We start from the raw sequence: 53,469 nt of genomic DNA on the forward strand, positions 1-53,469 counted from the left end.
AACACCACCAGGTCATGGGAATGGGGACTACTCCTTGCCACGAGATACATGACACTTTCAGAGGATCATGTCCTCTGGGGCTCTGATCTTTGCAGAGAGAGATCTTCTCCATCCAGATGTTCTGTGTAGGCAGCAGAAGTCTGAGCTCCTACAATTCGTATATCTTGCAAGCCTGTGAATCAGAAATTTTAATGCTTTTGCAGGGCACCTCTTTCAGCAGCATTGGCAAAGCTCTTGAAAATATTTCTCATTTTTTGGCTAGCCTTCCTCAGCAGGCCTGTGGGTCAATTAGCTGAAATCCCCAGCTAGATTCAAGTAGTACGCTTAGCAAATCCCTCTGAAATATGGGAAGGTTAATTAACTGTTAAACCAAGCAAATAGCACTCTGCACCATATCCTCTGGATCAACGCAAATGAAACAGACCATTTTGGAGATATCCAGCTGAACTTAAATTCTGCTTCTGTCAAACCAAGTAAGTCACCAGTGTGTCTACAGATGACACAGCATGTTATCACTACTTAAACCTCTACGAAACATGGGACAGCTGGCATAATGCTTAAAAAAATAAATGTTATGACATGAAATGCTAATGTTGCTTCTTATCTTAGAACATTAATAATGCTTTGCATATATTCATCCAAGTCTGGGAGACAGGAGATATATATGTATATCTCTTAAAGGATGTAAGGATTAGCTGAGTAACAGAAACTTAGCAGATATGATGGGACAGAGTGACAAAACAAGGAATGAACTTCCAGGCTTCTTCACTCATCACTAAACAGTGCATAGGAAAATTAAACTGAATTTTCTGAAAAGCGTTTTGAGGTATACAAAAGAAGGTACCATGTATATGGTGTAGTGCTAATGTTATATCTGAATGTTGTTTTAGTAATTCTTTACATTTATTATCATATCTGCTTTCATGAAGTGTAATCCCATTCCTTCGTCATCGATGAACAGCAGCACAGAGGAGCACCGATGTTTTATTCGTACAGACTCTTTTTTTTCATGTCTGGTATCTATGTAGTATTTAGAAGCAATACTGAAACCATCATATGCAGATGAAGCATTACATTTGCATATAGACAGGCACAGAGAGATGGATAACCCAGGTTCCAAAACCATCCTCTGATTAAGGGTGCTTCCCTCCCACAGGAAGCTGTAAAGGAAGTGATATTAGTCGAAACACGAGGTTTGCATATAATAACAATCATGGCATCATGTTCTTTAATTTGTCTAATACAGCTTTCTAATGATTTTATTGGCAGGAGCCGAACTTGCTATATTAAAAAAACACTATCCAAGTTAGTCAATTGCTCTCATATAGGTGGCAATAAAGAATAGAGGAACAAAGCATACTTCTACATGACATAAATGATAGTCATAAGAAAATAGCATTGTTAATTACTCCCATTTGTTAACAGACCTCGCCCTTTATGATTATCAATTTCACTAAGCTTAACATCATTCTGCTAACTTTTTCCAGAAAAGGCAGCAATAAAAACAGTTAACACATAACAACACCAGTTTTCTCCTTAAAATGCATTTTAAATGTAGAAGTTATTTCCATGCATTTCTAGTGTGTGCAGAGATAACCTTTATGAGTAGAACAGAAACTAATGTAGGTAAATTATTTAGCTGAAGATATTGTGTTCAATTAATTAATTTCATATATGCAGGAGTAAAAATATTCTTTTCAATAAATTGGATAAGTACATTTACTGTAGAAAACAGTATATTATTTTTGAGAGATAAAAGTACACTAATAAGATCCACTTTTCCTATTAAAGTGTTTTCAACTAAGATACAAATGATCAAAGATGCATAAAAAAGCTTTGTATGTTCTGAAATGGAAGGTGAGTTTGATTTGTGCAAAATGTAGCTATGTATAAAACAAAAAAACACTCAAATGGGTGTAATGATAGCATCACAGCAAAAATGAAATAGATGATTAAAAAAAGGTTTCACTATTGATTTGTTCTGCAATGAAACATTTTGTTTCTGACCCCATTAGTTCTTTTTGTTCAGTAAATTAAAAATTAATTCCATGAAATTTCCATTTACTTATAGGGCTAGCATTTTACCTGGAAAACTGGAGACTATTATGCAGTTAGAAAAGTCCTAAGAAAGATAAAGAATACCTTTATGATGATTGTCCATAATCCCAAGATTAAGGAATAATCAAGCTTTGGCACAAATTATTCTCAATACAGTTATACATCTCAAAGCAAAATTAAAAGTATGGAATTATACTGCTATTTGTGAGAATGCCACAAATTTAAGCCACATCTTATTCTTTTCAGATCACTTCAGATCATGCTCTAAATCACCATGGCCAAAGCTCTGGTTCTCCATGTCCAAGTCAACAGCAATTAAGCAGACAGCTGCAGCCTTTCACCTAAACTTTCACTCACTCACCAAAAGGAGAAGAGCAGCAAACTGTAACCAGACTGAGAACTCTAGCACTTGTCTCAGCAGTTTCATTATAGTCCAGTTCTCTATGAATAAACGCCACCAAGGCAAATTTTACCAAACTATTGTTCATTTTAATGTCATGAGAAAAACATGTTAGAATAAATAATAAGCCAATTATAGTTAAGTCCATTAGGCTATCTTGTGAAGATCTGTTCCTGTCTGTGTCCCTGCATACTACGTACTTTCTAAACTTGTACAACTTCAATCTAATGCAGTCACACATACCCAGAATATGTTCAGTTTGGCTTTTTTCAGTTGCATGAATTTTTTTAAAAAATCACTCTCTTAATATATTTGCTAAGGATGTATGTTTTATGAATATTTGCTTATTAATGTTTGAAAAGTACTTTCAGACTCTTGACTAATAAGGGAAAATACCAGCTCAGAAGATGCAAAGCTTCAGAAATTCTGAATGTGCCTTTAGAGTCATGAAAATGTGAAGAGATCCCACACTTAAGCCTTTCCAAAAATCTCAAAATCAAACAAATTCACTGTACAATATTTAATAATCTTTTTTGTTATTATTTTTAGTACAAATTCACAAACAGTTGCACAAATTATATTGCATTTCTGCTTCCTACCTCACAATTTATAATTAGGAACTTTTCAGACAAATAACCTGCTGCCCCTCTTAATTTGCTGAGCACATGATCACAGTTGCTTGCTCTAGTGCCTCCCTGGCTACAGCAGGCATGGAGCCTGTGCGTCATTTAAAACTGGCGATATTAGAAGGATCATTGTTAGACCTTCAGCAACAACAAAGCACAAATTAATGGGCCATCAGAAGTTTCCAACCAGAGGAGTGAGGATTTCTGTTAAACATCATCCCACTGTGGCAGTTTCAGGGCTGTGTTGTTGGCGCAGATGAGTTAGCTGGTAAAGAAGAGATTTGGTTCAGTAGTACAACTTGTTATTTAAGGCCAATAACAGTTTCAAGGACTATCCACTACACTGGTTATTATAATATGATTATAAAAGTGAGTTGCTATGGCCAAAGAAATCATTTTGTCTTGAAATTGATTTGGAGAACCAATGGACAAATATGGTGAACACGCCTATGAACTTGTCTCTGAGCAAAAGTCTTTATTTTAAACATTGCTTTCTGTGCAAAGATCTCAGGAGAGCTGGGCACAGAACTAACATTCTGATCCACTCTCTTAAATTTAATTAAAAAACAGTGTGCAGAAATGCTTTCAAGATCATCAGTCTCCCATCTCTTTGGCCTACCTGTGCAAACAAAAATTATTCTGACCGATGGCTTTCTCCTCCTGCCCTGTGGAGGCAGGAACAGTCTGGAGCAAGGGAATCCCTGAAAACCCGCTCTCACTTCGGTTGCTGTGTCATGACCAAGAACAGAGACTTTGGCAGGGGCTTCTCCTTAAAAAACAACAGACTGCTGCTATCAGGGCACTTTGGGCAACCTTAGGGCAAACCTATCTGAGCAACAGCAGTGACTGCCATTCTGCGTCTTGCTATGGTCACAGCTCTGCAACCTCCACCATCTCTGGAAGTGCCCACCAGCCCCTTTCCAGTACAGCCCTTTCCATATTCCTGGGGATATGTAGCTGTTCATCAAACTCTACAATCTCTTCAGTCTTAAAAAAAAAAAAAAAACCCTAGCTTTCCCCATATTTCAGGTACAGCTAAACACTGAGCTAAGCATTATTAAGTTGCTGCTCGAGCATTCATCTTAATCTTTCTGCACGTAAGCTGGCAAGTGCATCTACTAGCCAGCTACAACTACACAGACGAAAGCTTTCGAGGAACGGTGCCAGATAGGAATAGGCAGGTAAAAAGGAGAAAAACTGACAGAAGGGAAATCTCCAGTCTCCTGACAACTATGGCAAAGAAGTAAAATATGAGAGTAATAAGGTGAGGAGTGGGATGTTCCATTTTGAAACTGGCAGAAGAGGAATTTGAATGCTGGTGTACCCATAATTTAGGTGAATAACCCTGTCACAGGGCTATCTTGTGGTGGGCCTTTATCTCTCAGATATGGATCAGAATTTCAACCTGGCACTTAACAATAAGTAAAAGTTTAGCAAAATCTGCATGCTCCCATGGAAAGTCTGGATTACAAAAAACTGAAAAGAAATTGTAAAAAGATTTCAAAGAATTTCTGATGAAAATCTGTTTCACTGGAAAATTCTGTTCAGCATCTCTAAAATGTTTGCTAATCAGAGACAGTTTTAAGTTTCAGACATAGAGAAACCTTTTATGGTACAGCACAGTGAAAAAAATAGCTATCATGCACTACTTGGGAGTTACCTTTATTTCTTTGCATTCATCACACTGCTGCTGTGAGCGAGACTTGCAGTTGGAGACGCATCATATATTCAGCAGCACTGAGATCACAGTGACGTGAAAAGCAAGGCAAGAGAATCACCCCTCCATCCATTCCAAAAATACTCCTGTTACAGCCAGCAAGAGCACGCGCTGCAGCCGATCCGTCCACCACCAAAAGACCCAAGCTGTATTTCCAACCGACCCATTTTTCCAAGACTCAAGGACATCACAGAACCAGGTACATCATTAAAGTTCTCAGTTACTCATTTATTTTTAAATGTGGATGTTATTTCTCTCTGTAATAGCCTCAAAGTCACACCACAGAAGAACAGCCATTCACCCTGTTAGTATGCGTAAAAGGCTACACAGGCTCTGTGGAAGATTCACTCTAGCAGAAGCAAAGACAGGAAATGTGACTGTAAGTATAAACAGAAGAAAATCACACTTATACTAAAGCGGGTCTGAGTATATGTATATGTAAGTGGGAAGGGGAGGAAAGCTTGTGTGTTTCATACAGTTATATTTTCCTCCCAGCTAATAATATCTTTCTGATATATCACTTTCCAGCCAAATACCTGAAGATGTTTTACTTAAAAGAAGGGCATCAGCATTTCCATGTGAAAGGTAGAGAAACTGAGGCACTGGGAGAGAGCATGACTTGTCTAAATTCACTCAGCAATCCATTAGAAGAGCTCAGACTAGAGCTACCGTCTCTTCATGCTCAAGCCAGTGTCCTACCTGGTAGGCAACACTGCTTTGCCACATCAGCCCCACAGATGGGGTGTACTGGCATATTAACCTGCTAAGAACACACCACAGCCCAAAGGCTGTTCTTTAATGCACATTATACAGGTATTAACTTGATAGTGCCTTGCTGTTGCATATACACACATGCAAATCATTCACATAAAATCATGTGAGTCTTCGTCTTCATTAAACAGTATGATATTCCTGTATGTGTGACAGGAACTTTTCTCTCGTGCATCAGCTTTGGAGAAGTTCAGGATCTATTTTCTGGTTGCAGCTACTTATGATCACAATCAAGATGATATTGACAGATGTATTAACATTGAGGCAGTCTGATTTGATGCTTGTAATTGTAAATACGTTTTGTCCCTGAACATATTTCAATAGATTTAAGGTAAATAATACTCTCTGAGGAGGTAAGACTGGAGAAAGACAGATATGGAGGTGAGATGCAGAACATAATATTCTGAATATTCTCCAGATTTGTATCTCTTTCTGTTCTAGATATCCATTGCACTGCTTAGATGGAGATAAAGGCAATGAGTGAAATATAAGCTTTTCTCCAAGGTATATTCCAAAACCTCTTACAGGGCTTCACAGAGCTAAAATTGTCTTAGCTCTTCTGCAGTTTCACTGCCATAATGTGCTCATTTAATTTGTGATGGAAATAGCATATTTGAGTTATCATTATTCATTACTTTAGCTTCTCCTACAGTTTCATTTGTCCTCCTGAAACTCCCCATTGAGTTCGCTCTGGCTATAAATAAATTCTCTTGGGATCCTGAATCTCGCTTTCTGAACAAAAATTTCAGTGACTCATTCGCATACATATTTTCTTCCATTATCTTCATCAAGGGTGAATGTTCATGCTCATTCCAAAAGGTCAGAAGGAAAGAAGCCGTGACTAGCTTCCTGTCTGAAGTAGGTCAGAATGCTCTTTCCCTAGATGTCCTTAAATTAAGGTGAGTTATTTTTTAACCAGAAACTGTTGGAGTAGCATCTGGTTACAACTAAGTCTCCTTAAGCCACAGAATTGCAGGGTGATTCCTATCCAAAAAAGGAAAGCTGCTAATCAGAAGAGTGGTGCCATACTGACTGACAAGTCTAATGACTTCATTTGGCATTTCTAAGTAGTAAGCTAGTCGACGCCTTGTTGAATTTTTTTCTAACAGATATGTATGGTGCTGGAGTCAAGAACTGTCATTCTTAATTAGTACAAATACTAACCTAACAGACTTGGAATGGAAAAGGTCTCTAGATGCACTGCCTAATGAGGACACAAATTATCCAACAGACACCCTGCATTATCAGCTCATCAGCTGATTATTTCTAAAGGATAACTTCTAAAGGATTTTGTATAACCAAGCAACTCAGGGATCAGAAATCATTGGCAATATCTCAAAACACAGCTTTCTGAAGATGCTATCAAGTGCCTAGTTCTTTTCATACATTTCGGTGTACACATTGGCGCACTCACCTTTTCCAAAAGATTCCTATTGCATGTCTATGTGCTTCCGATAGATTAATGCAGTTTCACTTGCAGAGCTCAGATATTTCTCTGATCTTTCCCTTGACCCAAAGTTAGTCATAGTCTTCCTTCACATTTTAGCTCTTTTCACCAAACACTGGCAACATAATGTGATGTTTTCCAGGACAAGTGCTTATGACTGGCTGTAGATCATGCATCGCCTGATGCTAGGAGAGGACAGTACTTTGAGAACGATCTTGCAAAAACTCTCTAAAAGTGAAACTATTCCTGATGGGTCAAAACTGTTGCCCTCAGCTCACTTTTTCTGACTCATTGTGACTTCTGACACTTTCAGGAATGTCACTTGCAATGAACTTGCAAAAAATGTGAATTTCACCAAAATCCTATTTATCTCAGTTGAGCTCAGTCTCAGGCAGCTATATTCTGCAGCATCACGCTGCTTTGCTTTTGGTAAATAAACCCAAAAAAGAGCAGATATGCATGTGATTACTGGTCTTTTCAGGAAAAGGCCCTTATCTTGTATGCCTGGTGTTCCAGCTCTTATTGTTTATGTAAGAAAATGACAAATCAATAACTGTGTTTACCTTTAATAAATTATTGATAGCTCTGTGAGGAATCTAAAGTAGAGTGCTATTGAACTACACAATCTGTTCTCTACAATAAGCTCTGCAGTCCTGCCAGTAAACTTTCCAGTTATAGTCCAGGCGCTGGTTACAGACTAAGAAGTTCTTAGTGGCTTGAATCCTATTACCTCTTCTTCTCTGTCCTGCTGTACAATTTGCACCTAGCACTGGAATAATTCAGCCAACTGTCCCAAAGGTGAGACTCCAACTGGTCAGGGACACAGCATGAGACTATCCACAGGAGCCAGCCTTCACATCCGGTAGTATTTGCCAGAGCTGCAAATCACCCAATTCAGAACCAGAACATAACAGTTACAAAGCATTGTTCAGGCTTCTTGAGAATGGTCAGATCATTTTTTTCCCATTGGAGGGTATTTCTTGCTGCTGCCTTTTTTTAGATGCTGATGCTAAAAAGGATTGCAGGGCATAAATTCCATGTAACGGTGAATGTTTTTAACTCCAAAGTATATATTACAAATCTGAGCATTGCACTAGTAGCTGCAACATACCTGTGCAATCCATAATAAACATTTAGACAACTCAGGCACTTCTGAAAATAGTTAAGTAATCGCAGCGAGACCTGCAAAGGACGTTTGGGGGTTTGTTTGTTTGTTTGTTCTTTTTCTCCTCTGCAATACGGAGGGATCGGGTGACTTCCGTGGCTTGAACGTGAAGTTATGCAGTGACTCTAAAACCACCTCACTGTCCTGATTTGCATTGCCACAGGACTTGTGTGGATAAGCAGCAAACAGGTTTGGCATGTCCCTCTGTTAAACCACAAGAATACAAAAGCTGCAGAGATCATTCCAGTCCTGCCAAGCAAGAAACAAAGCTGTTCTCATTGTTCTCTTACACTACTGCCAACCATGACACAATATACATTGCATTTCACTTTTAGATCTAATTAGAATTAGATAGAAGATAAGATATCTAGAGAGAAGATTAGATATCTAATTCTTAATTAGAATTAGATAGAATTGCCAATGGCTTTAATAGTAGATATAGTTATTCCAAATCTTGGCAGGAAAAAAGGAAAGAAAAAGATGTTTCCTTTCACCTATATTTTGCTCTGGAGAAATAAAGAGTGGTTATAGATTTTTATGGCCTCTCACAAAAAAAAAGGAAAAGTAGCAAATTCATGAATATTTATGCAAAGAAGAGTTCGCTGTTCATTTCAACAAAAAATACAAGCTAATCTCTGGTGTCTAATTCTTTTCCTTGAAGTTCTCACAAGAATATGTTCCAGGTACTGAGTAGTAATATGTGCTCAATTCTGTCACTGATGCACTGGCTGATACTGAAAAATTCATCTATTCTCTTCTTAGGCACTGTCTCTTAGACACTCATAACTAAAAAATGAAGTAGTGTGTACTTCTTTTATTGACTCTGAGTGGTATGTAATTAAGCCAGTGAATATTTAAAAGTACTATGACATGTTTACATGTACACAAAATATTATTGTGAAGGAGAAGAATCTATAACACTTAAATAGCTGGCTCACATGCTGATCTTAATAAAGTATTACGGAAGAGGGAAAATCATAATTTTCCGTTCAGTGCTTAAACAGATGTCTCTAACTGTCCTTAGAAGAAGAGAGACGTATGATCATTTTTCAGTTTCTCCTAGCTAGTTCCAGAGTTCAGAATAGTGCAAAGATATCTCCCTCTGGCCTGGACTAACAGACTCTTACGAGTAGCAAATTTGCAGATACAACAGAAGTCACTGTACCAATTCTTTTTGCTACGTTTGCCAAAAACTTCTCTTTCTTTCATGCCTCCCAGGTACATTAATAAGGTCTATTAGAGCCTGGTCTCCATTCTGCTTACTCTTCACCTCCCTAGTACTTCTTCTATATGCTTAGCGTATTGACTGATGGTACAGATGGCACTGCCGCTGCGCTCTCACCTGCCCTTACTCAGTGCTAATGTGATTTACTTCATCTTCACTGACACATTTATTTATGCATCACAGAATCTCTTTGCATTTTGTCCTCTGCTAAATACTGCACTAAATGGTTTAGAGTTTCATCACCCCATGCACTTCTGCACAACCTGACCTTGAAAAAAGCACTCCCTCACCTGTTTGCCCTTCTTTATTATCCTAATATTTCAGCACTAAAGGACCACATAAGCTTTCTGTCTGTGTGCAAGTCTTCTCCACACAGTTTTGCCATTTCTCATTATCTTTTCTTCTGCAATGAGTTCAGCAAAGAAAAGGCTGTATGATCATTGGGATATGAAGGAGAAATACAAGTTTCCAGCTTCTTGGGGATTTTTATCTGGAGCAGGGAACCAGTAAAACAGAAAGCCTCAAATTATGTCCTTTTCTCAGAGTTGGCCATATTTTAACAAAACTAGACCTCAAAAATGCTATTTCAAGAAAAAATAAATGGCTTCATTCCAATAAAGATATCCCAAAGTATATATAATTACAAATCTATGAAAAGCAACAGATCAAATTAAATGATAAATTGACATAGATCTCTTTGAACAAAGATTGAGGGTCCATATTTTAGGACCTGCATTATTACACACATAAAACTCAGTCACTGCCTCTGCCAGGCACTTTCATCAAGGCAAAACATCAGAGTGGGTTCGTATACTACCATGGTAAGATGACTGTTAGCGTTTATCAGCAGTAAGCCCCCCATTCACCTACTGGCAATAAGATATGTATGCTACAATTGCAAATTCTGAATGCCATAAAGATGTAATGAAGTACTGTGCACACCATGACCAGGACTTAATGGAAAGGAGAGAGGAGAGAAAGAAGTTTATGTTATTTTGTAAAAAGAGGATATATTGACCTTTCACAAAAATATCCCAAGCTGTAAAGTTCACTCTTATGTTTCAAATGCTCTAGTATTTAGGGAGGCAAATTGCTATGACCTGCTAGAAGCAAAACAAACCATTTGGATATTTAGAAAAAAAAAGAAAGGCTACCATCAGGCTCAGAAGTAATCCTGGCTCTCTTGCAGAGATCTGGCAGGAGGTTTCAGAAGTTCCTAAGGGCCATTAAGGTGTTCTGGTGCTTAAAGATGAAGGTCAAAAGTACCAAGCCAGCACAAATTCCCACGCAGTGCAACTTCGTCACTGAGCTAGCCTAAATGTCTTTGAAAATTCTCTTCCCCAGCCTGTTAAAAATGGTACCCCAGGGTCAGCACCTAATTTTTAGAATGAAGAAATGTTTCAGAAGAAGACACAGAAATTAGACTAATTACTTATGACATAATCTGCCGGTACGAGAAGCTTCTACCCAGCCTCAATTTACCTTTAAGTTTATTTCTTGAGGCACAGAGATTTATAACCCTGCTGTCATCTTAGCTAGTTTATCAGTGATTGTTTTGTTAGCCACATGAATGTCTAATCTGCTTCTAATCTTGCACAGCTCTTGGCACAATGTTATTTTATGACAATGAGCAACATGAGTTATGTGTTGTGTTAAAAAATGTTTTCCTTTTTTCAGCATTTAATTCCTGGCCTTTCAATGTTATGGTAAATATTTTCAGTGAAGATCGTTTCCAGCAATGTGCAATTTTAAAAAAAGACTGTGCAGTCTATGTTAATTATCATTTGTATGATATAGAACAGACTGTAATACGCAGACTAACACCTCAACTTCTTTCCACTGTAACTCTGTTCTAAAACATTCAGATTATGAGATAGTTTAAATGCACAGGAAAGGAAAGCAGTCCTTCAGGAGAGCCTGGCATCCTCCCTGCCTCGCTACCACAGCTCAGCTGCTTCACCTAGGCAGCCTCAGCCAGGATCTGACAAACTCTCCTGTTCACCGCTAGGACTCAATGGGAGGTCACAGTGCTCAGACTTGCCAAACTTGGCACCATTTCTTTAACAGAATAAAAACAGAATAAAAAGAATTCTTCAAATAAAGCGTTGTAACTTTCTAAATAACTGATGATGGCATTTAATCCCTCCACCAGGTTGCAGTTTCTATCCATTATTTCCTAGGAAAAAAAAAAGTTTGGTAGACACAGTAGGTTCTGCATTAAAACCAATAGAATTTGGCAATTCTAGTGGTTCAAAATTCCATTAAGCCAATAAAATCCATTGATTTTAATTTCATTAAAGCCAGTTGAATTTCAGTTGCATAAAACTTTCTAATTTATTGCTGTCACAAATTTCACTGAGGATTAGAATGTTCTTATTCATTTTTTTCCTAAACTGATTTTAGGTTGGGGGAAAATTAGAGAGGAAACTTCCCATTTTTAGGAACTTCGAAACCTAGTTCACAGAGAGCACACGTACAGGCTGCCTATTTAGAAACCAAACTTTATACAACGCCAACTGCACCATTAAAACTATTTTAATGCTCCTTGTCAAATATATTACTATTCTACAAATGTCACAAGGGAGTAAAATATTCTCATCAACAAGATATCTTTTGCATCTGAAATGTGGGTATATGCTTCACACCAATTTACTTGTGACAGAGATAAGGTCAAATACATCGTTCGTAACGTACCATCCAACTTGTATAAAGTTCAAATTCTCTGCTTTTTAATGCAGGGCCTGGGAATCTGAGGAAAGGCTTTGGTCATTTTCATGGATTCTGGGTCCCCGGGTCTGTTAGGGCTGTGCCACAGAACAGGCTCTGGTCTGCTTTAAGTTGCACTCAGCTGCCTATGGTCCCTTTTCTTTGCTGCTTCTTCAGAAGCAGGAGACTAGATTACACAGAACAGCTGCATGTCACCTCTGAATCCTTCTTCGGTGGAAGAACGTCCAAATGATCAAAAACCCTGAATACAGGAGATTAACTCCCTGTTCTCCTTATGCAGCGCAATGTGCACGCCTTGTATCTCAAGATTTGCCCCTACCAGAGACAGAGCTTGCTGCATCATTCCCATTAGCATTCCCTATTTCAGTCCCTGGCCATAAATGTCCAAGGTTCTTAATATACATCTTAATATACATTTAATCTATCAGATACTGAGATCCAGCTCCGGGTTATCTTTGAATTGACAAAAAGGTATCAAATGACAAAAAAGTATTTTGTCTACAATGATTTTTATATTATTTTCCTAATCATCGATACAAAAGCAGAATATGCAAGGTAAAGGGCAGGTCGCTTCAAGATTCCTTTTGGAAACACTTCCTTGAATGAAGCTTTATCAATTGCTTTATGAGGTGCATTAAAAATTGAAAAACCACTATGCACAATATTTCCCATGTATCGTGCCAATCTTACTCTGACTGTTGTCTGGGAGCATGTGAAATGCACTGAAGTGACTGGAGATCTCTGACCTTACTTTGGGAGAGCTGTAGAGATTTCTGCTCTCTGTTGTCTGTTCCATCCTTTTCTAAGATATTCTCACACCCACTACAGACACAATTCAGCTGTTCATATAGCAGACCTTGTGCTATATTAGCACCACTTGGTGCTAATTCTCAGGTAATTTACTTTAAAGCACTGGGATGTAAATTGCTGTGATTCAGCACGTATTCAAGAAACTGAGTCTTTGCCACATAGGGGTTAGCAGTCTATCTGTAAGAACGGGGCTGGAGCTACTTTTGTCGTCCCAACACAACCGACAGATGCTCATCCGACAGCACCTGAAGTGTATTGTGTCAATACTATTAACTTTTTTGATGAGACATTTAATTCTGTCAAAAAATGGATAGTGGGTTTCTTTGACAAGGCTATTTTTCTTTAGACTAAGACTGACTGGCATGTCAATCTTTCTTCACTGCAGCTTGGACTCTGGGAATTTGAGGCACCTATTAAAAAGATGTTATAACCTTAATTATAACATTTCCTATCTTTAACTGCATAAGTTTGCAATTTCAGCACATAACTTACATAACATACAATGAAACAACATTGCTTATATCCATAACCCAGTCATTCTTGCCACGATTAGCAGTAAGGTGCACAAAAAGACTGGATACTAAGGGTGACTCTCCTGGGCAGGCATGGACAGACGTGCCTCCCTCCACTCGTAGTTCACTTTGGCCGGGCATAAAGCACGTCCAGTCCAGAGGCCATACGACTGTCTCACGAAGGTCAGTGCTCACGCTAATAAGCCTTTCTGGGAGAAACTGTGACATGCACAGCTGTGCCACTGCTAGACTGAGGAAGCTAACAGTCAGTCCATGCAAAATAGAAGCAGCGAAACTCATCCTGTTCCCATAAATTTCCCCTAATTTAATTAAAATGCTGAAAAACTGTGCATTTCAAATATTTCACAAAGGTTTAGGACTCATCTATAGCTGGGGTCAGGAGGAAATCCTCTTTCCTCAGTGCAGTTTAGCACAGCATTGTAAGGGATTTGTACTTTCTTCTGGACCGTCTCTGTACACATTATCCTTGACAATGGGATACAAGCCAGACGTGACCAACAAGCACACTTTTCCAGAAAGACAGCTCTGTTTTCTTGCATTCATTAAAGATAGAATCATTCATTTTGTAATTTTCTCATATAATACTTACTCTGTGTTCTGTTATGCTTTATTTAAAGCGTGAGTCCTTCTACTGGGCCAAGTTTTTTGGTCATTTGCTATGCCACATGATGTCTGTGATGAGCTAGCAATTGACTTACAGGCAGGGCTTCTTTCTGGCACCTAAGCCCTGCCAAACTCTGTTGTATATAATGTTTGGACTACTGGAGTTTAGATTCCTGCTTAGCTTACAAACTAGTAAATTCATAAAGCCATCTAAATGTACTTTAAAAGGTCACAGCAAGGACTGCAGGAAAATCTGACTATTAACAAAGGATGAAAGATGAGAAGAGAAAGGAATAAAATAGCAGTTTTGATCAGCCAAAGCAATAGATGTGCCCATCAGCTTCCCAAGCGTTTTCAAGCTGGAAGTTACACATACAGATTTGCACTCATTCTTCCCGCTGCTGTGCTTTTTCCTCTCTCTTTAAGGCAGGGACATATTTCTTCCAGACTTCCAAATACTGATTTTTCACCAGACATAGTCCATTACCCTCTGTCCACAACAGTTCAACTGACATCGTCCACATGAAGTCTGTTTCTGGTAATTGTGGGGTCTTCAGCTCAAGTCTAGTGAAATGCACAGCTAAAGCAATGTGAGAAAAAGACATCTTTTAATGTGGGAAATGAGTCTGCAAAGCCTAGAACTGGATCAGGATTTAAGAGCCAGTATTTTAGTTCATTGGCTACATTTTATTTATAATATGCTCTTTAAATTCTTCTCATATAAAAATGACAAGCACTAAATCACAACAGAAGAAAAGATTATTCAAAATTGCAAAATGTTTGCAATCATCTTTTGATAAGTTCAAGCTGATAACCTTAGCTTTTAATACAATTCTGTGATACGTTTTTCTTACTCTGAAAATGCAAAGGACCACAAGTATTTCAATACCACTACTGGACAACTGAAATGTGATCATTTTAAATGCATTTTTTCTCTTCTTAACATGGAAATGGACCCTTTCCTGAGGATCCTTCCTGTATGTGCACACATTAAAATGAGCCTAGCTTCTGTTTAACCACGAAATGCAAGAAAATCATAATCCTGTGCATTTCCAATGTCTGTGGAAGTTTTGCACTACTCTGGTCAAGCCGAAGAGGTTTTATATGAGAAAAACTCATCAGAGGGATGGAAATGAAGGAAATGAATTCTGTGGCTCACACTGTCTGTGAATTTTAAGAGTCGTCCAAGGGTCTTTAGAGAGAGAAAGAAGACTTCAGAAAGAGCACTTACATCAAAACAGTAGTAGCATTTTTGCACTGCTTGTAATTAATAAAGCAAGAAATTAAAGTGCAGCTACATGGCTAACACTGAAGTTTCTAATGAAAATAGAAAAAAAAAGCTTTATCTTTTTATTAATCTATTACATTTTAAATGACTGACAGCATCTGAAAGAAGAAAATTATTAAGTAGAAACTTATCTAGAGCCAAACAATCAGAATCTCACACTCTCTCTCAATTGCAGATACACTTTATGCATCACATGAGTCTATGTTCACCCCGAATTAATTAATAAAGCCTTCCTCCAAGGCCCACCTGCGCACTCCACTTCTTAAGAATGGTTAATATCAGAGGCATTGGTAGGCAAGTGTGATTTTTCTACAGCCCCATCCAACAATCTCCTCATTGTTCCTTGTTCTATATCACCTGTTCTACGAGAGGAAGCCTTTCTGGTTTGTGCTGTTATGACAGCAACACTTGTATCAAATACGATAGTGTGTTCAATATACTGCTCACGTCAGAGTAAATAAGCCAAAATACTTCTGACACTACGGCCTTGTTTTTCTTCAGTCATATCTGTTTATTTATTTCTTTTGGTTTGAGTCATTAGATGAACTAAATCAAGGAATTAAGAGGAATTATATAAAACTTTATATAGGTATACTCATTTAAATTCTGTGTAGGCCCATGTTCCCATGCCCAATCAGGTGCAGTTGTGTTGTTACTCACTAGTGTTACAAAAATGCTCCGGAAATGCGTCTGCTACTTTCCTGAAATCAGATCAAAATATCTGTATATATTTTTAACATCCCTTTGTAAAACAAAAATAAAAGGAACATAGCTCATTACAAAACCGAGCCATGACAATAAGACTCCTTTTACATCATTACTGATCATTACTGCTATGATAAAATACATTTTAAAAGTTCAGCAGATTTCAAGCTCTATGAACCCCTGAAGATGTTCTCCATGTTTCTACAAATAAATATTTTGCGTTCAGCTTTTTGTTGCTTCAGCAAGTTCTCAGCAATAGTATACTGAATAGCCAAAGGGCATCACGTCTTTCTGTACACCACTACTGAATAACATTGAGTAGAAACTCCAGGCTCTAAAACTCATTTTTTCTTTGGAAACTATGAACCATGTGAATTAAAGCAGCTCTGTAACCAATATTAACTTACATTTCTCTGATCAGATGCTTTCAAATGCACTAACTTAAGTGCTACCTTGAACTCAGCAGAAAAAATAGCCATTTTTCATCGTATCTATTCCACTGTCCTCCCAAAGGAAGCTAAATAGTGAATGTTCGTTCCTGGGTTTTGATACACTCTCTGTTGATATTTTATTTTAGCACCTGCCTCAGAAGATCTGAAAGCAATTTGCTGACGTTAATGAGCTAAGTCTCATGACTACGCAGCCAGTATGTTATTACACAGAGTGGTAAACAGAGATGTGAAAGCACATCAGACTTTGTAGCAGGGCTGTAAGAGATGACCAATAGCTCTGCCTTCTGCTTTGTCCCCTAGAAAAAGGAGGATTTGTCTGTATTTTTGTCTGTATTTTTGTCTGTATTTTCGTCAAGAGAGGCACAGAAAGGAGCACTACTAAGGGAAGTAGACTGGTCCCATTACTCCTGCCAGCAAAAGATACTGGCAAATAAATGGGTGCTCTAGTCCAAGCACTACCAGCTGGAATCCCCATTCCCTTCCTCAGACCCTGTCATCCAGGTCCTGTCACTGCTGCTGCCGGTGGAGGGATGGCGTCCCGGCCTCGCCAGTAAGCTGGGGGAACCAGCTGGCTCACGGCAGTGGCCACTGGAAGACCTGGTGCTGTGGGGCTACGAAATATTGGGACCGTGTGGCAAAAGTCAGGGAGGACTTACAGGCCACGCTGTTATTTTTTGCAGACTAGACATGTCCTAAATATTGCCAGCTAAAAACTGAAATGCACCAGTTTACTCCCTCAGTGATCTTTTCTTCTCTGGCCTCTCCTCATTTTGTAGTGATGACCCTTTCTTACATCCCAAATGATAACCGAAGAAATGTTCTTATGCCTGCAGAAATCAAGATTGGTGCCTGTCAAACACATTGCTTATACACCCGGACTGTAACTCATCTGTACTCAGAGGTAACATTACTACCTGCGTAGAGCTGATTAAATCAGCTTTAATCAAGCTAACGCAAGGACTAAAAGCCCGGCGACGCAGCATCATTGAAGGCTACGTGATCCCACCAGAACCCCTGGGCCAGTATCCAAGGAGCTACTCCATGCGGCCTCCCGTGCTACCACATTTCCACCAACGGCAGTAGGAGCTAGCGGCAGCGGTGCAGCCGGGTGCCTGCGGCACGCAGCTGTAAGCACCGCTCCCCCCAGCTATGTCGGCACAGTCACAGCAGGACACGGTCCCTCGCCTGAGAAAGTCACAGTTTAAACAGGCAAGGCAGAGGAATAACATCAGAAAGCACAAACACAGCCAAGACAGGTTGGGGTAGTCAAGTGAGAATGGGTAAGTGTGAGGGGCAGATCAGCAGAATCAAAGGCTACTACTGGGTTTTACAGCAAGGAAAGCTGTGTCTAGGAGACAGCAGAGGCAGAAAAGCTGAGGCAAAACTCATGAACTGCATGTTTGCTCCTGCTCCCTTCAGTGATTCCATGACATGCTATCCCGTCCTTCCTGCAAACATTTCAAAGAAAAGTTTTTGAATGATAGTGCTCTGCTATAGTCACTGCTGCTGGGAAGGGCTATGCAAACATCTGCCATACATTCATCAAATAAAATTCAGCCAGAGCTTTTGTTTACACGGTTTGTCCCTTAAAACCAGCACTTGGCTGCAACATTCGGTCATAGCTGCCATATTAAAAATGAACCTTTTATTTTAAACACAGTACATTTTGTAACAGGAAAATCAATATACTGTAACCCAGAGTATTGCAGACAACAGCTGTAGGATATAATCTGATGATAGAAAGTTGAAAACAGTATTTTTGGCAGTTATATGTTGAGCTAATCTTTTACTTTTTGGTTTTAACAGCAGCAGGGTATAAAGATCTGAGTTTTCTCCCTACCTGATGACCCAAAGCTACACAAAATGAAGAAACTACTGTTTGCAATATTAAAGTGCCACTAACACTGCTAGAGAGTAAATCACTTGTTACTGGATTTTTTCTCTATAGGATACTGTAGGTAGTCCCAGAGCTACAATAAATTAATGGGCCCTGTCTCAGAAATCTCACAGCCTTTGGCAAAGAGAGAGCAAGACACTTAAGCAGAAGGAGTACCTTGCAAGGACTACTACTTTTCACTGCCCTTCTCTTTGGCTCTAGTTAAGGGTGCTCAGCAATGTTCAAGACTGGGATACACAATCCATCTACGCTCGGAGAAGTCACCTCGTTTAAAAAGGTGAGACGAAGCCATAGATGTGCCTAGTACCTGGGAGTATAGAACAAACATAAAGATCTTACTAGAGATTTGGATTTTAATCATGTTACTTTTTCTGTATTAAAAGAAAGTTTACCACTGGAAACAATCTACTACATGCACATGTCTATGTCATCATTAAATACTGAATCTACATATAAACTAGGGGTTTTTGGAACTTACATATTTCTCCTTACAAGGTGGGATATCATTAGTTCTCTAAAATGGCATGTGATTCACTTTGATTACAAAATAAACTCGAAGACATTTACTTGGTGACGAAGGGTGCTAGATCGCTTTGCACCGGAATCGCTTTTTTCGCCACATCCCGCTGAGTGTATTTTTCTCAGATAAGGAAACTGTTTTTTTAAAGCTTTCCCATCCAGATTTCTATGTGGCAAATGCTTTAATTAAGATTGATACATACCATTTGCTTAGCTTTCCGACTTTGATTGGGAAGTTTTAACTTGAACTGCATTGCCCTCTAGCGCCGCGACGCGTGGGGCTGCGCTGATGTCACCCGCGCCGGCGGCAGCAGAGGCAGCCAGCTCGTGCGGCGCTGCCTAAGTGCTGACAAACCCTGCCTGGAGACGCATGTCACCGCAGCTAGGCAGGGGCACCCTTCCAACAGAGCCACCAAAGCACAAGGGAAACCAGTAAACCTGTCTTTTATTTCAGGGACGTCACGATCAAAACAGCTACTTTCAAGCCTCAGCTAAGACTTCTGCTGCTAATTTCTACTTAAAAGAGTTGATATGAGAAATTAAGCAAGTTTGAACAGCCTAGGATTCCTGACAGGCTTCTGAGGACTTCATGCTGTGCACGTTTTATGCGCTCATAGCTGACAGCTTGCTGGGAAGATGAGTTCTCAACCTAAAACCGGATGGGGCTTCGCAGCAACTTCTTGGGTAGAGAGATAACTTTCAACTGAATTCAAACGGTCTCCGTGTTGTGCAAGGGATCCAATCATAACTTGCTATGGAGGATGATTTTTAAGATGAATACCTACCTTGGTGATAAATCCAATTCATCAACACCTGGATATTTGAAAGTGTCTGCACTAAACAGTGGCAATCTTTCTGCAAACAACTCCAATGAGACAGCAAGCTATCTGGATTCACCTGCCTTGGATATCAGCAGGGCTATAATTGTGGGGCTTATCCTAGGTGCCTTTATACTCTTTGCTATTATAGGTAATATCTTGGTAATTCTCTCTGTTGCTTGCAATAGACATTTAAGAATCCCTACAAACTATTTCATAATTAACCTCGCAATAGCAGATTTGTTGCTGAGTTTTACTGTCCTTCCATTCTCTGCTACACTGGAAATCCTTGGCTACTGGGTTTTGGGGAGGATATTTTGTGATATCTGGGCAGCAGTCGACGTGCTGTGCTGTACAGCTTCTATTTTAAGTCTATGTGCAATTTCTATAGACAGATATATAGGGGTACGTTATTCTCTCCAGTATCCAACTTTGGTAACAAGAAGAAGGGCAATTTTAGCTCTCCTGGGTGTCTGGGTCCTTTCCATGGTAATCTCTATCGGGCCTCTTTTGGGCTGGAAAGAACCAGCACCCAAGGACGATAAGGAGTGCCGTATCACTGAAGAACCGTTCTATGCTTTGTTTTCTTCCTTGGGGTCATTTTACATTCCTTTGATTGTCATTCTTGTGATGTACTGTCGGGTCTACATAGTGGCCAAAAGGACTACTAAAAACCTGGAAGCTGGGGTTATGAAAGAAATGTCCAACTCCAAGGAGCTGACTTTACGGATTCATTACAAGAACATTCACGAGGACACATTAAACAACACCAAATCCAAGGGTCACAATCCCAGGAACTCCTTAGCTTTCAAACTATTTAAATTCTCTAGAGAAAAGAAGGCAGCCAAGACACTGGGAATTGTGGTTGGCATGTTTATCTTGTGCTGGCTACCTTTCTTCATAGTTCTGCCACTAGGTAAGTTGGTAATCAAGGGATGGTGTGGGAGGGTGAAAGGGTTAATTTTGTACTACAAAAATACTGCAGAAAAAAATCAGGTGAATAATACGTAGATATCATTTTGAGAACTGCAGTGAATAGACGAGAGGGAGGGAAATGAAAGTAATTTGTTTATGATGTTGATTTTTTCAACGAGTCATGGTGAAACTTTGCAAAGTTTGCAGCCTGCAGAAAGTCTTCTCATTTGTTAGTCATTCTCAGGGAAGGAACAGGTGTCAAATCAAGGGACAGTATTTTCAGAGTTTGTATATTTAATCCCTATTTATAGGCTTTGCTTAAATTGAATTAGCTTTGAGAATCATTTTTATTGGTTGCTATGACAAAAATCCTAGATAGGAACACAAAAAGGGTTTCAGCATTGAAATGTTCTTATTTTATTTTACTGACTATAAAAGAGAAGGTCTTCTGGCATTTTTAGGTGTCTTAAATGGAAATGGGCCTGATCTAAAAATGAGGTGCAAAATTCCCCTGAGCTTTGGAAGGGTGAAAAAAAAAACCTAGTTCTCAGCTCGAACTTCACTGATCAAATCCCCAAAGAAACATGTAAAGCCCATCGAGCCCACCAGAAATGTTCTCATTGATTTTGTTAGGTCTTAGGCATTTCAGGAGATTGCCATGTGAGCTTGTGGCAGCCACTTCATTTACTTTCAATTTAAAATATTATTAAAGCATACAACAGAGCTCTGCATAGGCCTCTGTGTACTCCTTGTGAAATTTGCCTTTGTCTTTAATACTAGCACCAGCTCTAAAGTGGAACGTCTCAAGACCTGTTAGCATTGAATTACTAAGCTCTCAAAAATTTCTGTCCAAAATTCACTTCCCTGAGGCACAGACAATCTAGAAGCCTAAAAATGGAAAGAGGTGGAAAACAAAAGGGAGAAAAAAACCTCTTTGTTAATGTTCTGTATTCGTGTTTACTTAGTTACCCAACCAAAACATTTCTAATAGAGTGGTAAGCTAATATTTTTAGAAGTCGTAGAAAACTAAACTGAGTTCAACAACTTGATACTGGTAAAGTGAATGTGTAATGTCATTTGGCTAGAATCTCTGTTACAAGACAACTACCACAACTAATGCAAGACAACTTTATCATCTCCAGCTTATTGCATCTAAAACAGAAAAATCATTATAATTCAAGACCTACATAAAGCTAATGTTAAGAACGTGACAAATTCCCAGCACAAGGAAAATTATGAGCAGAGTTCTCGTTGGCTACTGAATTTTAAGTCCTTGTGCTAGCTCTTAAAGAAAGTTTACAACATTGAACAAACTGCCTATCCCTGCAGAAATACTTACCTATATGGATAGAAACATATTTTCACCCTGCAGTATCAGTAATAATACTAAATATGTAGTTAGTGGGTCAGGATCCCATGATAAAGCAGGTTAACAGTCCCTCACTGATTTTGAATTATTGAAGGAACTTAGGAGAAAAAAAAGCAAACATGAATGCAATAGAGTAGATCCGTATCTAGCAAGAGCCAGTGTAGCTATGATGCCACTCGGTGAACACCAAATGCAGACCAGTTCATTAAAAACCTTATGGTCCCAAGGTGGAACCCACGTGAGAAACAATCTTCGGATCGGAACAGTCTAGAAAGAGGGTCTGAATTCCCCCTGAGAAGTTACGGCAGAACTCCTAGGGCTCCCCTCGAGGTTTAATGGGTCATTGCTTAAGACACCTGCATGGAGAATTTTTCTCTCCTCACAATATGATTTTATCTCTCACCTCAGTCGTGTCCAAAGCATAAGTGAGGTGACTGGCTGAGCGCCTCCGCCACAGCACACTGTGCGCTGGCAGCGTTGCCCAGAGGGCTTCAGCCTGGAGGGCTGCAGGGTTAAACCCTCTGCCGGGGGCTCTGACCTGCCACAGGCTGAGCACCTGTAACTCCCAACATGCTCATCGAGGAGCTGCAAACACCTTGCACCTCGCAGAGCTGAGCTTCTGCGAGAGTTGCTGTTGTGTCAGTTAATACCCCTCCCTGTTAGCAGAGTAAAAATATTACCAGTGAAAATATCTTAGCACCCCAATACAGACTGCAGGCTCTGCAGCCCTCTCTGTCTAGAAAACCCTTCAAGGGCCCAACTCTTTATTGACAGCCTGTAGGCTAAGAAAGAAAGGGGGGGGGGGGGGAGAAAAATATAGTATCCAAATTCATTTAAATAGTAGGTACTTTTTCTTTGTTTTGCTCACTGGGAATAGGGCTGGTTTTGTTCCTTGTCCCTGATCTCTTTCTTTAATTTGTTCAGCTCACCCCAGAATATTTTGCAGTATTCATCTCTGTATATCAGTGCAAAGTGAATTAATAATGCCAGGGATGAGAGCATTGCTGACTAAAGCAGGTGGGGAAAACAAAACAATTATAAAATAGAAATCTCTTCCTGACATGCACAGTCCAGCAATTCTTAACTGGAGAAGGACGTGGAGAAAGACTTTTTAAGGCAGCATTTGCTGTGTGCTGCATTTTTCAGATCATAAATCTTTTTCTTCTGTGTCCTAAAGTCACAAACTTAAATGAAAGTCTATGAAGAACTCATAGAAAAAGCTCACTGTGGTATGAAATTAATTTCAGTGATAGATAAACGGCAGAATCCAAAGAGCTACCAGTGGCCTGGGCTACCTAAGGACATGCTGTAATCACACAGCCTACTCTCTCGTCAGCGCAGGACTGCAAACTACACCACCTTTCCTACTACTGAGTCCAAACTTAGGAATTCACGCCACTTCCTTTACTATCCTAGAAGGACGGGCTGCTTCTTCAGCCTCGATTATTCTTGCCCACCCCAAAACCTTATCTTAACAAATCTGCTTATATGTAGATGGACTTTCTTCATGCCAAAAGCATTTTCAGCTCTTCTACTAGTTTCCGGGCCAAAATTATAATTCTTTGGTTGTGACACTGCAATAAATTCCACAGCTACCCATTTTGATGTCCCAGACAAAGGAATATTGCATCAGGGGGCAGATATACACTGAAAGCAGAGATATTGCTTGAATAAATATTCCACAACAAAGGAAACAAAGATGTAATACCTAGTGCTTACAGGCTGTTTTTCAAGCAAGAATCTAAAGGCTTTGCATAGAAAGCTCTGTGTACAGATCTCTGTATACAGCTACAGAGAGAGGAATTAGAGCACTGACGCTATGATGTGTTGAGCGTCAGGAAACTATCAGTATGAAGAGCGACCCACAGTCTCTTCCTGTCTAGGGCTGTATGACTGGATTATGCAGCCTTCCATGTTAAGTATCTGATGATGCAGCAAAATATTGTCACGGAGAATAATGTGAGAAATTTGTTTTTATTCCAGTAGCTACCAGTAGTGGATATTCTTTCCAGACAGCAACAGAGCTATAGCATATCCCTATTATGCAAGATTAGAAACACTCCATGGCTTTCTAAGCTGTTGTTTTGCCATTTGAAATCACTTGTGGCACAGTGTAATGAATAAAATGAAGACATACCTGCCTTTGAGACAATTCATTGTGCCATTAATTCAGTGACTCAGTTTTGAAGAGCAAGTATCTTGCTTCTTTTAAAATTAATGTTTCTTCCCCTGCCCTGCCCCACCCCACTACATTCTTAGGCATCAGGACCATCTTAAACATCCATTACTGATAAATGCTTAGTAAAATAATTGATTTTAATGTAAAGACTGGAGCAGTGCCAAAATAAGGTAACACTACTCATGAAAATTCCCTCCTTTAAAGAAAAGATCAAATTTTATGCCAATACCTTTATTATGAAAATAAATCCAGAATGAAGGTTCATGTATGGTCATGTATTTTCCCCTGGCTATTAGGTTACAGTTCAGTCTCATTTCTGTTAAGCAACACAGCTTCTGTTAAGCTTGCAAATCCCAGCCTTGGACCTCCCTACACACACATGCGTGCTCGCGCACACGCATGCACGCACGCACGCACGCACGCACGCACAGAGTAAGGGAAAAACTCACGACCTCCACTACTATGACCAGAGCATATTAACCTTCACTGCCTATTACCTAACCCCAGTGATGATCCGCAGAGCGTCTAAGTGTTGCTGGTTCAGAGGCTAACTTCCTCTATTCCCACAAAACCTCCAAATTTATCCCCTAAAGTCAGGAGCAAAATTGTTGTAACTTCACTAGCAGTGCGAAAAGGTCCCATGAGTCTCATAATGACGAGACAACTGTTTTGACTATCCTAATATATTAAGATTTTGACACTTCTCTATAAAATAATACAAAATAATACAAAATAAAAATATTCTGCATGCTACAGGTCAGCCAATACAAAATGATTCTTAAAATAAAATGTTATTCAAGTACAGTATGTAGATTTATGTTACATCAGGCCAACCTCTGTATCCCTGCACCAAGAATACCAAAATAGGCCATTTAGTTTCCCATGGGAACTGCATTTCAAGGCATTAGGCCCAGTGCTGTCAATGCTATCAAGTTCTACTTTCTGCAAGGCTTTAGCCCTGGTTTGCCTACCATCTCGTTTTGGTCTTGCCTCATATTCTCCTTCCTAACCTGGCTATCTAGATTTGATGCCAAAGTTAATGGTTAAACAGAATTTGGGCAATTTACTGATCTATGCAGCAATCTGATCCTCTGCCCACTTGCAGCCCAATCTCTAGTACAACACTCAATTGCACAGGTGGCAGGAGGAATCTGTTTCTCCTATTTTCTACCCACTGCCTGTAAGACTAAGGACCATAAGGGCACTTCTTGACGAGTACAGCATGTTTTGTCACATGTAGAGGATCAGCATATTTCAAAATGATTCATTTTACTACTGAAATAGCCTCTCTTAAGCCCTGGTTTAAGCCTTCTGCACGAAAGTAACTTGCATCCAAAGGACTCCAGTTATCTTACAGAGTTCTACTTCTTAGAACAAAGCTGTTTTATCAAAACAGATGAGACTGTACAAATCTCTCAGGGATCGGGCACTTCTTATGTTGGCTTTTGATTTTCAGGTCAGAGGAATAAAGAGAAATCTTAAAGTGTACAATCTTCCAAAAGTAAATTTGCAGGACAATGCAGAAAAGCATGAATACAAAGATATCCACTGACAGTGACTATTCAGCCTCAGGGATGGTAGCAGCTCCTATCTGAGGTATGAAGAAAAGGCTATTCAGGGACATAACTGCAATGTGTCACATAAGATGGGAGTGTGGACCATGCCAGCAGTGTTAAAGGAGGAACAAAAACTTGCTAACTCTGGCATAAACCCAAGTCTGCCCCTAAAAACAAATGCTGTGGTTAAATGCTAGTAACTCTTAATGGAGAGAGCAGAAAAAATTGGTCTGCTTTCCAGGCCCACAAACCAGTCTCAGTAAAGAGGCCTTTACTGAACCAGAAAGCTCCAAAAAAAACAAAAAAAAGAAAGAGGACTGAGCCACTGGGCAGCAATAGGAAGTCTCAAAACTATTGAAATCAAAAACAGGAGAGAAGTGATACTTTCCGAGGCAATACTGCTAACAGCATCCAGCAGGGCAGTGGACACAGGGTCCTTATGTCTGAGGTGCCTGCAAGCGCTTGTACGTTTGCTCAGGTTGGTAGTCTTGATGAAAACACTGAGTAAAGTTACACCTGTGCATATGCTTCTAAAACATCCAGGCCTATACCCATACCTCAGGATCTCTGCTGCAGGGTCCTTATAGCGTCCCAATCTGTGAAATACAGAGCATGAACAAAAAGTGAAGGCCTTTTTAGTAAGTTCTGCTCCACAGCCCATTGCAAGATTTTGCACTATTTTGATAGGCTTTCAAATGGTACCTAGAGACCGAAAAGCAAAAATCATTAGTCTCCAAGTAACAAAAGAGAAAACATAATGGAAGTTAAGGCAATATCTTTGTAGCTGTGCTATTCAATTCCCTCTTAAAACCCTATTGTTTACCAAAGGCGACCAAGACAGATCACCTTAGTCGTAAGTCAGAAGCAAGAAGGAGAGAAAAAGAGACTAAAGCATACCCAGTAATTGAAGATTTTTAAGTATGATAAATGAAATGTCAGCAAACTTAGATTTGCTTTTCTTGTCTCCTTAATCAGCTAATCCTTTGCAAAACAAGTACAAGCTTGGCTATATTCTTTCTATTTAGCAAGCTGCAGAAGTCTGTAACTCTTTTCAACAAAATAATAATAATAGTATCATATTTCTGTCCCTATTTAAGTCATTTTTAGAGTACCGCACAAGGTTCTTACTAAAATTGTTATTCATTTTTATCTGATTTATATATACTATGCAAACATAAATTAACTCTCTCTCTAGTGTAATTCATTGTAGCTATTCTGGATTGAGGGACGGTAGACTAGTATGTACTAGGATATATGCAGTTTGTATAAAAATTTTAGGTGCTTGGTTGAACTTTTGCATATCTCACTTTAAAGGATTGTTCTTTAAGTTTGTAAATAAAAGAGATAAAAGACCTTGAAAGAATTTTTGTTATCCAAGAAATGCCCCAACTATTATGACACTATAGATGGGGCATAAGAAAACCCTTAAACTTGCTGCTTTTTTCATGTTTTTTTAAACTACAGCTTTTCTCTTTCTTTCTCTTTTGGGCTGGGGAAAGAAAGCTCCTATCTGTCTTTCTTATTGCTTTCTAAATGCCAACTTGCAAATGTTCTGTTGTACCATAACCTCCTTAAAAATCATTTTCCAATCTTAAAGTTTTGCTCTTCAACAGCATCTTTTGCATGAAGCTGTATAAAGGACAGTCATGTACTGCAGAACAGAGCAGGATCTCTGGAAACGATAGATTATCTTGTACCATCTGCCGACCAGAAACAATCTTGCTATGCCAGGAGTGCCAATATCGACGCATAGATAGACGCTGTCCCCTAAAAAGATAAATGTAGCTGCTTCACTTTGCAGTTGCCTGTAATAGAAGAAGCTGTAACAATTCCAGGGTATGGTAAAAAGATTGGATCCACTTCCACCAGCAAAGCTTCAAAGAAGGCAAAGTCCTGGCTTTATTTTGGCAATTACAGGTCCGTCTCTAGTTTAGGGCCTTTATAAGTACCTCAGGTTTGAGCCACTGTGAATGAAGTTCATGCGAGTCTTGTAGAAGTATTTGTTCACCTGAAATATGAGACACCCTTTATCAGAGATAGATAGTGGTCATGATAAGAAATTGTGGATTTTAATTAGGGTAAGAATATTCTGCATTCATGTACATCTCCTAGCTTCACTTACCTGCACAGAAAGAGCAGGATCAGGCCTTAGATCTGCAGGGGCGGTTGAGTATAGTCAATACCAATAATGTATTTGTTGGCAGACATTTAGTTCCCTGTTTGGATGGGATGAACGAATGAGTATAAACCACTTATAACCTATCAAGATAGATGGTGAGACTTCTTTGTACGACTTCATTGACTGAATTGGAAAACATAAGAAATGAAAGCCTCAAGGGTCTTGAGGACTAGATGAATGATACTTTCATTATCCATCACAAGTGTTTGTTCACCCAGGGCTCAGAAGCCTCCAGCAAAAAAATCCCATAACTGCTATAGGTAGCCATTTCTAGGACACAAACACTGCACAATCAGGGCTTTATTCTTATCTTATCTTATATCTGGCCTAGATCCTCTGACATAATACATAACGTACCTATTAATACGTTGAAGAATGAGATCTGCTGTACTTGCAACAGCATCGTATTTCTATTCCTCTCACATTATTTTCTGCAGTGTCATTGCCTAGTCGGTTATTCCTTATTTGATATTTCTCCTTGCTCAGTGTGTGGCAAGTTGCTCCCCTGACACACACCCAAGTTACCCCGAGAGACGGGATTGCACCTCCGCAGCCCAGTGGTGACTGCAGGGTGGCTGCCGATGCCGGTGCTCTCGCCTAGCCCTGCGGCCTGGGCCCAGCTGGGACACACACACCCAGACTTCCCCGGAAAAGCCAGCGTGCTGGAAAGCTGCATCCAATGCTACCCGCCGTAACTGGTTTGTGTAGTCATAATTTAATTATCTTCCCTTTCGTTTTCTTTATTAAATTTAATTCTGTTGCTTTTGGATGCTCCTCCTATGTCTCAAGATCTTCTTCTCATTTTTATTCTAACCCTCTCCTCCAGTAGGCTTGCAGTCCCTCCCAGCTTGATGAGTTCTTAATTTTATACGTGACCTCTCTATTTCATCCTCTACTGTTTGTAAACTGTGGGTTTTTTTTCCTATATTAAATAAGTCCAGGGGAATGTAAACAAACACTGAATGCTGGATGGAAAAAAATCAGGAGCTTTAGAAATTCAATTAGCTTTAAAACCCTGGCATGCTGACTTGGCTAAGCATGTGGTAAAAAAGACCGCAGAAAGCTTAAATAAAAGACTAACACATCCTTTCTGCAGTCTCTAAATTCATACTCATAACAATTCTGATCAGAGGCAGCCTATTATTTTTACAGGCAGATTTTTACTAGCTATACACATCCGAAGCAGCGGTTAGCACTCGGCCCTTAGCTACCAGCAGCTGCGGCTGCAGCAGGAATCACAGCGTGAACTGCAAAAGAAAAGAGGAGGTTCCCGGTCAGGCCACCAGCAGCTGTCTACTGACCGGCACCGGGCAAGGTCTCTCACTGATCAAATGACAACTTTGATCGAATCACTTTCCACTGGAAGACTGAATTCCATCATCATATAAACTACTCCTTTTGCTAAAGTAGCCTTCTCGAAAACAGATTAAGAGAAAAGGTTTGATATTTTTGAAGCCTCCTGTTTTTCATGCTTCAGAACTCATTTTTTATCATTTTGAATTTTGTATTTTGATATTTTCATTGTAAAAGTGATTTTTAAAACATTGGATTTTTCACTTATGGAGAATGTTGAAATGGCCAGGCTTAACTCTGCTCAGAATGATGCCGTCCTGCACAAAAATGGAATAACTCTCTCCTGTGAATGAAGGAGATGTCTGCCTTCCAAGGTTACATTAACCTTTACAATTTGACCAGTTTCTTTAACAAAACTTCCAAACATTTATTATCCAGTTCTCTGACTACTTCTGTTTTATAGCATTCAAACAAGCAGGGGGTGTTTTCTTAAGAAAATCTCCTATTCAGTGTTTTAAGTTTTGGAACACTTCATTTTCTATTTGCTATGAATAGAGACAAATAGTTTCAAATTATATGGCTACTTTTTTTAATCTTAATGATAAAAGCCTGTCCAGTGAAGCTGTCTCTCTACCCAGTTATTGTTTCATGCCATACTTCACTGTGGCTAGTTTGTTATTGCTGGTATATCAACTGACACACAACAAAGCACTGAAACAACTCCAGACTATTCTATTTCAGTAAAAACAAATGCTGTATTTGTTCCAGTAAACAGGCACATACATTCACCACAGGTTGGCTGTCATCTGAGCAAAACCGGATTTAGATTTTCAAATGTGACTTTTTGTAACCAGTAAAAAATATAACACCTAGCAACCCAAAACTCATCCATAGAGCCTTTTTATTCCCTTAAATCTAGGAAATTCATAGTACTTCTACTAAAATGTGCAACAGTTGTCTAATCTAAGTCTTAAATATTTCTTTCTAAAAAGATCCAGTAATACTATGAGTAATTTATATACTTAAGTGGTATCAAATATGTAAGTTATTAAAAATAGATATTTGAAAAATAGAAAGTCTGTTACCGTAAGAGAAAATGATTGGAAGAGAAAATAGGAGTTGGAGATTAAACTAAGGAAGATATAAGGAGAGTAGAAATTAGTATGTAAAGTGAAGAGGAAGAAAAATGAAATAAAGGTAACCGGAAAGAGAAAATTTTCTTTTTCCCAGATGCAACAAGAAAAACCAGAGCAGTTAAAGAACAGGTGGACAGGAAAGGAGAACGTGGAGAATTTTAGATTACAAAAAAATCATTTATAATTTAAAATTTTCCTCCCACAGGACACAAATAGTAAATATATGGCATTCTTGAAAATGCACATGCAGAGAATACCCCCTCACATGAAAAAGACTCGCACAACCATTAATGTAGGATGTGTATCTATTCAAATACCCTGTCAGTGAAGAAGGCTGACAACAGAGTGGGCTGTATCAACAGGAATGCGGCTTACAGGTCAAGGGAAGTGATTATTCCCTTTTACTCAACACTCATGTCTGGAGTACTGCATCCATGGGGGATGCCCTACTACAAGAAAGGTGTTGAGAAATTGGAGTAAGTCCAGTGGAGGCAACAAAGGTGGTCAGGGGGCTGGAGCCCATGCTGTGTGAGGAAAGGCTGAAGAAATGGGGCTTCTACAGCCTGGAAAAGGGAAGTCTTAGAGGGGACCTAATGCAGAGCTGACCCTGCTTGGAGCAGGAAGCTGGACTAGAGACTTCGAGTGGTCCCTTCCCACTGCAATAATTCTGTAATTCTAACAACTTCTTGGCTTCCAATCCCATGAAATGTGTGTGTGTGTGTGTGTGTGTCTGTGTGTCTGTGTGTCTGTGTGTGTGTGTCTGTGTCTGTGTGTGTGTGTACATACACATATATCCATTAGAACCTAGTGATATTTCACAAATGTCTGACTGTCCGCTGTATGTTGACCTTTAATGCATAGCTGTTTACTTCCTCCGTGTGAATGGAAATAGCATACAGAGCTGGCACAGAGATATCACAGGCAATTCCAAAAGTTTTCTTTAACTTATACATAGCCTTGTATCTTATTTTTCCGATGTAAGCTCTTGCTAATCCTTGCTATATCTGATCATCTTGCATATACACACAATTGGATAGAAAGTTTTCTCCCTTCTCCTGGAAGTAATCTGAGGGTTTTGGTTGGTTGGCGGATGTTTCGGCTGGTCTAATTTTGATGCTAAGTTCTTTCTTGTATAAAGTAGAAGAGGAAAGTGAAACACGTCCTGTATACTACACTTTCATCACGAAGCTTGCCAGCTATTACATTAAGACTCCTTAAATAGAAGGTCTTAACTTTCCCACCCTCCTTCTGTTCAAATATAGCAGCTACTGGAGAGAGGTAGCAAAGAAGCAGATATTTAGATGGAAGAAAAATAACAGAACAGGAAAGAATATGAGCGCGCAATGTGTGTGCATGTCTATGTGTGTGACTCCTCTGGAGGAGGCTACATCAAAACTTCCTTCAGTGAAGAGTTTTCCTTAATTAAGACTATTGGGATTAAGCTAGTCCAGATGATTTTCCTGCTGCTCATCCTGCTATTTTAGGGGTTGTTCCAAAGTCCACTGAGTCATTACGAGCCTTTACAAAGGCTTTCAAGGACTCCCATTGACTCCAGTGGACTCTGAATTTTAATGATTCATTGATGTTCTGGCCAGATATTCTGTAGAATATGTAATGACAAGTAATATAGCAAAATGTTTCCCATAATCTTCCCTAATTTCACTGAGGATGTTTTAAGTACTTTTAGTGAAATAAAGCATTCATTACGAAACACTAATCAGATCCTAAATAAAATTAGCTTTTACTAGACAAAATACGTGTTAATTCCTTTTTATGATATTTGCTATTGCTCGGTGCACTTCCAAACTGAATAGGTCTATCATGTCTGGTAAGCACAGTTGGTTAAACTAATATCCAAAACACAATCCAAACTGGTCAAGTTGATGAGTTTCTGAAATATTTCATGCTCTGCATTTCGTTGGACACGTGCAAAATCTTCATGGGTGTCAAAGCGGCAATCAGCAGTGAGCACGTGGTGCTATTTTTAATAAATCACAGGGTTTAACTTGGAGAAATAGGAGAGAATAGAAAATATTCATTGCCTCAGAGGAAAGCTGCTAAACATGAAGCATCAGGAGAGAGATCTTTTGGAGTTGGAGAGTCATTGTGGCTACCCCCATCACAAATAAATCACCGAGGAGATAATTATAGGCAATGTTTTCCAGCCATTTTGAAACGCAGTATAAATCAGTACAGGGAAATATTTAATCTGTTTATCAGACTGCGGTGGGAAAATAACTGGAGATTAGAGGAGGAAATATTAGTTTGATGTTTGGCGAGTGTGTCTGGTAGGCTTAGCTTTATCATTTTATCAAGGTACCAAAATAGCCCGCAGTTGTTTGCTCCTAACAGGTTAGTTATGAGGTAAAGCATGTGTACAGTTAAATAAAAGGTTAATTCCAAGAACAAGGTAAGGAAAAGGGTAATGTTAAAAATATATGAGCTAATCAAAATATTTTTCATATCTTTATATAGTGAGAGGCAGTGGAGCTTTGTACAACAGTCACTAAATTAAACTATATTTATAAGTGTGTGGCATGCATAGGGACATCCATCTAAACCACCTTCTGGATAATAACGAACATCTTTTCTTCCCTCGCTGTAGAAGACTCAGGCTGGGATTCCACCCAGTAAGGAGGGACTGAACACAAAAAAAATCAGGAACTTCTTAAAGCTCTGAAGAGAATAAGTGCCCAAATAAGTATCTGTCTCGTACATTCCATTTTTCTAACAGTTAATCCTCACCCTAAATAACAGATATATTTACCAAGAGCATCTAAGACTACACTGTCAGTGAGATTCCAGTTCTGCAAACGTAAAACTCTGCCAGGTTGCCAAAACTTAAGCCATAAAGTTTTCCTGATGAACAAAGTTATATTCTGCAGAGTCAATCAGGGAAAGCAGGCCTAGAAGGGATCTGAAGAGGTCATCCAGAGTGCCCTCCAACCCAAAGGCAGGATCAGCTATACATAAATCAGTAGATATGTGTCTACTGTGTTCTTAAAAGCCTTCAGTGTTGTATTTCTACGCCCTTCTTAGGCAACATATTCCAGAACAGAAAGCATTTCCTAATCTGTACGCTTGATTTCTCTTGCTGCAATTCAAATCTGTGTTTCATATGCTAGCCACTGTGGACATGGAAAACAATTTCATTCTTTTCCTCTTTGCTGATAAATTTTATGCCTTTCAAGACTAATTGTCATGTCTCTCTTCAGCCCTCTTCTTCCATGATGAAAGTTTTATTATGAAACTATTATTTTTCAGAGCATCTGTGGCCTTCTCTAATGCTCCTCTTCATTAGCTGTGAATTGCATCAGAGGTGGGATTTTGCTACGGTCACAAAAGCGACCACACATTCCCACAGCCTCTGCAGTGCCAGCAAGGTTATCTGCTCATGTGGATCAGTTTCCGCCAATTCCAGAAAATATTCTTGCATTGTGTTTCTTTTGCACGGGACAGGGGTAGTAGGACCCACCAAACACATTATTGTAAAGCTCTGTACTACCCACAGTGTGTTCTAGCAGTTAAGAGAGTTGTGCTAGGTCTCATGATTCTATTCCTGGTAAAACAAGGACTTTCTCCCTGGTGAAAATGATTTAGCATGTGACCTTCTGCTGACCACTTTTACCTTTCCCTGGGTCACATTGCCCACTGGAGGATGGTGTAAAGCATTGTGAGATGATCAACAGATGGAAAGTACTGTCTAAGAGCAAATGAGTCATGCTCCCACATAGGAACTTATTTTCACTGGGATTGCAGTGACCTCTCTTTTTGCTAGGGCCTTCTTTGAATAATTGTCACACCACCATACTTTTTAAACAACTCGGAAGTAATTGTGCATTATATCATAGACTAAGCGAAATTCATCTCCCTTCAAAAGAGTTGTATATGTATATATATATATATATCAGGAAGAGTCGAGGGGTTAAGACGAATTCTATTCAGTTTTTGTACATCAGCCACAAATAAGAGCTATTAGCACTATTAGCACATCGATCCATAAATCAGTAGCTTATTTATCAAATTAGCATTTCTTGTTCAAAAACAAATAATTCTTCCTGCTCTTCTTGTGAAAAATTAATCTTATACCTTGTGTATAATATTAAAAAGTCTAAGCAACATTCTCATTGTGCTGTTTGCAGAACTGAGAAAAAATGGAGAACAAAGAAGTAGTTAATCATCACTGTTTTAATTAACTATCTTGCATATTATTCCTGTATTTCTTAGACTTTCAAAACCTTTCTACTGTTGCAGCTAAACACTGAGCTCTCCTTTATTTTTAAATCACACCACCTCACAGCTTTCCAAACTGATATATTTCCAGATTTTCTCTGTTAATCACTCAGCTGGGGAAAGCAAAGATCATGGCTTTTAAATGATTGATCAGGGCTCAGTGATATTTCTAGAATCAGGACTGAAAACAAGGTGCCTCCCTCAGTCATGTTGTTACTAATAAATCCTCTGCTCTTTTGTGTAGCTATCCTTTAACACAAAAGAGCTTTGAAAACGCCTGCTGCAACCACTGAAAATGGCCTGCCGTCATTTTTTTCGAACAACATTTGAAAAATAGATTATCCTAAAGGCATAAGATAGACATAAGCTCCTTACCTTCTTTTCTTAAGCAACGCACATTTCTTTAAGGACTTTACAAATATTATCCATTTTTTAACACTTTTTACCTTTTTCTGTGCTTGGTCTCTTAGTCTTTACAGTATGTGTTTATATTCTGTTCATGTGCAACATAGGTTCTACAAGCACAACCCATTTATCTGCATTGGTTCCCAGTTTTCTTTTCTAGCTTATGTTATTTGTCCTTAGGGAATTTCACAAAATCTGTCAGCAAGCTTTCTTAATAAATTATTTTTTAATTTTATTGAAAACTATCCCCTAACATTTACTATGTCCACATTGAACCTGCGTAAAAATATCAAAATCTTGTAGAATAAAGTCCTGTACATTTTCAGTTATTACATAAGGAGAGAGAAGCAAACCAACTGATCTGGAAAAACACACGATTGCCCATTCAGGACTTGCACACAAGAAAAAATGGGAGCTCTTCGGAGCTCTTCAGCTACTCAATGAACTTTACTGGGCTATGAGAGACCATCTGTATTTTAAAGGACTTTCAGAAAACAATTTAAGAAATTTAACAATTTGAGTTCCAAAAAGTTGCTCTTTGTACATCATCACATTTTTACTTGTTTTGTACAGTCACAGAGCTTCTCTTTTCCCTAAATTCAATGGAAAAATGTTGCAATTATTACTTAGAAAATTAATCCTGACAAAGTTTGCAGCTGTGCATGTAGGGGGTTTTGGAGCATCCTCTTCACCTTGTCTGCAGTTATAGACCTAAAAAACTTTCACTAAAGCTTTATAAGACTGACACTCACTTAATGGCTTATTCATTCGAATCACATAAATTGTTGCTGAATCTTTCATCAAAGAGTATGTAACACTAACAAAACAGCTTAAGTACTTGCATTGCTTTGATTTGTCTGTTGCAAATTTATTGGATACAATTCATAGCATCCTCATATGTTGTATTCAGCACTTTCTGCAATACGAAATCAGGACCACGATTTAGGACCTCCATCAGATGGAGAGAAGAGGCATTTGTCAAAACCTGCAAGCTAGTAGCAGTGACAAAGCAATACAGGATGTGGGGTCAACTTATGAGAGCCTTGCACATGGAGAAGAAGTTAGTCAAGTGCAGAAGTCATGAAAGAAGTACTATGAACCTTGTACTTTAACACCTCCACTTCAACCTAAGGGCAGGAGCGTTGCTTAACTCCGAGGTAATTGGCAGAACCAGTGCTAGCCTGCACCACCCCAATACACTGCCAAGGGAAGGAACTCTTCCTCTGGATTCACAGTATCCCTCCTGGCTCCTATTGCCCAAGTGCGGGGGAGGATGAGACTTTCCAGATGGCCGACGCAATAGCATGTTATTTTCTCTTCCGAACCCACTCGGGGACTAGCTGACACACAGAGGAGGGCAGGGAGTTGAGTGAGGAATGGCACGTACTTACCTCCCTTTGGCTTCCTTGGGAACTAAGGAGACTCAGATCCCCATAGTCAGCACCAGGCCAGCAGTGTCATCCAGAAAAAAAGCGGTATCTGCTGCTGCACATCAGAGCTATTTACCCAAGTAGCTGGGAAGTGCTTTTGCACAATTTTGAGGCTCAAGCCATGGCCTCTACATTGCTACAAGAGGTGGGAAACATGCCTAGAATGACATCCCTCCCCGCTAAAGCATTCTGACGGTTACCACTGACCGGCTGCTTTCACAGCCCGGGGCGTCTGAAACCGCACCAGAGTACCAGGTCATTGTTCTCAGAGACGTGCCACTTCCTCTTGAAAAATTCTTAAAATCCAACCCCAGCTCTTAAAATGAGGCTCCTGTCCTAAACCCCTTGTATTTTATTACTTTAGCCAGACACAAAGGTGATTTCCCAAATGAGTAACTACTGAATTCTTGCTTTGCTTAAAAAATTTCAGATATCCTTTTAAAAAGCTACATTTGCTAAATTTAGTTGACCAACTGCATGTTTTTAATGCTAAAAGTACACTAAATGGATTTCCCAGTATGAGTTTTTCGCTTGGACAACTTCTGTAGGGAAATTGGCTGCAAATGAAAGAGGAAGTATTCATGAAATAATCTTACTGTTTGAGTTACATCATTTTTATGAATGGCTATGTGAACTACCAGAATTAACTTCAGGTTTCAAGAGGTTTGTACTGTTACAATAATCTAGATAAGATGTGGTTATGTTTATGAGCTGCCGGAGAATGTATTAGAACTGATAAGCTATGTCCGAGCATACTCCTTCCCAAGATGAGGGCAAATGAAAAGCCTGGGAATAGTTGGATCTTTTTCTTAGAAAATGATATTGAAAAGCTCTTTGAAGAAAGCACAGCCTTACTCCATGTGTGCATTATGTAGCACCTTGGTCAATGGAGATTTGATCTTTCTTTGGGATCCACAGATGTTAGTGCAACAGATATGCACATATAAACACAAAGACTGCTCTTTATTTTAATTCTATGTTAAGTATGTGCTTCTTTAGCTTTTGCGTGGTAAATAAGCATTCCCTTATTAGCTTTAAAAATAAAAATGACATATTATCACCAAAAGACTTTAACAAAAGCAGCAGGCATGAGGGATTTTTAACAAAGAGAGTCTACTAGTTATCTGAAGAGACATTTGCCTTTCCTAAAGACAGGAAACCAATTACCTCAGGTATTGTTTCTGTTTGTTTCTTCCGGACAGGCTCTCTGTTTTCTGCTCTGAAGCCCCCTGAAACGATCTTCAAGGTGATTTTTTGGCTTGGCTACTTTAACAGCTGCTTGAATCCAATCATCTACCCTTGCTCAAGCAAAGAGTTCAAGAGGGCTTTTATACAAATCCTAAAATGCCAGTGCCACCGTCGAAAGCAGCTGGGATGGTGGGCCTACAGCTACAGAAACTGGAATCGGTGCTCCTTTGAACACCCTAGGAAGGACTCTCTGGAAGATAGTGGGAGTTTCCTCAGTGGCAGTCAGAGGACATTATCTTCAGCATCTCCTAGCCCGGGCTACCTGAGCAGAATCACTCACCCGCATATGGAGATGTGCACATTCCAGGAGTGGAGAAACTCCAGCTCTTTCCTGAGCCCCTTACAGGAAGGCAACAGGCAAAAGGATCCGTGCCAGTTCTTTACCTTCAATCTCTTAACAGAGGGCAACGGACACATTGCTGCTGGCAACCAAGTTTCCAGCAATAGGAACTGCGAGGCCGTTTGTGACGCACTGAATGGCAAAACTAACTGCAGAGCAGACATGACGCTGGAATGAACAAATTCAAAACACTCTCTGCATGGACTCTGTTCTCCTCTTCACTAACTCATTGGATGTTTAGCCCAGGTGAAGAAATGGACCTATGCACAGTTTCTCAGTATGGCAATAGAAGAAAGCCAGTGAGGGACAGGCAGGCTCCCATCACAAGAGTGGCAGAGTCTGGGGAGCAACCATATTTCAAGTCAATTGCCAGAGAGGCTACAGAATACAGGGAAGGGGCCAGGTAAACGCAGGGAAGAGCAGAGCCAATTATTTAGATATCGTGGAAGTGCTGAAGAACAGCCAAACACATATGTTTATAGAAAGAATGTATAAATATGGGGGTGGGCAGGGGGGAATGTATATGAATGTGTGTGTGTACATGTGTGCTACCTGCATGTTTGGATGCCTGAGAGTGGATGTGAGCAATGCAGTTGCACAGTATTGTCTGTACCTCTCCAGGGTACTAGTTGACGCTGATTTCACCTGTAAAATTCTTACTGTTGTTGTACTTCACTGTACATTAGCACTTTAGAAATGGAAAATAATGTCAAAGATTAAAGTAATTTTGCAACAGTTTAAACACTTGCACTTATTAATGTAGAACTTGAATTCAGCTAGGTTCCCTCATCACATGATTTTCACTTCAAAACAAAACCCTCATGGAGGTCAAGTTGATCTTTGTAACTCTTAGTATGCTCTTGAAGCTTTCTGCAGTTGCTTCTCTTCCATGTTTACCTTATCACCAAACAGATGTAAACTCCTCTATCTTTCACGATGTTGTTTTTCGAAAGCTTGAAAATACCAGCACTGATAAGAGCTCACAGTGCACATTTCAGCACATTAATAAGCGTCCTGTAAACATGCAGGCTACCAGAGGATCTGATTTCTAAAATCAACATTCATAAATCATTCCAAATCCATCATAACCAGCGCTGGAGACACAGCACAAAAGAGCACTGACCATTGGAGGCCTCAAACCCAGCATTAGAACAACCACGCAGAGCCATTCATTCTTTCAGCATACTTTGAAAATAGTATTGCATTTCTAGAAGCTTTTACTTTGCCACTTAGGTCAGAAGAGAAACAGTCAAAAACCTGCAGTAGTGTAAGAGGTTCACTTTCATTAATATTTTTCACTTCAGTACTACATTACTGTAACAGAACTCCTGAGAATGTCTCCTAGGACTTTTCAGGTCATGTTTGGAAGCTGTTTTCATCTCTTGCAACTAAGTGTGAATCATGAAACTGCTAACTGAATTTTTACATAAAGTGGTACAAACCATGAAAATTGGTGTTTACCCCTTCCTCCAACTGAGGCTTTCATTATTAGGAGTTTTAGTGACACTGTGACATTTTTGTAAAGCCTGTAACAGAGAATGAGCCATAAACAGATGTACTGAAAATATTTAGGGTCAATTTAACAATGCTAGACCCCAAGGGAGAGCCGTTTCCTTTTGTGGCCTTGAATGCATATTCTCTCATTAAGTTGGCAGGGAGGGATGTGGCTTGTGGTTAGATCAAATATCCCCCAGCTCAGTGAGCAATGATAGGAAAGCCACGTTCTAAGGTCTTTCCATGGTAATATGTTATAGTGAGACCCATGTAAGTACATTTTGAGTCTAATTCTGATCCCACTGAAGTTATGGCCAATCTCCTATTTAAATAACTCTGTTTTGATCATAGGGTAGGCTGTAATTTCCTCCTAAAAGGACAATGCTTATAAAATTTAGAAGTATTATAGAACAGATATATTCTTTTTGCTTATTTATTGCACTCATTATGGCTGCAATAAATCAAGAATTTGCTATTGACTGTGATGTACTAGTATGAAATGATCATCTTTGGGCTTCTAAGTAGCAGAGAAATAGCTTTCAACCTATTGCTGTAATTTTTGGAGCAAGCCTACAGGAGTGTGTCAAACAGTTTTACTCACATTGGGCTTTGCAAAGCCTCTTAGAAATTACTGTTAATTGGAAATCACCTTTTTTAATCAAACCAGCTGATGGCACACTTCAGCTAAGTTTTGAATCACACATGACTTGTATGGTGTGAAATAAGTAACATTATCCATATTGGAGAATTTCTAAATGATATGGTAGGTTTCAGAATAACTAGCGTTCTGTTACTCCAAAGCTTTTAACAACGTAGCTTTCAGAGACTGATCATTCTCCTAATTAGCTTCTAGTCCTAACAAAGTTTCTAGTGGTCTCTGATATCATTTAAGCTCCTTAAACAATATGATGTAATTCTCTAGTTATCTATGAAATCTGATAGGCTACCACCTCATATCAGAGTTACCTATAAGTTGTTGTCATCTCTATATTTCTATATGTAATGGTATAAACACTGCAAGAGAAGATCGCTTACTGCTTTTTCAACCTACCAAAATCTACCCCAAAAAACCCAAAACCTCTCATTTCAGTAATAACTGAAAAAACACCTTTCCCTAGATATCCTAACTGATCGGAGGAGAAGAGGCATATTAACAAAGGTACAGATTAACATCATGCTAGTCTATGCCAATTTGAATAGCCAGTGCCTCTAACCCTAGGAATTATATGCAAAAATCTTCACAGTGCCAAAAGCCCAAGATACATGTCCTATATGCCCTAGAGAGCTGAAGGGAAAAGGTGTTCCATTAGTAGACGGTAATGTTTTTCCCGAAGAAATCCATTGCTCTTCTGTAGGTTTGGGCTGGGAAGGCTGCTGGGCTTTGCAGGGACTCAGCACCATGGACGCATCCGCCCTTGCTAGCTTCGCTCCTCTCACAGCCAGCCACAACTTCACCGCTTTTCATGTGATAAAGTTATAGCATGGGAGGCACGTCTGAACTGCATGCAAACATATGCGGCTCCTTAGCCACAGGATAGCTACCCTATAGTGCTTCCCTAAGCCCAAGTTCTGCAAGTATGTTACGGGTAACCTGCCTGGGGACATGACTAGTGGGTTATTCTGCCTTGCCAGGAAAATAGGAAACAGAGAGAGGCTCTGCTTCAGGATCTCTGATACTAGGGAAAACGAGAAGGGAAACAAGTTTCTTCAGCATGTTAAAGATGGAAAACAAGAAGATGGAAATAATCACATGCAATCAAAATAAATACATTCTACCATTTCTAAGACAGACATTTCCACCAGGCCCATTTTTCTTGGCATATTCATTAGGCCGCATCCTGAGGCTTCATCTCATACCTCCTTGGCGTCAGATATATGAGGGAGTGAAAAACTACAGGCTCCAGCACAGCAAACAGTGTTAATCACTACCCAATAAAATTTTAAGATTTAAGTGTCTGCAACTTACAATCGTAACAAATATAAGATGGAGCGATTCTTAATTTCTCTCCACAATACATTTCGCAACTGGATTTTTTTTTCCTGGTCATATACTTATCTCACTCTGCTGGGGTCCCCATGGCCATCCACTAGATTCTACATGACCCACCCAAACAAATAGATTACTGCTCTTCCTCTTTACCTTTAATCTCATAAATTCCCATTTGTAGGGTCCTACACAGCCCCTTCTCCTTATGCTAAGCAACACTGATATCAGCAGGAACCAATCCACGTGAACATGCTAAACTGTGTAAAGCTCCAAAAAAGGTTGCATCGCATCTGCTCATAAATAACCAACAATGGCCAACTTCACCTCCAGGCACAGCCTCAGAGAAGGTACAGGTAACCAGCTGATTGTAAGATCAGGGAAAAAACTAATACATGGGCTTGAATGAAGGACCAGAAGGATTAAAGAGGAGAAAGTCTGATATGCCAACTTAAAATACGAGTCCCTTTCAGGGCCACCTGGTTTCTCTGGATAATTCTATTCTAAATGACTTTATTTTTACCACTGGAATCTTCTAAGACTGCCATCAGGCAAAACTAGCCCAAATGAGCCCCAATTCTCCCCTCCTCCCTTTGTTAGTCCTTCCTATGTTGTAATGTTTTTCTTTAAAGAACGAACTATTTGATTCATCAAAACTATCATCATCTACCATCATCTATCATCAACTATCATCATCAAGCCTCGTGGGACCAACACATATCAGCCCAATTTTTTAGGATAGCCAAAATTCATTTGAGAAGCAGAATATCCACAGTCTAGTGAAATGGCAGTTGGCACACCATGGCAGTCTGTCAGATGCAACCATACTCCATCGTGCATATTTTTTCTGCATTACTGACAGGCCTTCTGATGAACCCATTTGGTGGGCAAATAGATTTGCCTCCAAAGAGGAGTTGCTGCCATTTAGCACAGAAGGTTCTCATAAAACACCATGAATTTCTCCAGGTTAAGCTACTATGTGGAGTTTAATCACTAACTAGGGGCTAGTACAAAGCCATTCAGTTGAGAGGCACAGCTGTAATGGCTCACAGAGTATTGTTACAGCCCAGCTGCACATAAATTAGACCCATTAGGCTTCAATGCACTCAGCTATCACAGAAGTGCTTCTTATTTTTGAAAGGGGTTATGGTAAAATCAATCCAACTGAATGAGACTGAAATTCTGGATCATTCTGCATTCTTTACTCTTTCCAAATGGGACAGGAAGAGAAGAGGGGATATTAATATTATGAAGTATAGCTCTTGTCTGGAATACGTAAAAATAGCAACTTTCTATTCAACAGATGTGCTCCCTGTTCTCAGTCACTGTGCTCAACTTTCACTTGATACAAGTGAGCATAAAATAGCACAATGTAAGAGATGATAATTCACAGCAGCTATGGTATGAAAGCAGTGGCATATAACAACCGGTTATTCCTATTAGTGACCCCAAACTAGCAAGCTCAGTCTGCAGAGAATAGACAAAATTCTATTTTGATATGTTCAGCAACAGAACTGCTTACCTTTTATCCAAACCATGCTCACTATGCTATGGCTTACACACTTAATAGGGCAGACTGGCCTCATGGGGTTGATGCATCAGGCGAAGAAATGCCACTTGGGTCCTGAAATGGTCATAAGAAAATATTTCAGCTGCAACTAATATGAAGACACATCATGCTAGTTTTAATCTCTTTATCATGCTAGTTTTAATCTCTTTGATGGAATCAAAAAACATTTCCATCCACTAGGACTTTTTGGGGACTGGAAGGGGTACTCTGCATCCTCCTCGTGAAGCATGTTACTGTGTGAAGTGTTAAGTCAAGATCCCCAAGGCCCGGAAAAGCATTTAAACCAGTAACATAGCGGTCAGGGCACGAGCCTAGGAAAATTCCAGTCTTTGCCTTAAAAACTGTTTATATGTTTTATCTCTAGGCTGTACAATAAAATCTGCATAGACAGCGCAGGGGGAAGAGAACAGTACTCCTCTTTCCAGATGGCTGTGCACAATACTATGGCATGGCATTCCCTCCCTGGCACAACGCATCATGAGGTCCTAGCCATACAGTGCCATGCCTTTTACAGGACACATCCACCAAAACTTGTTCTCTAGGGGTTAAGGCACTCCTCAAAGTGAAGAGAAAACTGAGCCCAAGAGTCCCTCATATAGAATGACTACTATGCTAATAGACATTATACAACTGTTGGGATTCCTCTAACTTTTTTTTTTTTTTAAGGAGGAGCTTTACTTTTCCTTTCAAAGAAGAGCTGAAAGTGCTTACCCTCTGTAGAGACAGAGGGTCAAGATTGTGGATCCTATGTGTTTGGAGGTACCTTCCTGTAGCATCCAACAAGGTCCTTGGAGAAGGCAGGATTTCAGGTATGCCCTGTGTCCTCCCAGAATATCCTTCTACCCACCAGTAGTCAGCTTTCAGCTCAGATTTACCCAGCTAGTCTGTATGAGATCCCGTTGTCAAACACCTCTCCAAGCATTGTATGGGAACCACAGACAACAGCATTTTGTTGTCTTTCGTTTTTCTCCTAGAGAGCACTTATTTATCCAGGCTTATTTTTTCCTTTATCAAATGTTTTTCCATACATTTGTCTTACAAGAGTTTAATACTTTCCAAAAGACCTATGTATGGCATTCAGTGAGTATGTTAAGTATTAAATAAAACCTCCAAAGGCACACATAAGTAAGAGAGGCAGCTATTTCACATATAAGTGGTTCATTAGAGCCATCTGCTCCGCTGACATTACAAATACAAATGATATATCTTCTCAAGCTCTCTGTATCCATTGCTTACTATTTTAGGTTTGTATCCATATATGCAAACAATTCTAAACTTGACCATTATTCTCTTGGGAAGTGTAATTAGTGGCTTGTCTGTGAAATGGGGGAGATACTTCTCTCTGAACGCATACTAATCAAAGTACCGTGAACCACGATTTTTGCGGTAAAAGTATATGGAAATCTTTTACCTCTTTCTCCTCCCTGTGTAGATATATTTGTGCAAGCCAGCTGAGCACATGCATGACGTTTCAAAGGCACCAACAAAGTTCATATATACTGGACAGTGTGTAACTTTAACATTTTCTGGGAAACAGAATGAAATTTAGATATAAAAATAGATGTGGTTTAACCTATTCATAGAAAGTTCTGTATGCAGGAGCAAACAGAGTCCTTATTCTAATATATTATGCAAAGCTGCTTTCACCTTCACTTATAGATGAATATATGAATATATGTGGATGTTTGTGAGTAATATATGACTCATTAACTTACATGAATCTTTACCCTGATATTTTAAAGAACTGAGGCTCACACAATCACGCTGTCTTGTCTATCCGTCATCTTTCCTCCGCATCCTTTTTCTTCACTAATTTCAACCGAATTGAATAGCAAGTTAAATTAAGCAAGATAATCAGCTCCAATACTGTTATGAAAACCGGTGTTTGAGTAGGAGGAAGGGACCCAAATTGGTGCCTCCTCTCAGGAGAAGACCTATGAAAGTCTGCCCCTCAACCACTTCCAGAGTCTGCTGGCTACTCAGCTTGCTCATGCTGACTGGCAAGGCAGCACACAGGTAGCCCAGAAGCAGCTACGGGGTTGAGAGAAACAGGACATGTGGGAGGCAGCTAGTGAAAGGACAATGCAGGAGACAAACGAGGGAAATATTAAGTGAAAAGGAATAGCGTTAAAGAGACAAAGGCCACTTACTGCTAAGAGAACAGCCTTCGTTCATTCTGCTGATCACAGGACAATTTTTTATACCATGTTTATCTAATTGGTTTATAAATACAATGTGGAGATAAGCAAAGCTTCCCTGTAGACAAAAGCAAGACTATCATGTCAATTTATATCCCTGGGCATGGGCAGATGTTAGCTACACTTCTCTGTTCTTCCTCCTTGGCTGTAGAAGCAGAAGGTTAAGTTCAGCTGTAAACTATGGTTTGGCTTTTTCTTAAAATATCCATAATCCCAGGAATTTTAGATTCACTTTGAGTATACAGTTCTAATAAAGTTTTTATCTGAAACATATTTTTTATACTTTTCTAGTCATTCATAATGATATACTTACTGTTGATTTGCTCAAGCACTGGCTTCACGTTAATGTTGTATTTTTGCTTTATTCAGGTAACCAATGAACTCCATACAGATTACAAGCATGTCTCAGTCACTTCACTTTCCCATTTCCCATTAGCATCATCAAGGGTATAAGCCTAAAACCAAGAGAAAAAAGCAGCATGCCCTGAATCAAAGTCTTTCTCTGCAGATGAAATTGAATTTACTGAAAGCTATAACATTTACTGTAGCATACTTTACCTGGGGCAAATACTTTATTACCAATTTTAATAATTAAAAATATAGATAATTTTACAACTGTTTAATAATCTTTGAAACGTGCAACCTAAAATTACTCAGATTTCATGTGTCAGGATAAACAGGCTGTCTAATGGGCCCAGTGAAAATTTTTCTCTCAGTGTAGAACATGGAAATTCTACCTGGTTTAGAAATCATTAATCCAAAATTTCCATAATGCAAACAATATCTGCAAAGAGAGAATTCAGTGATGACTACTACCATCTGCCATTCTGCCATCTCTTCTCCAAGGTAGGATTATACAGCATCCTTTATTTAATTGCTTACATGAAGAAGTCATAGCAAAATGTGTTTTATCTGTTCTCAATATAGTTGTCTTTTCTGCTTTTACCTTTGAGAAAACAGTTAATCGTATTATGTAGTTCTGTTCCTTTTCACATCCACTCCCTTTTTTTTCAGCAGTAGCATCCCATGGCCAGCTAACTCTGCCAACCACCTGTGAGAGCCACAGACTACAGGCTGGGAATTCTTCAATTAAGTGGACTTTGAGGTTTGCTTATCTAAGTCTGAATATCTCCATTTTCCAGTGTCTAGCATTGTTACTGGTAGGGTTGCAATCCCACTAGATGAATCAGTGACTTCACCATGGCAAAGTCTGGTCTAGATACTCTACGGCTGCGTATTGGCATAGTTTTGAGCTCAGCAGAGATAAGCTCATTTACACTTGCTGAGCAATGAGCATCCTGTTTCTACAAAACAGTGATAAAGGTAAAGAATAGTCTTAATTAACATAGACTGGACCCTTATTTTATACCTTGTGAACTTGAGCGAAATTGATGAAAACAATGGGAGGCTTACGAAAGGACTGCTTCGGGGTCTTTCAGATAACTGGAAGGTGACAGAGAGAGGAAATCTGGTGCTATCACTGGAAATTTCTTATTTCAAAATATATTAGCTTGACCAATGAAGAACATGCTCCCTTTTAATTCCCATGCTCTGTATAAGGCTCCAGCCAAGATACAGAGAAAAAGATGTATGTTTAAAATTAACAAGAACCCTTCCCAATTTATTTAATAAGTCAAACTAAAAAGTGGATGTAGTAAAAACTTTAATTTATAGCAGTGATTTAAAAAGTCTTTAATTGCCTATTTCACAATTTCCTTTAAAATGTTCTTTGGGAAGCAAAATAATTTGATTCCACTGAGACTTGTGTGCAAATGTTTAATTCTAGCAAAGAATTTGAACTTTACATGACCTCTGGAAAACAGTAATTATTTTTTCTTTGCTTGATTTGTTGAGCTTTTGGTATGTTCATTTTGAAGAGCTGAAAAAATCTCCCCAAAAACTAAATTTAGCATATGCTCTGCAGCCTGAGGTAATTATGGAACAGTTCATCTCTCTTCTTTTAGACAGCTAAGAGTTCAGTCCTGCACTATTGTACTAAGCGGGAGCTTCAGCACTGATTTCAGTAAGAACGGGATCAGGTTTACAAGGAAAGGAATAGGGACCCTGGCATTGAAGATCCAACATCGCCATCTATTGGACTCACATTCCAGGTGAGAATCACAAATACTTCAATCCAACAGAGAGTTTGGTGGATTTTGCATACTACATACTCAGCCTCTTTAAGAGTGAGTCAGGAAGACTCTTTTTTTTTTTTTTAAGGCAGCAAGAGGATTTAGATTTCCAATCTTTCATTTATTTAAATTAAGTCCCCCGCAGAAATGATGTGTTCCTGATGCTAACTCGGTTTTGTCTAAACAAGATATTCCTTTCTCACAGTAAAATCCACAAAGGAAAGTTCAGATGTAAGCTTATAGAAAAAGAAGCCAGCTAACTAAACTCTGCAGGTGCCTTCAAAAATCCCCTTCTCAAATTTTATGTACCTAAAGTGGCAATTTGGTTTCTACACAAGCTCTTATGTCTTAAAGTTTTATTCTGTTTTATTTTAAAAAAAGAGAGAATGCTGCTCAAGTAACTCAGAACTAGTACCAATAAAGAGTAAAGCTGTGAAGAGCTCCCTTTCCTTTGATTGTAAACTTCCAGACATCACATGCATTCTTTCGGTAGAAACTGTTTTGTTCAGTCTTCATTTCTGAAATAATTCACTTTCCTACTTAAAAAGTGTGAGTCAGCTACAGTAATAATCAAAAAGTAAAAGAGAAGCTACTTTGCAGAATGCTGAATAGCAGCAGCACATACTGTACTCCATTCCAATACACCCCAAACTGCCCATCTGTAGCCTGTGCCTGGAGCTGTGAGTGCAACATTTATCTTTCCAGCCTTGTGTTGTACCAGCATCGCAGCCAACGTGGCTTGAAGATCCTTATGGCCTTAACAGCCACATTAACAAGCTGTTGCTCTATGCCTGCTGATTTACATTATTCATGTCTCAAGCAGAAAAGTCTGATTTTTTCTCAGGGAATGCATGCTTTTAAAATATATTAGGAATTATCAGCAGCAGATATACTGGGTGTAAACTGGCCATTTTCAGCCAACAACGAAGGCACCTGCTTTGATGATTGGGTAAAAATCCAGAGTCCAGCTGAGGGATCCTAAAGCAACACTGAATTAAGAGGAGCTGCACTAAGGTGGGGTGAGACAGCAAGTCTGAAACAGGTTACGGGGAAAAGACCCTTTTAATAGAATTTCACTGAGCAGAATTCATAACCCTCACTTGCACTACTTCTGCAGTGCTACTCCTGCAAAGTCTATGCATTCTGTGAAAAACACGAAGCATGTACCTGCATTGCTCAATGACAGGCCTCGCACTGGCTCTACCATGTGAATCATCCGCTGTAAATATTAGTATTTGAAAATGCCTGAAGACTGCAAAATTCAAATGCTTATCTTTATAGTCTCTGGCTGTTTGAATGCAGGGCTTTGGTTCAGTTTACTTGCAAAATTTAAACACCTTAACATCTTTTATATTGTATGAAACTGGAACGGTAAGAATGAACAATTTTAGGATCACCTCAACATTTCATAGGAAAATACAAATATTTTTGAGGTACAAATATGAAACGTTCATTGGGTAAGCAAGGTCAAAATCGGAATAACTCACAGGTCATGGAAACAGTTAAAGAAATAATGCAACTTTCTGGAATGAAACACTAGCAAATTATTATTCACCAAGTCAAATGTAATACATGGATGGGTATCAGAAATCTTTAAGAGAGAATGTAAGCTGTAGCTGGTGGAAGAGAGCTGCTCTTATTTACTTAAAAAAAAAAAAAAACACCAAAAAAGCCCCCAAAACCCAGAACATTGTGTTTCAAGGGTGATTTTTCAAAGCATAGGAACAGCTTTTTCAGTACGTTTTGCATGCTCAGCTTTCATGTTTATGCATGTAAATCAAGCAAATGAATACACAAATGAAATCCAGTAGTAGAGTGTCAGCCAGTGTGTCCCCGAGGTCACTGCAATTATGCATGTAGATTAGATGCCTCCTTGTGTGCATAGCTGTCTTGAAATTCTGGCCATAGATATTGAAGCTAGAATCTCCCAGTGCGAGAATTAGTTGCCAGGTATTGTTCTCAGGATCCTGTTTGTTCAACAGAAAAACCAGCTAGCTTGCAATATTTAAAGCTATTTTATGCCGATTGTTATATTTTATGAACATTTTAACCTTTGAAATATTAGAAATAGCAATTCTGGTTGTCTCTGGTCTTGTCAGAAGATGTTTTGTGTTAAGTGAACCTAAGGATATGAGCTATGAATTCCAATAACTTCATCTAAAGAGTAGAGTCATTTTACAAAATACTAAACACACAAAATAGAGAGTAACTGGTATGAATTTAAACATAAGTGGTTTTGACTAAAATGTCCTACTCTTCCCAGTTGCCTTCTTGTCTTCTGTAATAGTACTCACAGTTGTAAAAGGTAGATAGAAATCCAAGTTCTGAATCTTAAAAGTGGTGAGAAATCCTGCAGAAAACTTTCATGTCAAAAAGAAACAAAAGAATGCACTTTTTTTTCACACTGCTTTTTCCTATGCTTCAAGTCAATCCAACACTCTCCAGTTACCGCAGTCTTTTTTTTGGTACGCTACACTGTACTTGCACCAGCTGATCATGCCAGATAACACCATCATCATGAGGCTGTGGATAAAGGAAGAAATAGGAAAAATTTTGGAAGCGTAAAGAAGGTCTTGCTGGAGGAAAATATGGATGGAGATGCAGAATCTTTCTCTAACTTTACCTCTTCAGCTTATGCTTGGCTCAAGAAAATTGCTGAGGTATTAAAGCGTTCCACTTCAGGTATGCGGTGACCCTGGATTTTGCTGTGTGCTTACCCTGGGAGGTAAGCTCTGTCAAGACAGTGAGTAAATCTCACGAATACAAACTAAGGCTTCCATAACCAAATTCTTATCCAAACACGTCTACTTATTCGGGATTATATGTTCTTGATTTTTTTCAACAGGTGTTCAGTTAAACAAACATCGCTGCTCTAAAAAATCCCTTAGGACGAAGAAGATTAAACAAATGACACCGAGATTCCATTTTTTGTATATATACAAGCTTTGGCTATTCATACACTTCCACTTAGAGCAATGAATTAGAGGTTCTAAAAGACTGATTAAAGCTGTAACGTGTTCTGTGTTGGAACGAGTGAAATTTATTGGTAAATCTGACAACTGCCCTATAACCTCTGGGGTAAGTGATTCTTACTAAAAAGTTTATGTTTGAAAATACTGTAAGAGAGCATGTTTATATATTTTTCAAACATTAAGTAACCTATGTACAAAACACTTCCATGAAGAAAGTTAGAGTGTAAAGGAGGAAAAGTGAGACATACAGTGCTAAGTTAGCACTGGGGAACCTTAAAGGTTGAAGTTACACGCATCAGTTGCATCGACAGCTAAAGGAGGTTAGAGTAGTCTCTGGCTCTTCATTTGGTACGTGGAAGATTGGTTCCCTGATGGTGGCAAGAGAGCTCTTTGGTTCTTCTGGTGGGTGTTTAATCCCTGAATACCAGTGCAGTCTTTGGGCTTTTAACTCCTGTTGCCACATACAGGCCTTTCCACAGGAGGGACATTCTATTCAGAGAACTGAACTGCTTTCACTGAACTGCAGCTTGCTCAGGGCTAACTTCGGGATGAACCACCGTACTAAACAGAGGCCAAGAGGCTCAAAGGTCACTCCTCTGAAAAGGGCTCCTGACGACACCCCGATCTTTCATGGAGTAGGACGATGGGAAAGATGGCCCTTCTTGCTAGCTCTAGAGAAAAGCTGCATTCCCTAAACGAAATCAGGGAATTGAGTTCCTGGTGAGCTGCAGCATTTTCCCTACTTTGTGTTGGGAGAAACATAGTGCTGACTAGATTGCAATTAAAAAGTTCAGGGATCTCTAAAGCGTTTCCAGATCAGAAGAGACGCTAGCAGAAAATTTATTTGGTAAAATCTGCTATTTTTTTCCACACACTTCTTCATATGAAGCGTCAATGAGATGCTACATTTCATCAAATGTGAGGAACCCTAATTATAACTGTGCTGATAAGGAAAAATTGCCAGTCATTTCAGTCCAGCAGCCCCACAGCAGGGGTGCCAAAGGTGACAGACAGATTTTGAACAGTGCTCAGCAGGGCTGGCTAGGGACTGGAGTTAGGAGCTGCAGCATTTCTGAAAAGCAAACGGAGTTTGGGGCTCTGTGGAAGCTAGAAACTCCTGCCTCACACAAAGGCAAGACAATACCTTGCCACTGAGCAAGGTATTTTGAGCAGCAGCTCAAAACTTTTAAGTAGTGCCACTTTGAGTTTTTACCCGCAAACAAACTCTTGTTTGCTAAAGGGAAATACAGGCTGGCACACCACCCTGGAAGGTATTACTCTTATCAGTACAAGTCTTCTTAGGTGTGAAACCCTTTATCTTTCTCAAACTCCCATGCTCTTTGCACAGTCAGAGGAGTTTTAAATAACATTTCAGCCAATTCAAACCTGCATGGCTTGATTTTGTACCATGGCTGTAATCTCGTCCTCTCTTTCCCAACCAAATGATATTGTATAGGACAATGTGAGGGTTCAGAAATATCTTCTGTAAGTCAGAATAAATTACACAGTCCTAGCAGAAGAACAGCAGAGAAGTACATTTTTGTGGGCTAAATCATTGCAGCTGGGATACTGCGGAACACTGAAACCACTTTTTTACCCAGAGAGGGGAAAAAAAACAGCTTTAGGGCTCCTGCTTGCTTTCACTGTAACTAGCCATTCTACTGCCAACTTACTGTAAAGTTTCAGTATCTAATACCCACATCCATCCTTGGCACCAACAGACATTTGAAAGATCTTCGTCATTTTGCTTGACGTTAAAGCTGTTGAGGTGTTATGGAATATACAGTAGGAAACATTCATTTAGAAGCATTGATCAAACAAGGTAAGACCAAAAATGAATCTAGCTCTTCAATTGCTACCTCAACTTTGAAATGCTGAACATCCCACAAGCCCTTCAGGCTTGAACTGAAGCTTGACGACATCACTGAGTGGATTTTATTTGGACGACAGGATAGATTTCAAAATATTTCTAAAGATCCACCCCTTCCCCAAGACTCTCATATGGGCTAATTACATTTCAGTACTCTAGTGGAGTTTTGCCAGATGTGTTACTGCAGTGATATTTTAATAATGGTGGCTGGTAACTCCTGAAAAGCTGACACGCTTTTAATAGTCTGTCCGTGTATTTCCGCACAGTATGAGAGGGAAAGGAGGGGAATCTCCCTCTGAATAAAAGATGGATTACTGTCAGTTTTCAAGAACCTACGTTCTCTTAGGATAATCCTTGACCACTTCCTACTATGAGAATAGATTCTGCCTAAACAGTATCTGCAACGGCCTATATAGCACATGGGCTTTTTGATTTTTTTGTTAAATTAGCTCTGCATAAAACATTTAGAGCAACATTTGAAACTTGATTTTATCTTTCATCAGAACTTGCTTACTGAAAAACTTTTCAGTATTTGTGAACCTTTTAGAGCAATAAAAACCTCTTAAGATTATTCCCCAGCTGTCCTATTGTTTGGCATAGAGATTTATGTGCTGCTTCATGTGATTTTAACTCCAAAAGTCCAGAAAATTCAGTTTTGCTTTGAGATTTGGGGTTAAACAATTCTGAGGTACAGAATGAATGACTACAAATCAAAATGAAAGGGAGTTTTAGTCCAGTACTTAGCTACATCGCAATTGAGAAACCACATCTAAGGCCCATACTGAAAACAATCAGGTCAAGACACTTTAGGAGCATCATGCACACTAGAGAGTCTCCCTCACTGGATAAAGAGATCATTAGATAAAGTACAGGCCACGGAAGCAGCAACTGCACTCATGTCACAGATACGTCACTATACATATGCTCCTCCTTTTCATCCATCTAGCGAGATTTGCTTCTTTATTATCCTCTCACATTTGCAGCCTAACGTTTCCTTCCAAGCCAGGTGGCGGTGGCCTGGGGGCACTGCCCACCTGCGCCAGCCCCAGCTGTGCCCCGTCCCTCACCCACCTCCTGCCACGGCTGCACTGGGGCAGGCCTCTGCCACCCCCGGCACCTCCTCCCCCTTTAACTACACCTGATGCCTTCAGCTGCCCCTGGGAGAGCAGCACCCAAGACCCCTACAGCCCACCCACCCGCGCCCC

General features: G+C 39.4%; 1 protein-coding gene across 4 annotated transcripts; it reads left to right on the plus strand.

The window, feature by feature from the left end:
- The first annotated feature begins 4,827 nt into the window (after positions 1–4,827).
- ADRA1B (adrenoceptor alpha 1B) lies at positions 4,828–38,425 on the plus strand. 4 transcript variants are annotated; one of them, XM_009685610.2, is made up of 5 exons: positions 4,828–5,000; positions 6,014–6,076; positions 17,361–18,701; positions 19,398–20,677; positions 37,659–38,425. In XM_009685610.2, exons 4-5 carry the CDS (start codon positions 19,705–19,707, stop codon positions 38,219–38,221), a joined length of 1,536 nt encoding a protein of 511 aa, XP_009683905.1. In that variant the 5' UTR covers positions 4,828–5,000; positions 6,014–6,076; positions 17,361–18,701; positions 19,398–19,704; the 3' UTR covers positions 38,222–38,425. The 4 variants fall into 4 exon arrangements, with proteins under 4 accessions (XP_009683905.1, XP_009683902.1, XP_009683901.1 ...); XM_009685607.2 differs by lacking the exon at positions 6,014–6,076 and having other exon boundaries at positions 17,361–17,807; positions 18,476–18,701; XM_009685606.2 differs by lacking the exon at positions 6,014–6,076.
- The last annotated feature ends 15,044 nt before the right edge of the window (positions 38,426–53,469 follow it).

This window comes from Struthio camelus, chromosome 13 (genome assembly GCF_040807025.1).
Source record: "Struthio camelus isolate bStrCam1 chromosome 13, bStrCam1.hap1, whole genome shotgun sequence".
In the NCBI taxonomy this organism is placed as follows: Eukaryota; Metazoa; Chordata; class Aves; order Struthioniformes; family Struthionidae; genus Struthio; species Struthio camelus.

Coding starts and splice junctions, on each gene's coding strand:
- ADRA1B (XM_009685610.2), top strand. CDS start 19,705: ATGATTTTTAAGATGAATACCTACCTTGGTGATAAATCCAATTCATCA. Junction 20,678..37,658: donor CTTCATAGTTCTGCCACTAG/GTAAGTTGGTAA, acceptor TCTTCCGGACAG/GCTCTCTGTTTTCTGCTCTG.